The sequence below is a fragment of the Sceloporus occidentalis genome, unplaced genomic scaffold (genome assembly GCF_023333645.1).
Source record: "Sceloporus occidentalis isolate IW3139 unplaced genomic scaffold, rSceOcc1.0.p SCAF_5, whole genome shotgun sequence".
NCBI lineage: Eukaryota > Metazoa > Chordata > Lepidosauria > Squamata > Phrynosomatidae > Sceloporus > Sceloporus occidentalis.
The window spans coordinates 44,547,766-44,619,854 of NW_028316985.1; the positions used below are offsets into that span (position 1 = coordinate 44,547,766).

The 72,089-nt window shown below is 42.4% G+C and overlaps 2 protein-coding genes across 4 annotated transcripts; one reads left to right on the forward strand and one right to left on the reverse strand.

The window, feature by feature from the left end:
• Positions 1-1,530: 1,530 nt before the first annotated feature.
• LOC149312103 (ubiquitin-conjugating enzyme E2 N) lies at positions 1,531-20,956 on the forward strand. Its single transcript, XM_089523972.1, has 4 exons — positions 1,531-1,637; positions 16,483-16,729; positions 16,872-17,012; positions 19,367-20,956. The coding sequence occupies exons 1-4, from the start codon at positions 1,608-1,610 to the stop codon at positions 19,405-19,407; spliced, it is 459 nt and encodes a 152-aa protein (XP_089380098.1). The 5' UTR covers positions 1,531-1,607; the 3' UTR covers positions 19,408-20,956.
• Positions 20,957-29,272: 8,316 nt separating this feature from the next.
• On the reverse strand, positions 29,273-53,672 carry LOC149312104 (diphosphoinositol polyphosphate phosphohydrolase NUDT4B). Of its 3 annotated transcripts, none has more exons than XM_089523974.1 (5): positions 53,218-53,672; positions 37,585-37,695; positions 34,191-34,235; positions 32,553-32,637; positions 29,273-31,786 (listed from the first exon to the last, which is right to left on the reverse strand). In XM_089523974.1, the coding sequence occupies exons 1-5, from the start codon at positions 53,314-53,316 to the stop codon at positions 31,584-31,586; spliced, it is 543 nt and encodes a 180-aa protein (XP_089380100.1). In that variant the 5' UTR covers positions 53,317-53,672; the 3' UTR covers positions 29,273-31,583. The 3 variants fall into 3 exon arrangements, with proteins under 3 accessions (XP_089380100.1, XP_089380099.1, XP_089380101.1); XM_089523973.1 differs by having other exon boundaries at positions 32,553-32,640; XM_089523975.1 differs by lacking the exon at positions 53,218-53,672 and adding an exon at positions 38,399-38,563 and having other exon boundaries at positions 32,553-32,640.
• Between the last annotated feature and the right edge of the window lie 18,417 nt (positions 53,673-72,089).

Below are 72,089 nucleotides of genomic sequence, written 5' to 3' on the forward strand. Positions count from 1 at the left end.
GCTGAATTGGTGATGACAGAAAGCAAAGGGCTGCCAGCTCCAGAAAGGGCCAAGAATGGCAAGAATGTGATTGCCATCTATTAGGCGGAGGCAGCGTTTTTGTTTTGTGTCATGAAAATCATCATTCCAGAACAGCGGCAGTTTGTTGTAGTCAGCGGCAACTATCTCTTGTGGCAGTTAACAAATTTATCATGGCAAGCTTTAATGTAATAAAGAAATTGCAATAACTTTTCATCACAAGCAAGAAGCATTATGCTGAGTAACAAGTGCGTGTGTTTATCTATACACAGATGAGTAATGGACTTTGAAATGTTTTAAACAAGGGATCACTACAAAACAAAACTGCTGAATTACAGTCTCCCAAGGATTCAGTTCTAAAACCTGTAGCCTGAATTGAGGTAAAACATTTTAAGTTATGATCACACAATGTGTGTTAATTAGGTTCCCAGGTTAAGCACTTCTGTGTTATCTATGGTTGTGTGTAATAATAAAATAATACGAACACTGAGGAAGGAGGCTCAAGTCTACAAAACCTCATGCTAGCAACTCCTGTCTTTCAGTTAGTCTCAAAAAGCGCTGCAAGATCCCAACAATTTCCATAACTTCTTATGTTTTTGATGGTAACTAATTTAAAAAACAATAATAATTATTATAATGTAGGACATGTCCTGGAAAAGGAGGATGCCTTGTTATGGAAATTTTTGCTTATATGTATTTGTATGTATGTATTTATTTATTGATGTTGTGATGTTTTTGATTGTTAATAATCATAATAATTAGTAGTAGTTGTAGTGTAGGACATGTCCTGGAAAAGGAGGACACCTGGTTGTGGAAATTTTTCCCTATATGTGTTAGTATTTATTGATATTGTAATGTTTCTATTGTTAATAATAATAGTAGTAGTAGTAATTATAGGTAGTAGTATTTGTTGCAGTGTAGGACACGTCCTGGAAAAGGAGGACGCCTGGCTGTGGAAATGTTTACTTATACGTATTTGTGCTTGTTGATTGATTGTTGTTGTGATGTTTTTATTGCAAATTAGTAGTAGTAGTAGTAGTAGGAGGAGGTGGAAAAGGAGGACGCCTGGCTGTGGAAATTTTTCCCTATATGTGTTAGTATTTATTGATATTGTAATGTTTCTATTGTTAATAATAATAGTAGTAGTAGTAATTATAGGTAGTAGTATTTGGTGCAGTGTAGGACACGTCCTGGAAAAGGAGGACGCCTGGCTGTGGAAATATTTGGTTATTTGTTTGTACGCATTCATTTATTGATGTTGTGTTTTTGACTGTAAATAATATTAATATTAAAAATATTAATAATAATAATAATAATAATAATAATAATAATAATAATAATAATAATAATAGGTTGTAATAGTAGTAGTAGTAGTAGTAGCAACAGCGTAAGGCATGGGGGAAAAGAGCTCTTCCTCCTTCCTTCACGGTTTCCGTCTTGGCGAGAACTACATTTCCCAGGAGGCGCCGGGAAAAGCGCCGAGGAGGGGGGCGGTGACGTCACCGGAAGCGGAGGTCGGACTCCTTCCGGTAGCGCGTGAGCCCGATCGGAGCCGAGAGCCAGCGGAGCCTGAACCCCGACAAGACAAGATGGCCGGGCTGCCCCGCAGGATCATCAAGGTACCCGCCTCCTCCGGCGTCGCCTCGCCCTCCGCCTCGGACCCCCTGCCTCCCTCCCTCGCTCCCTTCCTTCCTTCCTCGGCGGCGGGGGAAGGAGACGGAGAGGCCTCCAGGGCCGAGCCCCAGCTGGAGGGAGAGCGAGCGAGAGAGCGAGCGCGGCGCTTCCGGGGCTGGCGCTGCCCTGAGGAGCCGGGAGAGGCCGCCATTTGAGGAGGAGGAGGAGGAGGAAGGGAGGGAATGAATGGGCCTTTCCCTTGGCCTGCCCCTCTGCGGGCAAAGGAGGCGGCTGTGACAGGGACGCAGGGCGGCCTCGCAGCCGCATGGAAGGAGCCGGGCCCATGGAGGCAGGGAAGGAAGGAAGGAAGGAAGGAAGGAAGGGATCCAGGGCCAGAGCCCTCGATACTACTACTGCTACTACTGAACCAGTGTTGGGTCCCCTTGTGTTCATTCATCGCCATTGGGTCCCCCAGGAAGGCTCCACGCTTAGGCCGCAAGAGCAACGATAGCAGTAACTTAGCCAAGGACTGCCACCATCTTCAGCCTTTCCCAGTAAGACCCTGGCTCTAGGCATGTTCATATTTGGACTTAGATGCTTATATTTCGTAGGGCGATTGAGTCGGAAGAGGCCTCGAGGGCCACCCAGCCCAGCCTCCTTGACAACCTCCAAAGGAGGAGGCTCCAAGGCAGTGTCTTCCATACATGAAGCAGGGATAAGGAAGAGAGAGATTATATTGCATACAGTCATCCAGCCTCTGTTGATAAACCTCCAAAGGAGGAGGCTCCCAGGCAGTGTACATCCCGTCTATTAAGTGAGGAGGAGGAAGATGATAGAGACACTTGATACTTCATAGGACCCTGGGGTTGGAAGAGGCCTCGAGGGCCTTCAGGACAGCCCCTTCGACACATGCCCCCCAGTTTAAGTGGATACACTTCCAAAGAAGGAGCCTCCCAGGCAGTGTATATTCCATATATTAAGTGAGAAACAGAAAGATGATAGATAAACGCACACATTGAGATGGCATAAATGAACTTTATCCTGCAGTAATGATAATAAACCAGTGTTTAGTCTGGTCTTCCTAGGTCTTCAGCCGATCTCTCCTAGGCCCTCAGCTGTAAAGCAAAGTACTGTATATTGAGTGAATGAATGGAGGAAGTTGAGGTTAACCTTGAGATTTGTGTTATCTATACCATTTTTGAATATGCTAAAAGACAATGAGGAGTTTGGAGTCGAAGGCTTTCTTGGCTGGCATCCATAGGGTTTCTTTAGTGGGGTTTTTCAGGCTCTGGCCACGTTCTAGAAGAGTTTCTTCCTGACCTTTCGCCAGCATCTGTGGCTGGCATCTTCAGAGAAGGCGAAACGTCAGGAAGAAACTCTTCTAGAACGTGGCCAGAGCCTGAAAAACCCCACTAAAACAACAACAGCAAAACAATAAGGAGTTATTACTGAGAGAAACTTCCTCTGGGTTTCCTCCTGAGTGTAACGGGTTTCTCCGGATCTCTCTGCTCCTGTGGAGTGAGGAGAGAGAGGTGTGGCTGGTTTTAGCCATGACTCAGGAGTGAATGTAAGGAGGTGTGTGGCCAGTCTGCTTACCAAGATCCTCACCATCGTGATGAATCTGTGCCATGGGTGGGGGTTAAATCCAGTTTGTGATAAATTATTGTTCACTGAAGATGTTTACTGATTCCTGCTCTTTAAAAAATAAAAGACTGAAATTTCGTTCTCTACTCTGGGTAGTAGTACAGTCGGCCTTTGGTATCTGGTGGAGTTTGATGGCAGGATCTGTTGTAGAGACCAAAATCCATGTATGCTCAAGTCCCATTAAGTAACAACGGGGTAGTAAAGTGATGTCCCTTATTTAAAATGGTAGACTCAAGGATTGCTTTTAGAATTGTATACGTAGTTGACATTTTTGAAGCCATGGGTTGAATCCGTGGATAAAGAATCTGTGGATACATAGGGCTGACTGTACCATATTTGGTCTCTTTCATTATCTGTAGAAGTCAAATACAATCAGCCTTCCATGTCCACAGATATTTTTTTTCTATCCATGGATTCACCTACCTGCCCCCTGAAAATATTCCAAAAAGTAAACTTTGCTTTTGCCCTTTAATATCAGGGAAACCAATGTACTTTGCCATTGTATATAATGGGACTTGAGCATTAACGGATTTTGATATCCATAGGAGGGTGTCCTGGAATGAAACCCCAGTGGATACCAAGGACCCACTGTAACAGCTATGAAGTGAAAATGTGCAAACATGACCTGAAAGGTAAAAATGTTAAGGATTTGACATTAAATAAAATTGGAAAACTTCCATTCCTCTAGATTAGGTTTTGGGAATGGCATTGACAAATTTTTTGCCTCAAGGACCCTCCAGGGTCATAAAGGTGCCAACAAAAACAAACAAACCAAGATGTGTCTAGATGTCCACTTCCATTTGCAAAAAAAACCACAACAGATATATTTTGATATTAGACAGTGCTGGGATGTCCTACAATTTAACAGAAGACAAATTCCCATGGAGGCTGCTGGGAGAGGCAGTTCATCCCGTCTAGAGCCTGTCTGTGTCGAGATGATTAAAAACTGCTTTGGAAGATGTCATGGTCTCAGAGCTGCACTTTGCCCACTTACACTAATCCTGCTTAGTGTGGATATTTACAAAAGTATATTTTGAAGAGCCAATAGAGTCAATCCACCCCTCCACCAGCAGAGAGGAGCCCAAGTGAAGAGTGGAGAATGTCTTGGTCAGAGATCCACGTATGCTCACAGAAACACAAGTATAGTACAGATATTAATGGCCAAAGCAGATGTGGCAATAGACCCTGAACTGGAACATTCTGGCAGCTGGAAGAAGAGAGGTGGCCTTAGTTTCATGAGATCTAAGGCCCCTTTGGCAGGGAAGGCCCTCAAATTAGGCTGCTCACTATGGCAGCTTGTAACTAGTGTAGGTGCAGCTAATCCCCCTTTCATTTTAGGAAAGGACAGTCTCAGGCCCCATTCCCACTCCCACATTTGCCCTGGATGGAACTGGGCAGATCCGGACCCCCCCCCCCCTCAAATCTCTCCAGAAACAAGTGCCCACTATAATTTACCTCAATCGGGGTAATTTACCCCTCCGAAGTTCACATTTGTGGTACCAGTTTAAAATGAAGGCTCCTTTGCTGTCAATCAAATTCACTTCTGCTTTCGTCAAAGGTGACGTTTCCTACAGCCTGGGGTTTTCTTGGCAAGATTGGTTCTGAGGAGATTTGCCATTGCCTTTCCCCTGAGGCTGAGAGAGCGTGACTCCCCCAGTCATGGGTTTCCGCAGCCTTCCAGTCTCCCCTTCGCTTCCAGCCCAATGCTACAGCCCTTGCCTCCCCTCATGCCATGCCATCCCGTTCCCGTCATCATCATCATCATAATAATTCCTCGCCCCAGAATGCCATCTCTGCTTCCTCTTGCTTTCTTTTTCCTCCCTGCGACCTCAGAATGCACACACATAAATATGTAGCACAAGCATTCACATATTGAATCAATTTGCCAAATTGAAAGGGAAACATTTGTAACATTCGCATATTACACATTTTTTTTAAAAAGCCTCTTGCAAAGTGAGGTGCCGTGCCGGGAGCAAGCAGAAAGGGAAATGTAGCACAAGCAGACACATTCTGTCAAAATGTATCACTATAGCAAAAAGCATTCGCATTGTCAAAAATAAAAATACAAAAAAGGGGGGGAGAGAAAAAGTTGCTTGCGAGAGGGAGGCTTGTTCCGTTTTCTGACCTCCCTCTGACCTAAATCCTTCCCCTGAACTTGACCCTTCCTCCTGCTCTTTCCTCCTCCTCCTCCTCCTCCTCTGCCCCGATTCTTCCCTCCATGGCCCCCTTCCTCCGGCTCCTTCCTCCTCCTCCTTCGCCCCGATGAAGGAGAGGCATGTTCTGCCCTCTGACCTCCCTCTGACCTAAATCCCTCCCCTGAACTTGACCCGATCATGACTGGGGTGAAGTTCATATTTGCCGGACCCAGTTTTTCTGAAAAGATACAGCTTAAAGTCTGCTTTCAAGGGGCTTTTGCCCCTGAATGGGTGTGGAAGCCTCAATTTTGCTTGTGGAAGAATCGGGGCCAATATGAACTTCCCATGGTTAATCCGGTTTCTGAACCTGGGGTAAAAGGTAGTCTGAATGGCCCCTCAGAAAATTTGTCACTAATTTGCAAGGAAAATGGGAAAGTAAGGCCTGTTACAGACTGCCAAAATAAAGCTGCTTGGGGTCTCTTTGGAGGTATGCTATTTAAATGATGCATGGGTCCTAAGAGTCTGGAGGTTGCGCCAAAGCCACACTCCAGTCCTAAGCACTGGAGTGCAGCTTTGGTGCAGCTTCCAGATTCTTAGGACCCATGCATCATTTAAACAGCATACCTCCAAAGAGACCCCAAGCAGCTTTATTTTGGCAGTCTGTAACAGGTCTAAGTTGCTTCCTGTCCTGACCAGTGTGAGCCAGAAGGGCTTTGGAAAAGATAGAGGATCTCTAGATTTGTGCTCCTCTGTTCACCAGGAAAATGCAGTAGCCCTGTCTTCATATATAATTCTGTTTGGTTACTTAGGTGAAGGATTCTTGCAATACAGTGGGCCATTGGTAACTTCTGGAGTTTGGTTCCAGGACCAGACCATTGATATCAAAATCTGTGGATGCTCAAGTCCCATTAAATACAATGGCATGATAAAATGGTCTTCCTGATATAAAATGGCAAAGTCAAAGTGTGCTTTTTGGAATTTATATATTGTTTGAATATTTTCAAGCATTTGATGCTTGAATCCATGGTTAAAGAATCCATGGATAGAGAGGGCCACTTGTATTTGCATGACAGTGTTCTTAATATTAAGTCTGTGGGAGGTGTCCAGCACCAGTGTCCAAATGTAAAGCTGTGTTGGGGAGTCCGTAAATTCTTGAACAGTCATTAGTTTCCTCTAGCTGTAAAGCTCCAAATTGCTGCTAGTTGGATTTATTACATAGAAGATAACCAGTGTGTATAAATCAAAGATGAGGAATAGTAGGACGAGAGACTCTGGGAAATTCTAGTCTCTGTTTCATCTGAGAGAGATTTCTTCAGCTAACTCCTTGTTATGAGCATTTTAGTAATACATGATGCCTACACCACTGAGGCTACAGCATGAAATTGCATGAAATTTAAGGACTCTCCAACACAACTTCACCTTTGAACATTGCTGCTGGGCACTTCCCATGGACTTGTTGCAAGCTGGACTTTTTACTGTTCGCTCTTTGGTTTAATAAATATATTGGTTATTTATGTTTTCTAATATATGTTCTCTAACATAGAGCCTTGTTAATTGCTCATGTAAAATCATATCTTTTATAGCTGTCTATACCTTTTTCTAGTTTTGGTAGTGTCTAAGTTAGCAGGAGTTACAGTGTTTTTTTTCTGATTTATGAAAGCATGGAGGCACAGGTCTCAGCAGTGGCCAGTAGTGTGTTTCCACAGTTAAAGCTACTGCCCCAGCTAAGGCTACTCCTTGGATGAGGTGTCAGAGTTTGCCATCGTGATTCATGCCTTGATTACATCTCATTTGTATGACAGTGGCCCCTCCACATTTGCTGTGGTTCGGGGCACAGGAGCCCTGTGAAAGTAGAAAAACCACAGATAAGAAATCACCTTTTAAAAACCTGAGACTGCATCTTTCTAGGAATTTTGAGGTCTTCCAGCTCAACTCTGGTCCACATCAGGTGAATATTGACTGTAGATTCATGCTGGAGAATCTACAAATGCCTTGATAAGTGTTCTCTTTGGAATCTGAGTCCTCCAACATGACTCTGTGATCAGCTTCCAGCAGAGTCTTGCTGGAGAATCTAGAGATACCGAGGGAGAAGATATTAATCAAATCCTGCAAAAGTCAAAACTGCAAATGTGGAGGGTTGACTGTACTATAACACACTATGTGGGGCTGCCTTTGGAAACTGCTCAGAACCAGAAATGGGTTCAAAAGGCTGTGACTAAATTCTTGACTGGCGTTGTTTACGGGGAACATACAGTCCGTACTGACAAACTTGTCATTTGTGGATTTGAGAATCTGTGGATGGCAAGCCTGTGGGGATGGCAGTGATGGAGGAGTCAGGGAAGATGAGGAGGAGGAGGAGGGAGGAAAAGGAGGACAAGTTGCAGAAGCGGGTAAAAGGAGGAGGAAGAAAAGGTAGGCCCCTGCTGCCCACCACGGTAAAAGTGGCAAGGCTGGCTTTGGGGTGGGGGGCAAAGTGCCATTGTCCTCAATGGTGATGTGGCTGTATGGCTGTGCCACCATTGAGTACTATGGGACTTGAGCATTCATGGATTTTGGTATCTGCAGAGGGGATCTACAATGGATCTCCTGCAGATATTGAGGGCCCACTGTACATAAAACTCCCCTGTTGAAACAGCTTTACTGGCTACGGGCTTGTTCCCAGGCACAGTTCAGAGCGCTAGATAAAGCCTTATGCAGCTTAGGTCCATGCTACCTGAAAGACTGTACAGTACCTCCCAATATGAGTCTGTTGGTGTTTTAAGATCCTTGGGGGAGGGCTTTCTCTTGGGCTCACTACCATTGCAGGAGCACCTGGTGAGGACACAGGAGAGAGACTTCACAGTGGCTGCTCTTGGACTGTGGTATTCCCTCCCATGGGAAACTAGGTTGGCGGCCTCTGACTTTCTCCTTCCAGGCAAAGAACTTTCTTTTTACTCAGTCCTTTGAGTGCTGACTGTTGCAGAAGGTCATTCAACTGTGGTGTGTTATGTTTGTATTGGTATTTTCATCACTATTATTACCTTCAACTGCTTTGCAGAACTATTTCAAATGTGATCATTTAAAATATATATATATATATATATTTGTACTACTGATAGTTGAATAGTGTTTTGTTTAAGTCACCTTTATTAGCTGCTTTGGGTTTCATGTTTGGAGAAAGGTGGGATATAAATTAAATGAATAAACAAGATACTCAATAGTATGAGCGATACTGATGAAAACTTGCACTAACTGCACCCTAAATAGACTTAAGCTGCATGTCAAGTCCTTCTTAGCTCATTGAAACTTAGAGTAAACAAGTTTAGAATTGGGTTTGTAACACTGGACTTTAAATGCAATGCCTTGTTTCCAAACATTAGCATAAAATAGGTGAATGAACAATAATGGCATTGGGCTATTTCTCTCATGTCCTGCTTATGGGCTTCTTGGAAGTATCTCCTTACCCACTGTGGGAAAGACAGTGTTAACATAGAAAAACTGTTGGTGTGATTCATCAAGGGTCTTTTTGACTTTGCATTGATTTACTACAGCTTTATCGAAAGAGTAACATTTCATAATCTTGGCTAAGTGTACTGAAGGAAGTGTGCAGTCTGGACATATGTATTTTCTTTTGCACATTTAGCTTATTTTTAGCTACTGAGTTGAACACTGAAGTATGAACAGGACAGGACTGTAAGCTGCTTTTAGTCATCGGGAGGAGCAAATAGAGATCGAAATTACTGAAAGTTTGGCAGCAGACTCCTCAGTTTTACCCTTACTGAGATTTTACAATGTAAAGTACACTACTTTCAAATCATTAAAAAACTGAAAATTAAATCTGATATTCTCTGGAAAGTGAACTCAAGTTTTCATTTAAATTTATATTAAATTCACATTCTAATTTATAGAAACATCATGCTTTTACTGTACTTGTATGGAACTAAGGAATAAATAGGAGTCTGATTATGCCTTTCTCGTATCAAATTAAATCAAGCTTGAATCTTTCTCTTTCTTGCCTAAAGCAGGGCTAGAAAATTCATAGGACCCTACAAATGGGATTTTAGTACTTAGAATGTGACAGCTTTTTAATTCCCCCAAGTCATTTTGAAAGTGTACTACAAAGGCATATTGTAGAAGTCAACTTTCTACAATTTACTGCTATAGTTTGCATATAATTCAAGATAACTCAATTGACTTTTGAGTGGCAAGTCTTAGTTTCTGGCCATTTTGGTGAACGGTGCAGAAAATATAACAGATGATAAATTTGCTCCAGAATAGATTGTGTATCTTTTTTTTATGCCCTTAGATGTGCCACAGCCCTCGCTGATCACTTGTGTGTTCTGTAATGGCTTTGTGCCAGATTTCCTGATAGAGACAGTGCACCGAGCTTCCTACAAGGGCTGTTATGGTGCCTGCTCCATTGGTGTGACCTTCCTGAGAGTAAGTAGGTTCAAGCCTTTGGCTGGATTGCCCCAGTGGACAGTATCTCCTTTGTTCACATGAGTACAGCAAGTTTTTGTTGAAGCAACCGCCAGCATTGATGACACAGACATTATCTTGAACTTTTATAGTTTTTAGTTTCTAATATTTTTTAAATATTTGATTTCAGTGGCAGATAGTAGATATAATAGTAGATACAGTACTGCTACTGTGTGACTAATTAATTTGAAGGCATTGGATCCTACTTTTTCACTCTGCTGAATTTCCAATACCTTTCTTTTAAAAATTAATTGTATAATAAATGTCTACAATTTACTGTAATTCTGAATATAATATAAAGTGCATATATATATATGGCTTTTCCATCTTTATTATGTCCTACCTGTTGCAACATTTCTGAGCCTTTTGCATAGGTGTGCAGAAGCACGCAGTTTCTCTGGTGTTTTAAACTGTAGCCTCACTGTGCTCATTCATTTTAATACTCCCTGTGGTGGGGTTGCAGTCTGTGGAGGAGGCTGTGTGAAACTCAAGAAGAGGCTTTTGCCATTAGAAAAAAATAGACCTACTGTCATCCAGCCATGCAACAGAGGAAGATAAATAGTTCCTGAAGTGGCGTCTGTGCCCCAGCTTTTATTCAGTTATTGCTGGCAGTTTGATGGGTTGTCCTGTCATTTACTTAACTAGCATTCTAAAATGTGTTACTTTGGTAGACAGCAATCGTACATTTTTGCTGCCTGTCCCACAGAGACTTGTCTTTTGTTGTTTCTAACTGCCCTGAGTCAACCTCAACTCATGGCAATCATGTAGACGAAACATCTCCAACACCCCCCAGTCCTCCAATGCTCTGCTTACCGTATATACAGTCGGCCCTTCTTATACACTGATTTTTTTATACACGGATTCCAGCATACACGGTTTGAAAATGTTCCAACAAAGTATAAATTTACCTTGATATTCCATTTTTTATAAGGGACATCATTTTGCTATGTCATTAAATTTAATGGGACTTGAGCATACACGGATTTTGTTATACACGGGGGATCTTGGAACCAAACTCCAGCGTATAACAAGGGTCCACTGTACTTGACTATACGTCGCCCTCATATATAAGTTGAGGGCAAGTTTTGGGGCCAAAATTCTGGATTTTGATATGACGCATGGATAAGTCGAGGGTAAAATGTAGGTGCATGTATTGAAGGATGTAAAGGACGAAGCAAAGGAAAACAATGCCAAAGAACTTACAAAATTCCAGCAGGCATAACTATTTGTGCACATACTAAAGGCTGGATGGCTGCGGAGTAGAAGGGGGTCAGTGCTTCTAGGGCAGATTAAACCAGGGGTAGGCAACCTTTTTGACCCAGGGGCCGGGTTGCTGTCCCTCAGACAACTCGGGGGGCCGAAGCCAAAAAAAAAAAAAAAAATCAATTTTTTTAAATTAAATAAATAAATAAACAGGGACAAATGTAGGACAAAATTTTAATATGGAGGACACTTTTAAAATAAAAAATGGAGGACACGCAAAAAAATCTGCTGATTTTTTAAAAAAATGTTAATATAAATGCATGTTTCTGAGGCTTCTATAGACAATTGCTCCCCCTTGCCTGCTGCTTGCCCCCACTTGCACCTCCTTGCCCACTGCTTGCCCTGTGCGCAAAGCCCCCACGCGCTTGCGCTGGAGGCCAAAGGCCCCGTCGGCAATCTGCGGCAGGGCCGGGCTGGGGCCAGTCCCTAGGCCTTGGCAGGCCGCAGGTTGCCAACCCCTGGATTAAACTCTTGTCTTTCACTATATATATGGATTAAAATATAGTACTTGCATTGACCCATGGATAAGTTGACTCAGGTTTTTTTGGGTCAATTTTTTAACCTAAATTTTTAGACTTATACATGAATATATACAGTATGTCCTGTAAATTCAGGCTTGTGACTTCCCCGATTGAGACTATCCAGCTGGTCTGTGGTCTTCCTCTCTTTCTACTGTCCTCTACAGTAGTCGTGCCTTCTCATGATGTGGCCACAGTATGACAGCTCAGTTTGATCATCTTGGCTTCTAGGGGTATTTCAGGCTTGATCTGTTCAAGTCCTGCTTTAAGTCATTAAAAGGATTCTTGGGATGTGTTAGCATGCAGATTGCTTGTACTTTGCACTGATACCTTAAATGAATTCTCTCAATCAAGCGATAGAAGAACATTACCTCTCTTGCCATATTGTTTTACGTCTTTAATAAGATATTTGAAATAATGAAGTTATTTTATAAGATTAAGCAAAATAAACACAAATGTTTCTCAGATACATAAAAGTTAAATGCCTCACCAATGCTGTGAAGTAGGAGGTCAGTCTTCAAGTAATACTCTGACTAGTGAGAAAATCAACAACAGGAAATGAGCCAATGGCTCAAACAGAAGTGGCAAGGATAACAGGTGTTTGGTAATCTCAAGATCTTGACTACTGACTGAAATCTAATAATAACTCTATCTCAAAGAGTTACAAAGTTACAAAGAGTTGGAGAAAGAAGGGATCAAATGTCAAATGATCAGTGAGCAAAACTGAGGGAACGAACGATCAACAGGATATTAAAAGATATCTTTTTTCTTCCTGCGGCTCCAAAGCCGATCTATTGGTGCTATATGGAATCTGAGTGGTACAGTCACTGTCTACAGGGCCTGCAGTCTGAAGTAGATAAAGCAATGATAACAGGAAGGGGATACTAGCAGAAATCTGTTGAACCAAACACATGTAGGAAAAGCCATTGTAAGTTGTGACTGGAAGGAAGGGAAAGGATTAAATTATTAAACAAGGCAATAAAAAAGAGAACAAGAATAGTGTATGAGCTAGAGAAAAAGAATGAGAGAATCTAGAAAAAATAGTTTTAGAGAAATGGAAGAGAAACATTTTCCTCAGATTTGAAATAGTTGGAAACTGCAATGCATGTAATACTTGGTTAATTAATACTTCATTATACAATATATCAATAGCAAGTACATTTCTATACCACTTGCTGATATACTAAGCGGTTTACAAAGTGTAAGCTAATTGCCCCCAACATGCTGGGTACTCATTTTAGCTACCTATAGAAGGATGCCAGGCTGAGTTGACCCGGAGCCCCTGACTGGTATTGAACTTGCAGCTTGTGAGTGAGTGGCTGCATTTAATCACTGCACCACTAGAGCTTGGTTAATTAACTTGGTTAATTAAGGCTTCATTATACAATATCTTTATTAAACCTAATTTAACTTACTAAACTTAATTTTACTACTTTCAAGAAGATGAAATATATTGTGAACAGCCTGATATATTTCTAATCAGTGACTAAATTAGTATTAGTAACTACAAATGTACGTAGTTTGTGACCCAGAAAACTACAAAATTGATTCTGGTGCATTCAGAGACTATAGATTCTTCCCCTCCCTTCCCAATATTAGCTTCAAATGCAACTGGGAAATCTGATTTTGAAACATGAGCTGTTTTCTAAAATAGTTTGTGACACAGTAAGTCAGCTGTCCAACGATAAATAAAAAATCTTTTGGGCCTAGAACAAGCTGTTAGAATGTAAGCAGCTCATTGGATCTCTGTGTTTGGTACAGAACCAGCAACTTTTGGTCCATTGTATCTTATGTACAACTTGAGTTTTGAACATGGGGAAAATTGGGAGGGCTGCCACAAACACTAATAAAAGCAGGGTTTTACTTTGTAGACCTAGAAACAGATGTAGGTTTCAGAAGTATGAGGACACCAAGAAAGTTAAGAAAACCTTGGAAAATACTGCTATAATTTGAATGAGTATTGGCAGTACATTTTATATCCAGTAATTCCATAATGTTATTTAATTCTTCACTGGTATACTTCCATACCTTGGCCTCAGTCCAACATCCCTTTAATGTTGCATAAATATCCCCATTTGGACATACACCAGAACAGCACTGGGCAACCCCCATGTAACATAGCAACATTGCACAACACATGTCAATGACTGGGTGCCATTGTGTAATGAACAATACATGATGAAAAATCATAGTGGGTAATGCACATTAAAATGCTGCCTTTGCAACTCTACTTTTGCTGCGATCAGCAAAATAACTCTTGCATAATGGTGACCTTTTGGCCCCACACTTGTAGAGTGACTTATGCATGCATATGACCCTAAGTGAATGTTGGTCCTGGTCTGTCATCCAAAACATACCAAAGCAGCTTGATCTTTTGCAGAAGCGACAATCATACATTAAAAGACAGAATACAATCTGCATAGATGTTTCTCTATTCTGGTCACCCAGTGGGTTTCCATGGCTGAGGCCGAATTCAAACCCTGGTTTCCAGTCATAGTCTAGCGCTTAAACCACGACACCATGGTGGTTCTCCTGCTAGACTTGACAGCATATTGTTAGCACACATTAAAGGAACAATATGCTTTCAAGTCTCCCAGATCACCAAATAGGGGAGTCTCTTATTTTCCTAATATCTAATTCATAGTCTCTTTCTGGTTTAGTAATATAATAAAACACAACAGTAATTTTATCAGCACTGTATTTTGATGGAAATATTTGAAGAAGTATATATTTGTTGTAACAATGCTATTGAAATTGCTGCTTCAAGTATTTCACTAAGAAGCTTTTCAATTTATACTACTATTTAAGACTTGTAACTAAGGTGAAGGGGGAGGATGAGGAACAGAAATAAGGTAAATATTTCAATGGATTTTACTGCTACCAGCTAACCTTGGACTGCAGCATTTTCCTGATGTGATGGGGACATAGGGCAGTTTCCTTCTGTTGGGTCCATTTCTCAACTATAAAATACCACACACCTCTTAATAATATAAGCTAAAATTAAAGTAAAAGGCAGTTACATAAAAGAAAACTAGATCATGTCAAAAATCTCAGGAAACAAGAAGATTAAAAAAGATGTTAAGCAGCTAGGATTGTTTCAGGAATTCAACAACTGGGATGGCACTCCAAAAGGGCCTCTTACTTATGGACTGATGTTAACTTCCAAATTAGGAATACCCTGGGTTCAGATTGTCCTCCAAACAGGTCTTCCTCAATCTGGTGTTGGAATATAGTGCCCATCTGGCACATCCAAAGGCCATACTGGCTGGGGAAGCTGGGAATATTAATCCAATGCTATTGCAGGGAATCAGATAGAAAGAGGCTGCTCCAATCCATGAATTGGAGGATTTGAAAATAATTTTCACCTCATTATTAACCTTAACTTAATTATTTGCTCAAACCATGAATTGCCAGTGAGCTCTTTTCTCTGAGAGATGTGAAAGAGGAACAAGAATGGGCAACACATGGGCTGTGTATGGCCCCCTAGTCCATCTTTGTGCTTTTAAAAAAAGAACTGCTGTTCATAGAAGATTCTGGTAAGGATTATTCTTTTGTGCCTCCAGTGCACTTGTGAGGTAGTTAAGAAAGGTTTTTTTTATATAGAACCAGAAGTAGACTTGTGGGATTTTCAGTTAGGGTGATGGTACCTTGCAGTCTATCCTGGCATGGGAACCAGCCTCTGGATCGCAAAAAGCGTGCTCACCTCTGCTTTTGCAGCTCAAGTTACATCAGCTATATGGGAACAAGTATTACAACCCTAAGAAGCCACATGATAGATTTAACCAGAGGAGACATTGGATTGATCTTCATAGTTGGGCAGGCTTGCAGGTGTTAAAGTAACACGTGACCAGGCATGTTAGCCATAGAGGCTTGAGCATACCAAATGTCCTTCTGGCCTCTCCACCTTGCATAAGAAATGTTTTTCAGAAATGTCAGCTCATCCAAAATACAGCAACCAGTATGTGTTTGTTTCCTAATGCAAATATATAAATGAAGATACCTCGTACCTTGGCATGTTTCTTCTGATATGTGTGTGTTCGTGCGCACGTGCATGTATGGTGACTATGAATTTCATAGTTTTCTTAGGCAGGTAATACTTCTTATTTATTTTTCTTGCTGATCAGACCAGTCATAACATGTCAACATGATAGTGTTGTTCAGCTTCATCTAAATAATAGCATTGTGGAACTGAGTTTACTGAGGGGTTGTTCACACTAGGGAAATAAATCAGTTTGGAACTGGTTTATTTCTATGCTGTTTGCACTCACCCCAACTGCAATTGATGCAGTTGTGGGGGGCAAGAGTCACAATGATTCACATCTTTTGTAGAGTGACCACGCTACCAAATTGAATCTGATTGCACTGTATCATTCCCAGAAATGGAGTTGCCTCCATTTTAAATTGATACAGTGGCAAATGTAAACGGCAACAGGTTTAAAATCACACAGAGAGATTTGATCATGGTAAACATAGTGGGAACACCGAACCGATTTTGAATCGATTCTAAATTGGCATGGAGATGCAAATCTCTTCGTTCAAAAAAGTAAGTGTGAATGATCCATAAGTGGTAGATGAATCTGTTTTACTTACATAATAGAACTATAAAGGGGAATGGTTATTGCAGTTCCTGCTGCAGGAGTCAATACAACTTCCTTCCCTTCCTCCCCAGTCCTCTTTGAAAATTTATAACATTAAAGGACTCACCAAATGGGGATTTAACTGTATGTAGTTTTTGTAAAATGTGCAGTAAGAAGAACAACTTCCATATGCCCTCATGTCTGGAGGAAGGAATAGTTTGTTTGTGTGCCACTGATGTGTTCTTTCTTTTTCAGGAAACCCAGCGCTTGCTGGCAGAACCTGTTCCTGGTATAAAGGCAGAGCCAGATGAAAGCAACGCACGTTATTTTCATGTGGTCATTGCAGGTCCACAGGATTCCCCCTTCGAGGGTGGGACATTTAAACTTGAACTATTCCTTCCAGAAGAATACCCAATGGCAGCTCCGAAAGTACGTTTCATGACCAAAATTTATCATCCTAACGTAGACAAATTGGGAAGAATATGTTTAGATATTTTGAAAGGTAAGTAGCTTGGAATCCAAATAAGAATGACATATTTTTCACCAGATTTCTAAGAGTAGGATGATTTCAAGTGATCTCCTAAAGGGGGAAATTCTCTGTACTGTAAATATTTGCTTTAGTGCTTTCTAACTTGCTTTCTCAGATAAATGGTCTCCAGCATTGCAGATCCGTACAGTTCTGCTATCAATCCAGGCTTTGTTAAGTGCTCCCAACCCAGATGATCCACTAGCAAATGATGTAGCTGAGCAGTGGAAGACCAATGAAGCCCAAGCCATAGAAACAGGTAGTTATCTTTATTCTAGGATAATTTTAATTGTTTTATGTATAAATTATTACCCTGCTTCTTGTACTTAGTACATATTGTGCCAACAGATACAATTAAGACACAATGCAGCCATGCTTTTGATTGAGCCTTGGACAAAATTAGATATGATGACAATTGGATGAGTGCAGTTACTATACATAACTAATGCATATTTTTGTTGTTTAACTAGCAGCCAAGAGGAAGCTTGAGCTGCCATTGGGGAGGGGAAGAGAAAGACAAATTTAACTCTTCCTTTTATTCTCATGGACAAAAATATCTCACTATTTGCGTTTCAAGGAAAATTCCCACTGGAGAGTTTCATTGACATGCAAATAATATCTTCATTCTGGACCATGGCAATGGGAGGCTTTTCTAGCTTCTCTTTGTAGGCTGCTTTCATAATAAAAAGTAAACATTAGTTACATACACAAGTGTCAGGTCTGCTCTTGAATTTCAAAAATGTATACTGGTAGCTATTTTAGGGCAGGTACTGAACATAAAGCAGGATTAGATTTGGAGGAAGGAGGCTTGAAAATTGGAGGAACATCAACAATTAAAGATATGCAGAGGACCCTATACTACTAGGAAAAGATATCAAAGGCTTGGAATGATTACCGAAGAAGGACAAGGAAGAAAGTTCAAATACAAATTTACAGCTGAAGATTAAAAAAAACAAAAAACAGATTATTTACATAACTTTAAAGTAGATGACGAAGACATTGAAATCATTCAATATTTTCCAATATTTTGTACCATAATTATACTTATTAAATAGAACAGAAACAGTAAATGAAAGGTTGAACCGGGACGAAATTAGCATTTTGATCTATATGTTAACAGTGGCGCGAATTGTGTATGCGCGTTATTGGAAGTGTAATAAGGGTCCCACCATGGAAGAATGGATCACAAAAGTACATGAACTGGCAACGATGGACATGCTCTCTGTGATCAAAAAAGGAGATTTATTTCAACAGCACAAGAAAAAATGGGAGAAAGTAGTGGAACTCTGGGTTTAAGAATAGATGGAAGGTAGATAATGTATATCAAGTCAACCTTTGTTCTGGTCACAAGTCAACGAGACTTCTTTTTTTGTTTGTTTGTTCTGTTTTTACAATTATATTTGTAAATGTTAAATAAGTAAATAAACAAAATAAACTTTGGGGAAAAAACTTGAAGCAACAAAAAAAAATATTTTCTATACCTTGGCTCATTTTCATACCTTGGCTCTGCCAATCAAAATGGAGCCTGTAGACAAGATATCAGAAGACTTGGACTTGGAAAGGCTGCTGGGACAAGAACTAGACAAGATCCTGATGTTTCAAGATACCATTGAAAAACTAAAGCTAGGGCGGTCCATGCCATCTCCGATTTCAGTGTGTGGTTGTGGAAGCTGGACAGTGAAGAAAGATAATAGGAAGAAAATCAACTTATTTGAAATGTTGTGCTGACAAATAAATGGGTCCTAGCGCAAATCAAGCCTGAACTCTCCCTAGAAGCCAAGAAGGGTAAACTGAGACTGTTCTACATTGGCCATATCATGAAAAGACATGATGTACTAGAAAAAACAATATTCTTGATAAGGTAGAAGGCATTACGAAAAGAGGAAGACTGCTTTACAGGTGGATAGACTCAAACAAGGAAGCCATGGCCCTGAGTCTGCAAGATCTGAGGAAGGCTGTTAATGTTAGGGTCACCATAAGTTGAAGTCAACTTGACAGCAGTTAGCAGCAGTGGCAATGTTTTCTGGTACAGAAAAAGTGCATCTTCATTACATATGCTCACAAATGCAATGAACAAATGATGGTTGTACAGCAATACTTTTGCCATGGCAACTTCTGCTTTTTTGGAAGCTTGATTTCTAGCCTAAGATTGTTACCCTCAGTTGACCTGTTAAGTTTCCAGTGGTAAGTTTATATATGTATGCAAAAAGTTTATATATACAGCTTATTTATATACAGAATGTGGGCTGATTACTTGTCTTCTATAAATGGGTCCCATATGTTATATTCATAAAGGAGGCTTATCCTGTAAATGGATGCATGATAAACTTCATGCAGCCAGTGGTTTGTTTAAGGTTGCAGTTGTCACTTGGTTGGTATGAATTCATAAAAGCCACTTAAGTTAAGCAAAATGAAGGCACAAAGCTAATGAAAAGTTGACACATGACTTCTTTATTTTGAGTTGTCCTCTTTATTATGAGTTGTCCTCAAGAACTAATTGAAAACTAGGTTTTACACAGTTCACAGAGATAAACAAAAAAGGGCGGGTGAGGGGCGATTGGAGATTACTGTCTCAAATTTGACTAATTTGTGTTTTTTTTAATTTATTTACAGCCAGAGCATGGACTAGGCTATATGCCATGAATAATATTTAAAATGTGCTCTGAATCAGTGTGCATCACTTTTTCCTGTTCTGCCAAGACCTCTTCCTTTTTGTTTGCATTTAATGGACACAGTCTTAGAAAACATTACAGAATTTAAAAACAAAAACAAAACCAGACATCAGTTCTTTGGTGATTTAAATGCACACTAGCAAATCTGTATCTTGTCCTAATTCACTCCTGTTCTGCATGAGCAGAGGCTAGAAGCATCATCAGGATTGTTTGTGAAATTGTTTAAAAGCAGTAACACATCTCTGCTTTTAATAAGTTTTTTCCCATCATGAGTTAAGTGTGAGCACTGTGAATGAAAGTAGTCAGGGTTAGCTGCAGGCATATTTTGTTCTAATTGTGTGAGCTCCTTTTCCCTTTTTTATGGTGATGCTAATTGCATTGGTTAAAGCAGCTAACCAGTTATACTCTAGAATATGCCTTCTAGCCAAGTCTAACTTAGACGCTGTAGATGGACAAGCTTGGTTGTTTGAACAAAAACGGGAACATTAAACATCCATTCACTAATAATATTGTGATTCTGCTGTCAAGTGTAAAAATCCCTCCCTTCAAGGAATAAAAGCTTGTGACCATTTTGTATGGCTTGTCTGGAAAATCTTCTGTAAATCTTCTGTTTTAGTAAAATATTTTGTTATTCTACTTTGCCTTTGTACAGTTTGTTTTGCTGTGTTCTTTCCCCAATTTTCAATTGTGACAATCTTTTTTTAAAGAAAATGAAACCAGATTGGAACATTTTGATTTTCACCAACCTAATGGATGTAGTAAAACATTGGATCTTTTACTGACTTGTATTCATAGGCCATGCCTCATTAGTGTTCATAATATATATATATATATTTGATTTTCTGTTTTTTAAAAAACCTCTGGTAAATGTAAGTGCTTATCAGAGTCTTAAGTAGGTTAGATGCATCATTGATGTATATGTACTTGCAATGTTAAGTACCACTGAACCAGGAAGCTAGCAAAACAAACAGCAATTTTGGGTGTATGTGTAACTTGTCTGTCTTGTGCTAAGTATTACCAGATATCAGACTACACATTTACAGGTAACTTGCATCTTTAAAAAGAAGATATTTGCATAAAATGAGATGTTATAGTACAGGTCGATTGGATGATAAAGTATTTAAAGCTAGCCTTGCTAACTCTGGCCTTGCCTGCTATCCTTAAACTCCTGTTTTCTTTTTGACTTGTTTCTTCATTTGGAAGACAGAGATCACTTGATTTTTTTAAAACCATCATATTAAAATATAAATAATTTATGGGAGCATATTCTGATTTCATTTCAAACTTACTTTTCTGACCCTACATCTGACCAACTTCTAAAATTTCTCTTTTCAATGTGGCCAGTGTAATGCCAGCTTGCCATGGGTAATGTCTGTCTGGCAGTTCAGGAGGACAGTACTTGACTTCCATAGTTCTCTGCCCATCATACCTGTTCTAGCATCGTATGGGTTTCTATAGAATGTGGTGTATGTATTGTGCTCTTATGTAAGATAAAGAATATCTATTAAAATCACATTTTCAACAGACAAAATGTTTTTAGTGATGGTATGTCCCTCAAATTACTTGCATTATTATCAGGCTTTTATCATATTTATAATTGTCCTCAATAGGAGAGAGCAACTCCAGAATGCTTCTGGTCAAGATTCTTTATTCAGTGGTAGCTGGGCTTGTAGCTAGTCTTATGTCACACTACTTTAATTGTTAATATGCTCTTTCAACCATTACAAATATTTTAATTGACTGAATATAAATATGTAAGTTGTCAAGCATTTCACTGAATGAACATAAACAGGTACATATACTTTGTATTGTAACTGCAAGAATGTTTTACATAGGAGCAAGCTGCACTGAGTTACCAAGACATACTCCCTAGAAAGTCTGCTTAGTTTGTTTTTTTAACTTGGGGAAAAAGTTAATTTTACTTAGCTATCCACATTGAAATAGCTTTTTATTGTGTATTTTGACCCTCATTGTTAATTGTCTGTCCGGCAGTTCAGAAGGACATATTGGCCTTTCTGTGATGTTAAGAATGCTTCTACTGTGGGATTATACCTGTTTTTTTAAACATCTTTCACAGCAGAACATATTTATTATGTACCTTTCACTCTGGTATTTAACCACTGAAATATATTTCTAGAAAAATGATCTAAGAGCTGTTCTTAAAAAACAACAACAACCCAGCACCATGATGAAGTATGATATAGATATGATGGTTGTATAATTATAGACTTGTTTAACTTTCCAAACTAGTGCATAATTCAGCCAAAGTTAAGCAGCAGTCTTAATGGGAGGGTTATATTTAATCCTAAGGGTATTTGTTTGCAGTGAGTGCTGTTGAGTTCAGTGGAACTTACTTCTCTCTCTGTGTGCATAGGATTGCAATCTTAAGCACATGCTTAAATATTTCCTGTTCAAATAAATGGGACCTAACAGTGTCTGACACTGTATGATGTCTCTTTTTACTCTTGCATGCAGCAAATATCACTAAACATTTTTTTTAAAAAAATCATGGTCTTAAACTTTGGCAGCAGTATGCAACTGATGCTATGTTTCAGAGAAAGCTATATTCACTCAAACATTTGATAAAGCAGCTTTCTGTAGAATCCCGCTTTGCATTTGAAATTCACTAAGCTTAAAATAGTCTTGGAGCTTGGTGCAAAAGCTGCTTAATTGGACTGTGATTAAGTGTTGTGCATGCTGTTTCTTTCCCAAGTGCACTGAAAAACAGTTCTTGTGCCAAATCCCTTGAACTGATTTCTAAATTAGGGAGTTTGAGTATTCCTTGACAGTAGTTAAGGTGAAAATGCCCCCCTCCAGCCCAAACCCTATAGATTTTAGCTCTGCCTGTTAAGAGTGATAATTAAATGACTTCAATATCTCTGTCCTATTTTTAAATCCATCTTAAATCTAGGCAGGTAACTACAGTCATTGAGTGTACTTGAATCTTATCTCTGTGTATTTGATGGAACTAGTGACTTGATATCTGATTAAAACTGTGTGTTTACCCTTCTTTTCTAGCAAACCCAGTTTAACTAACTTGGGCTACAATTCACATCCTGTATAATCTGAAACAGCCCCTCTGAGTATGTAGAATTGTGGTACAAATATTCCACAATAAATAGGTCACTTATTTTAGTTTTGATACATCTTAGCTGGCTGGAATTGATCCATTGTACTATACTGATAAGCAGACTTAACTTTTTTCCATAATCACTACAATTAGGTGTTTAACAACATGGAACTGTGTTTGCAATATGATAGTGTATACCAGGTAGAAAGACTGGATTCTTTTACTGAATTACAGTACAGGTGTTCCATATTAATGTTGGGTGCTAATAATTCACAAATTTGAAAAATATCATCTGGTGTATATACTGATTTATGAAGCCTAAGTTTAAATTAAAATCATGTTTGCAATCACACTCTTTTTCTGAAATTAGTAAATCATGGGTTTTTTGTTTTGTTTCTGTGAGTAATGGTTTTGAAAGGAAGAAATGCAAATAACACACGTCCATGCTTTGCATGGATAAATTGTTTCTGACAAATTTATTGAATATTGCATAATTATATCCTAAAATCTTATGTGGATTTTTTGCTTTGGAAGAAGCATATTTCCAGTACATTATGGTTCTTGTACAATATTTCTGGGGCTAGTTGAATCAGATTTTTGTATATCCAAGCATATGTACATTCCTATCATTTTCAGAATTATTTTAAAATGCCTGATAGATTCTGTTTGACATCTTCTGACTGTAATGTTATGACACTGAAATAAAAGGAAGAGTGATTATTCATTATACAGTGAGCTTCTCATTTAAAAAAAAAGATCCACGTAAAAACAAGTATTAAGGCTCATAGTAAAACATTTTGTACAAAGCAAATGATTGGAAATAATTTCTCCTCACAAGAGAACTAAATGCTTGTTCTTCAAATGGTCTCATCCTTTTAACCATATATACTATTGTTGATTAATATTGGTGTTTAAATAACTAAATATTTGTGTGTCATTTGCTTTGGATATCTACATGCCATCATTCTCTGCAGGATGTAGAGGAACAATTCACTACCGAGGCAGATGTCACATGTGTTTCCATTGACACCATTCTTCCTTCTCAGTTTTTTTTTCTATGCTGCCTTGCCATCTAGACATGTTCAGTGTTTCTTCCTTCACTTCTGAATTGACCCTAGCTTTTCAATTATTTCTGTCTACTCTGGTTTGTTGATGCCGATTCCTTCCTATTTTATTATTTCCCCTTTTATTTCCTTAAAACCTCCTCCATTTCTCTCTCTATTCTTCCTGTTTTCTTTGGTAGCAGAAAACAGAATGTGAGAAGGCAGAATTAACTCCAGTGAGAATGATTTTGAAGGCTTGGTTCAGTTGTGTGGAAGCCTCCTTGGGCCCCTCTGGGGAGAAAGGCAGGATATAAATGAAATGAAGTGAATAAATAAATAAGTTGTCTGCATAGCAGCTTAAAAGCACTACTCTGGAGAAGAAGGAGAAAGATATGGAAAGGAGGTTTGAAAGAATTAGTTGCGAAATGAGAGGAGTAAAGCGAAGGACTCGTTTTTTGAGGTAGCAGGTGGAGCTAGGCTGTAGATCGGCCAAAAAAACACCAATATATCAAACACAGCAGCATACATTACCAAAAAAAGCTGGGCAGAACCTCAGTGGCTAGAACAGTCCATTGCAGTTGATGGTGGGAGTTCAAGAGAACTGGCATGTTCTCACTTTGCCTAATGATGCAGCAAAACATTTTATTATGTATTTATAGTTGTTTTCCTTTCATGAAAGAAATATTCAGGGGTAGGCATATTGGCTGTTCAGCAAATTACAACAAAATCTAAAATCTGCAAGCAGCTATATTGTTTTTTGGCCCAACTCCTCAGCAGCTAAATAAGCATGTCCTCAGTAGAAATACTCTTTCCCTGCATTTCTAATGAAATCTGGTAGAAACTCTGGTTTTCAAGGCATAAACTTTGGGATTAGAGACATGATTACTATGGAACTGGAAGCTGTGATTGAGGTCCAAAACACACTGTAGAAATAATCCAGTTTGAGATTGCTTTAACTGCCCTGGCTCAATGCTAGGGAATTCTGGCAACTGTAGTTTTGTGAGACATTTAGTCTCTTCTATCAGAGAGCTGTGGTACCACATTAACTACAGTGTTTTGGATCTGAATCAGCATCTGTTTTAAAACTGTTTAATCAGTTTTAAGCAATGTACTAAAGAGAGTTAACGAGTCAGTAATACAGATAGCAGTGGAATGAATAGAAACATGTTAATACACTGGTGCCTCGGGTTACGAAATTAATTCGTTCCGCCATTCCTTTCGTAACCCGAAAATTTTGTAACCCGGAAACCCGGAAAGCCTATAGCTGCACTTTGCAGCATTTGAATTTCGCGCCGAAATGAATTTCGTAACCCGAAAAATATTTCGTAACCCGAAACAGTTTTTGCCAATCCAACTTTTTCGTATCCCGGAAATTTCGTAACCCGATCATTTCGTATCCCGAGGCACCAGTGTACATTTGAGAAGGCAGAACTACCAATACCATTAAAGAACTGATTGAAGAACTGAGTGGGGATTTGAACCCTGGTTCTCTTTTCTTATTGCGTGTGCATATGTGCCTTCAAGTCATCTGTTGACTGAGGGCAACTCCATGAATTTCATAGGGTTTTCTTAGGCAAGGAATACTCAGAAATGCCAGTTCAGAATATTCAGAGGAATGCCAGTTTCTTCCTCTGAACCATAGACTACAGCACCTGGTATTTGTTGGTAGTCTCCCATCCAAATACTAACCAGGGCTGACTTTAGCTTTCATGATCAGACAGGATCTGGTGCCTTTAGACTGAGTATAGTACCCAGTTCTAATTAGAAATCATGTGCTCCTATCTATGATTCCAATCTGAATGAACAGTGAAGTTCCCAGGCTATTTTAAGAAGTACACTCGTCCCTCCACATCTGCGGCATTGACTTTTGTGGATTTGATTATTCACGAATTTTATTAATCTGTTCTGTCTAGGAATATCTAGGTCCTCCAGTGCAACTCTGTGGTCAACTTTAACCAAAGTCGCACTGGAGGACCTAGAGATTCCTAGAGAGGTGTTCTCTCAGGTAAAAAGAATAATGTTTTTATTATTATCATGGGGGTCCTGTGCCCCTAACCACAGGGAATGTTGAGGGACCAGTGTATAACACAGCAATATCATGACAGAAGCAACCTAGCCCTCTTAAAGCACTATAAAACTTACCTCATGTTTTGAAGGGACTTGCAGGTTTATGCTGAGTGTCAGAAAACAGGAACCACATTTTTGCTGCTGCCTTTGGCTGAGAGATGGTGATATTATAGACTAACCAAAGCTATGCTAAAACCTACTTTTCCATTGTCTTCTCTAAACTGTTCTGTTAGACCTGGAAAGAAAGGGGGGGGGGGAAGGAAATGACAGACTAAAGAAACTGGCAGACTGAATTCCTTGATTAAATGTAATTCTAAAATGGGTGGGTTTATCTTTGACCTCCTAGAATGTTTTGGACTGCAGTTCTCACATTTGCCACCACTGGCCAGGCTGAGTGGGGCTGATGGGAGTTTTAAGATCAAATATTTGGAAGACAGTAGGTTCCATGTCCCATCCTAAACAGACCTTCCCAGAGTAAAACCTTTTGAAATCAATGGGTTTTACTTCTAGGGAAGCAATATAGGTTGAAGGCAGTTTAGTTGTGAAATACTGAAAGTGTCGGTGCAAAAAAGAAAGTAGAGGGAAGAGGGCATTACTTTATTTGATCCTTCAAATAATTTATAAATCATTGGTCTGTTACAGACTGCCAAAATAAAGCTGCTTCGGGTCTCTTTGGAGGTATGCTGTTTAAATGATGCGTGCATCCTAAGAATCCGAAAGCTGCACCAAAGCTGCCCTCCAGTGCTTAGGAATGGAGTGTGGCTTTGGCGCGACCTCCGGACCCAAGCATCATTTCAATAGCATACCTCCAAAGAGACCCGAAGCAGCTTTATTTTGGCAGTCTGTAACAGGCCATTGAATCTATCACTCAGTCCAGTTGAAAGTGTTTTTCCTGTTCTGGATAGGGTGTAGTGACCTCCAGGGATCAGACTCGCAGCTTATTTATCCTCTGAAGGACTATATGCTTTTGTATTAATTTGCCTGTGCTTTGAGATCTTTGGGAAGGGGGCTTCTTTCTGCCTCACAACCAATCTCATGGTGACCCAGGAGAGGGCCTTCATAGTGGTTGCTCCCAGGAACTCCCCGCTACACTTTCACCTTCCTTGCTGTCTTTCTGCAAGCAGGTGAAGACCTTTTTTGTTTCAGGAACTCTGAGGACTGATCACTTAGTTTGCTCCCCCTTCTTAATGTTTTTAACAGGTTTTAATTCTTTGATGGTTACATTGTACTTACATGGTATTTTTAACTTTCATATGCTGTGAATTTTTAGCTATGTTTAACTGTTGTAATAGTGTTCAGTGCAGTCATGCTAGCTATTTGACCACCGAAGTCATCCTTGGGCAGTGCTGGCTCTTCGGCTTAGTAATGGAGATGAGCCCCGCGCCTTATAGGCAGTCACGACTAGACATTCATGTTAAAGGACTACCTTTATCTTTTACCTTAACTGTTGTAAGCTGCCTAGAGTTCCAAACTGGGGTGTGTGTGTGAAGGGGGGTATAAATAAATATAACTTCTACCTCATGGAAGGTGATACTGAGGGCACAGCATGCCATAATGTTAAGAAATCGCCAATATTTCATTTCTCCTGATTCAGAGCCAGCAACCAGGCTTGATTCTGAACTCTTTTACACTGGACAGCAAAGGCTTCATGTTATGAAAATGGAGAAAATGTGTTCTTTGTGAGATACAACCAATACTATACATCTCTTCCTGGCTATCTAGATCATAGAACCAAAGCACTTGCATTAGAGATGGGAATATATCGAAGCAGATCCCCAGTTGTGAATTTAAGATGCTAGTAAAAGAACTGGTTTAGCCTAGCAGGTGTTCTTTGGAAGTGCCAGGCAGAGAGGATTCAGAAAGATATCTTTCCACATCCACAGAGGTTTTACCTTGAAGGAGCTAAGCAGGGCAAGCACAAAGCCAACTGCACCCTCGGAGGTTCAACTCCAATTTTTAGCTGTACCCAAAGCTTCATTGTTATACTTTGCCTCAAATTCTTTAGATGGGGAGGAAACCGCTAGAAATTTCAGAAGGAAACTTCCCCACACTTAGCAAAGGCTATCTAGAACTCTGAACCCTTGGTTGTAAAACTGAAAGAGGGCTCAGGAAGACAAAGTAGCAGTGTCCTTGACAGACAGGATGGGTAGTAAAAAATGAGAAGTTGAGCAGAGGAAACCAGACATTCCTTGTTTAACATGTGAGAAAATCTGGTTATTTTTGAGGGAGAGATAAGTACTTCTCTTTCGGACAGGTAGAGATATCAATATGCATTTTACTCTTTGCTCTCTGGGTCCAAATTTTTAGAGACATCACATGCATAGAAAAGAAAAGTAAATAAGGGGCAAAAATATGTCCCCTTGATTCAGTCAGCCTTCAATAACTCCCTACAAAACAATGTACAGTGCGTCCTCGCCTTACGCGGGGGATCCGTTCCGGATCCCTCCGCGTAAGGCGAATTCCGCCTATGCTCGAGCCCCATTGGAAACAATGGGGCTTGTGCGCGGTGGCGTGGGGCGCAACGGGCGCGTGCACCCATTCATTTGAATGGGACGCGGCGCCCCTTCCGCCCCGTGCACGCCCGCGCCTTGAGCGCGTATGCTCAAGGCCGCGTATGGCGCGCCCGCACTGTATAGCAGAAGGAAGAATAAGGCATAATATTTTAAAAGAGCATGAAAAAACAGCTGAATGGATCTGGTTAAAATTGTAACGATGAGCAGCATGTCTGTTGTCAAAAACATTTAGTAAATGATCCCCCTAAAATGGAACGATATTTGTTAATATAAATCCGCTGAAACTACAGCAGTACAGTTTCTACACTGCATGATGAGTAGCCAACAATCGATTGCCTGAAGCGAAGGACAAGATGAACTCTCCCCTCCCCATAAACAAGAAGCTATTGAACAATATTCCAGCATTTAACTATAGGACATAATCTGAGGGCAGATGACTGGGTTAAGTGACAGGGCACAATACATGGTACACATAGCTTTGTTAGGTAACACCTTGCCCAGTGGTAGCACTGACATTGCAAATGGCCTTTTTTGACAAGATACACCCAATTCTGTAATGGCTGAGTAAGTGTGAGAATTCATTTGTACACAAGAGAAATTTAGGCTGCAGTTCTATACATACTGAATTCTATGGGATTTTCTCCTGAGTCAAGAAGTCTATTTTCTCATATACTAAGCTGTTAACCAAGCTGCATAGTTTCAGCTGGAGAGGTGACAATCCTGCAGCTGTCACTTATAGCTGGATGTCACATGCATTAGCCTCCCCTGGTGGGAACTAAGTCATGTTTATCTGGAGTACCACATAAATGAGAGATTAGTTTTTTTTTGTGGTGGTAGTGTTATCCACCCTTGAGTCAATCTTGACTTGTGGCAACCCTTTAGGTGAGACATCTCCAATGCTCCACTGCTCTGAAAAAAAAAAAAAGGGGGAGGGGGAACGAAGAGTAATTGTCATGCTGTAGTATAATTCAACTTTTTTTCTACCAGAGATTCTTATAGCACTTGCAGTGCACCTCTAAGGGTTATCCACACATGCTCAAACTTATCTGCAATTATGGGAGCATAAAGAGACAACATGAAAGCACTGCAACCAGAGGTATTTGTATGAAAAGTTACATCATAAAGGAGCCTTAGTCTTTTTAGGTTATGTTTTATTTATTTTTTTATTTTGGAGGTTTGTTCCAGATATAAAAAGTCAAAATTCTTACATCAGTCTTAAAAGAAAGCCATGCACATTTCAAAATGTTTACAACTTAAATTGTAGTTTTTCTTCAATTATTTGTTACTTTTCAGAAGTATGCTGAGCAATTATTCCCAACATTTTGACAATAGTCCCGGCTAGTTTGCAATAAGCATTCAGGATGACATTTTCACTTGTAACAGCCTCTATAAGCTGCGTAAATACTCTTGCAGTGTTTGGATGGCATGTTCCCAATAAACTATTCACTGTAACAAGCTCTCGCTACATTAAATCAAGACCTGTCTATAGATGTTCGATAATGATCCTTTTGACCTTGCCATAAATAAGCCCATCTGGTCCGAGTCAACTTTTATCCATGCACCTTGTGAAGCCAACTACAGGTTTAAAGGTCACCTATACGGAACTTAGTCCTAAATATTTACTCTAAGAATATTTCACCCTATGTCTTGAATCTTTGCATGTTTAATGGCAGGGGGATGCCAGCCTCCTTTCTGGGGCTATACAACTCTGTGCTTTAATCTTGGCAAAAGAGGTCATTGCTGTCATGTTGCCTGCCTGTTCCTCCAAACATTTTGCTGAGCTCACATGTATATTAATGAAATGCAACAATGATAGCCATTTGTCATTCCAAATGTTAATTTTAGAAGTCAGTTTCAGTAAGGGTCTTCATCTTAAGTTGCATAGGCTGAAGAGATCTGTACACCAATATAATTAAAACTATGTGGCACGGCAGCCTGGAGTATTTATAAGCCATCACCTTTGATTTGGGTTAGCATTGACAACTGTACATTTTTTTTTACATAATACATAATGATAGAAACCAAACTAATCATGCATTATCAATATACAGTTTCTATAAGCATGGCTGGGTTTTATGTCCCAAAAAGCAAAACTTGAGATGAAAGTAGCGGTAGGAAACAAACCCATTTGTTCATATGTTTGTCACTATCAAAACCAACAGATGTTTCTTATCTTACCACAATGTCATCAGCAAATTATAACTGGATAATGCATAGGAGTGTGGGTTGAAGAGCCAACTGAGAACTCAAGACAAAAATGCATATATAGTAGGAGCCACCCATTTTTCCATATGATTAGTGTAACATTTCACATTAATGGATCTGCCATCACGCTGTACTATTAACATTCTTCTGACTTCATCTAAACCATAATATGGAAATTAAAGGTTTTCAAATACAAAACTGATGACCTACTGTCCACTCAGCTGTCTAAGCCAATACCACCTGTTGGTTCTAATCTGTGGCAGATGTTCAAGTCTCCCCTAATAGTTGTATTTAATGTACCCTTGAAGGAACGATTCAAACTTTTGACTGATGTTCCTTATTCAAATGCATTTATATGGCACAGTATTATTCCCCCATTAGAGAGAAAGTTTATGGCACCAGTATTTTCTGCAAATTGTAACAGCAAATGGGTTGATTTTCAGCAGCATTTTTTACACAATGTGTTGAAATTAGTGTGTATGATGGCCACCTTTTTCAACTAGTGCTCTTGTGCCTTATAACAACTTACCATAAGCAGAAACTCTATAGATGAAGATATTGTGACTGGAAAATATTCAGCTATTCAGGTTTCTGCCTGTTATGTAGCTATTAGAACACTAAAGTCTTAGGTGGTAACCAAGTTGTGTAAGCAATAATATTTACATTACATTTAGTTTCCACTTTACACTATACACTATTTTGATTATTTACAGTGGGGTTGGTTATGTTACATAGAATGAGAAAAGACAACTTTCACAACAGAGGTAGTTTTTTTTTTTACCTCAATCACAGTTCTGACTTTAGGGGAAAAATAATGCTTTTCAGAGGTTTCTGGACAATTTAGAGAATCCATACATCCATGTTTTAGTTGCAGACATTAAAAAAGGGACTGGAGTCCACAGACGTTGGTAGCCTACCCAGTAAAAGTGTCTATACTACACCAAATTTCCCCCAAATTAACTTAATTTTAGGAATTTAAAGAAAAAAGTTAGGCCAAACAAAATGCCAAATTATAAATTTACTATTTTTAATTCAGCACTTAAATTATCTATGCTTTAAAAAACCCATAAAGAGGGCCATTTAAGGCATTTTTAAAAATCCATATATGGCTTTGGTTTACTGAAACATTACACATTGCTAAAAAAGGAAAAAAAGTGTATGTATGAACATAAAGAACACTCATTCAAGATTTCAATGACTATAAACATGACCAGTAAAAGACCTGCCCTTGTGACGGTGAACAAAAAGTAATTTCCAAGTTTATCTTACAGTAGAGGGCAGCCCAGAAGTCTGTGCTGAAGTAACATAGAGAGAGGTGTTATCAGGATGAGAAGAGACTACAGAATTTCCATTGGTTGGTGAACACCCCAATTTCAATTTTTCCAGGTACTCTGCATGTACAGGCTTGTGACACTGAAGGACCTTGATTGCATCCTCAACTTTAAACCATTCTCTTTTTCTTCCTATAAAAAGGGAAAAATAAAAGTTTCAAAAATTGTCTTGGCCCTTCAAATATCTTAACCTCAGGAATTGTTACTGCAACTCCTTAACTTACTCTAATTTTTAAAGCCTAAAAGATGCCACAGTAGCCAGAAGTAGTGTAAATACTCCAAGAAATATCCTAGAAATGCACTGTTCATTAAAAGCATGCTTCTGCTCTTAGTAATAACACAGAGAACAGTGAAAAGCAAGAGTATTAAGAAGCTAAGGCAGTCAATTCTATTCATGAATTTTCCAAGTTAGTCTTGTGACCTTGGATACTGAATAAGGATTTGGAGCTACAAGTAAAGGTTTCTAATTACCACAGCTGGCTGGGTGTTTCAGTGTGAAAGATTAATGTTTCTAATGTATTATGTGCAATGAAAACACAAGTTAGTATATTCATCTGTTTCTTACTTATCTAATGTCTTTTTCCCTCCTCAGCTTATATGCTATGATGGTTAATTAAAACAGGGAGCATTTTGATTACTACTGAACTCTCATTACAACCCACATTCTTTTAATAAATTTGGAATTTCAAGTGTTCAGAAATGAGCAGTAAAATGGATTTATTTACTATCAAAGGTGCTGAAATTGAGTTAAAATTTTAATTTGAACTTTTAAAAGTACAGCTACCGTTTAGCATGATACTGCAAGTTAGACACCAGCTGTATCAGAGTTGTCCTAAAAATAGCACTGTTCTGTTATTACATTACAAGGCTACCATATGCAGGGAGAAAAAACACTTGCCTATATTAACTGAATCCTCCCAGTCTTCCAGGATTTCAGTCACTGTAAGAACATAAACGTAGGTCCTATGCTTTCGGTCTTGATTCTGCTTCAGTGTGAAAAAAGGAAAACACAAACCTTTTAATTCACATTTGCAGTTTAAAATATTAAAATCACTTCCATTTTAACCATTCCATTATAAAACACTGCTCAAAGTGGTTAACAAAAATATTTCAAAATTCAATATTAAGGCAAAGTAATCAATTAGATGGAACTAAGCATATAACATACCTCCAATGTACTTGCTGAGATTTGAGGTAGATAGTAATTTTGTCCAGTGGCAGCTTAGGAGCTGGTGACCCCAAATCAAGAAGAAGAAGTGCACCCATGTCCTCTGATACTATCCCAAGAAGTCCTATTCCTCCTCTCTCTTTAAAGAGCAGGCAGCCATTGTTATCAACTCTTCAGTGCTTGCCCCCCTCCCATCCACAAACAATCCCACGCCCCAGTTCTGTCTGCATGCTCCCTGCCTTTGTAGGTAGACTGAATAACAGTAGCATCAGTGAGTCCCCCAGTTCTGCTCACACACTACTGAGAGAAGGTGGGGCAATATGGAACATAGATTTTGTTTTGATTGCTTGCTGGAACCAAGCAACTATGGCAAGGGGTAATGGGAACATCACTAATACCACTGCATACACCATCTTCCTAGCCTCCTCCCAATATCTTTGTTCTAACCACCATTTAAAGCAATAGCCAGGCTTCACATCTCCCTGCCTTCTTTTTATTCAGCAGTGTATAAGCAATACTTCTGTAGGAGGAGGTGACACAGTGGTGTGTTCTTCGTTTCCCCCCCTCCTTTTCCTTCCATAGCAAGGTTTGGGAAGCACAACAGTCAGCCTGCAGTAACTGACTAGCTGGCTGCCCAGGAGCCTTGTCCTCTTCTGACCAGCCTTTGTCCCTGGTTTTGTCTTCTACTTGACAGGAGAACTGTCATGTTAAAAACAGGTTTCCACTTCATCCACCTCTTAATCATGTAATCTAACAGAACATGCTTTAACAAATATCAAATACTGGAGTAGTATTCACACTATACTCATCCCTCCATATTTGCGGCTTTGAAATTTTCGGATTTGATTAATATATTCTCTCTAGGAATATCTAGGTCCTCCGGTGCAACTCTAACTGAAAGTTGCACTGAAAAACGTAGAGATTCTTAGAGAGAATACCTTACTAGGCATTTGTAGCTCCTCCAGTGCAGTTCTATGGTCGGTGTCTATTGGACGTTGACTACAGAGTTGCACTGAAAGACCTAGAGATTCTTAGAGAGGTGTCCTCGCAGGTAAAAACATGGTGTTTTTGTTATCTGCAGATTTTCCATATTCACAGAGGTCTTGTGCCCCTAACCCTAGTGAATATGGAGGGACAAGTGTATACTGAATCAGTTTCTCCACACCTATGAACTTCTTCTGCATAGATATTGCAGCATTGTACAATATCCAAATGTAGTCTTGTTCTTTAAAAGAACCACAGAAAAGCATAAGTCCTTAGTGCAAGGATATGTTTCTAGGTACTCTCCTCCCATCCTGTGTTAACAGATGTGTAAGATAGCATTTTCCAGAGTGTACATCTAAGGTTTTTTTTTCACGAACAGCTCACCTCAAATATGCCCAGCAACCTGCCTAGTTTTCCCTTCACTCCAGCCTGCAAAGAAATACAGATAATCAGAAACAAAACAAAATTAAATGCACTCAACACATATGATACTAGTTTCATATTCTTTTGTGCCTTATCTTGACCCTCTACAATTTCAGTGCATGCTAAAACATTTAGATTGTGTACATCTTTTTCAATTCAAGCATCACCCAAAAACCTGTTTGTATAACACTTGACAAAATTTCAGTAGCCTTATACTTTTAAAATAGCTTATATTTGACAAGCAACTAACAAGGCAAAGGTATGTTCGTGTGTATACATAAGGATTACGTACGACCCTTGTAAAATTGAGAGATGCTTCTAGTCCTGAGCATTTGGCTGATTTTAATGCAGGAGTAGGTGAATTAGACTGGGTGATGGGCTGCAAATTGGCAACAGTTTCTTGCTCAACTGTCTGACAATTGATTTTTGTTCTTGTGGTTTATATACATTCTTGTGGCCCAGAAAATGGTTTGAAAGATGACTGAAAGGTCTCAACAAAATTAACATGGGGGATCCTGGAACCAAACCTCAGCAGATAACAAGGGTCCACTATAGTTCTTTGGTGTATTGTTTCCATTGGCTTTTTATTTGTGCTTGGTTATGTAATGTGTTTCCCTGCTGGTTGAATAGCATCCCCTCTGTAATACATACAGGGCCCACTGTATGTATGATTGGAAAAGCTCCACAATGAAGAAAACTGATAGGAAGAAAATCAACTCATTTGAAATGTGGTGCTGCAGAAGAGTTCTACAGACATGAGGATTGCTAAAAAGACAAATGAGTCCTAGAGCAAATGAAGTCTGAACTCTGCCTAGAAGCCAAGATGAATGAACTGAAACTGTTGCACTTTGGCCATATCATGGAATGACATAAATCACTAGAAAAGACAATGATGCTTGGTAAGGTACAAGGCAATAGAAAAAGAGGAAGATCCCATTACAGGTGGATAGACTCAGGAAGCCATAACCCTGAGCCTGCAAGACCTAATGACAGGATAGCTTGGGGTCTCTCATTCATAGGGTTGCCATCAAAGTCAACTTGACAGCAGTTAAAAACATTACATGCCATATTACTCCTCTTCCACCATGTGTGTGCATACAGTGTGTTTACCTATCTTTCACAACTATCCACGTATCTGAATAAATGGGATGCACTTATGCTCAAAATTTGTTTAACACTTAAAGGTGCCAAAAAACCTCCTTCGTGCTTTTGCTCTTTTTATCTTCCAGTAACACCAAAAATCAAGAGCACAGTCTTGCAGCATCTTACTATATGTGACATTTATTGGACAAATGTAACCCTGGTCCTGTATCTATTTTATAAACCAGCTATTTGATACTTATCGCACTGATTTTAGTGAGGCCAATTAAAATTTTATAAGTCTAGACACACCCCCTACATATTTGTCCTCTTTGTGGTATAACTTCAATGGGGAGTATGCAATGCCATTACTGTTATCTGGGCCTCTTTGAAATATCCTTTCTCATACATGTGCCCTTGATGGATTCTTCATATAGTGTTAGATGGCTGGTGGAATATTCTTCAAAAATCATGACTTCCTTAAAAAACAAATGGTATTGTGCCTCACTGATTTTGCACAAACCACATTTTATCACACTGAACAGCAGCAAACATTTCAGACACCATCATAAACTGTTAGGGATTTGTTTCTGCATGTGTTTTAAGTATCTTTGCTGTTCCTAGCAAAACACAAGGTCATTATCATAACCAGCTGATGAAGGCCTGCAGGCTTGACATTATCCTGTATCCAAATAAAAAAACAGGCCAGATACAACAGTATCTCTCTCAAAGAGGACACTTCTCTAGATGCTTGGGTTAACTGAAATCTTGTTGAATGTATACACCTCCACTATCATATTCGTTTATATTTACATTGGTTATTACTGGTATGAAATCATGCTTGAGTGTGTGTTGTGCCCCAACAGAGTTCTCTTAGAGGCCATTCTTTGTGAAGTGTACATATATGATTTGGGGTGGCCTAAAGCTAGCTTTGGGGTAATTTATTTATTTAAATTATTTATTAACTTTTTAGTTATTAGTGGCATTATCTGTCTATGATTTTACTTATTAATGGCAAAAGGTTGCCCCGAATTGCCATAGCACTGCTTCTGCATACTGTATGAGAGGTGTGGGAGACCTCACAGAGAACCTTGGGTCTTAGTGGTGCTGCCTCAAAGCAGGTTACTTCACCCAGGCTCGCTCTAGGTAAGATTTATATAAACTATGATTACACACAAACCCACATGATTCCTGCAGGTCTAACTCCTTCTTAGGAAATGGGATTTGCTTTTATAAAAATTGTTATACATCACATATGATAAGAATTTTTATCCTGGCTTGTTGCCTAATAGAAAGACTATACTCGTCTCCTGCTTTCCAGGCTCCATTAGTTATTGGAATCTCTACTTTATGTTTTGTAATAAAATAAAATAAAATAAAAAAAGAAAGAAAAAAAGAAAAAAAATGCAAATGAGTAATGGTGAAATGTGCCTGGTTCCAAACTGTCAAATTGAAAGTGCAGGATTTCTAGTGAAACTGCTCTGCTACAAAGGTCATAGCAAGCTGTTGAGAGGGCAGATTTGTGTGCACCACATGCCCTCTTCCAGCTAGGCTAGATTACTGCCCTCAAGTACAGTAGGGGCATTTTATTCTGTTTGGGTGGCTTGTGTATACATGGTTTGTCAGGGAGTGCCATCCAACCTCTTCTTACACAGCAGTGTCTTCATACCTCATCACCTGGTGGGTGAGGGGCGAGAAGCAGCAGTGGCCCAAAAGGCACAAACTTTCAGCCCTGGGCTTTCTCCCTGTGAGGAAGCCTGGGGCCAGAGAAGCCAGGAAGGGTGTGTGTCTACTCCCCTACCCTAAAGGGGGAGGAGGAACCAACCAGGTATCACCCCTTTTCTGGTTGTCAGCTAGTGTGGTCTGCACCCCCTCAGTGACACCACAGTTCCCACAAGCAACAAAATGTCTGCACTTGAACACGAAAACAGCATCAGAAGATTGCTGCTGCTACATAAAGTATGCTCAACGCATGCCTGCTTGTAAAGAATAGCAATTATTCCCAAAGAAGCACTGATTTTTTTCAAGTGTAGCATATAGATGACTAAGCACTGTTACTGGCTGGAACCATAGTTTGAGTGATAGTCAAAAATGAATCCACCTAGGCCATCTGCACAAAAAGCTGATGTACAGAAAGCTGATGTACCTTCTGTCTTTAACAGCCAGTTACTTTTTATGTGTCACATTCTCCAAGTTTGCTTTGATACAGTATTAGATAAAATCCAGAGAGAAATCATCTATATTTTATTTCAAATGGAAAGTTCTGAACTATTACCTCTTCATAGACTTCTCTGACAGCAGCACCACCTGGTTCCTCTTCTGGTTCCATTCCTCCACCTGGAACAATCCACTGATCTGGATACCGGCTGCTGCTTACTAACAGCACCTACAAATAAAAAATATGGCACTTTCTTATGACTTTGGAAATTTAAAACCTGATGGGGGACTTCGTAAAAACCTTTTGCAAAATCAGCACACTGTGAATTCTATCTAAGCAAGGCACACTGGCCTACATCCAATACTTAAATTTTATTAATATAACAGGTCTACTCTCATTGGGGTGAAGAACTGGATTTAGGCCACTAAGTTTAAGGTAAAAGATCTGGATGTGAAAATCTATAAATCTAAAGATTCTACACTATTCCTCTTGCTGTAATCTTATTTAAATTTACATATACATTTATAAAAGTGTTCAAGTCACACTTAAGGGCTAAACATACAGCCACTTAGCCACCCCTTTCCTAACCAGATCGGGGCTGCAACAACCTCACGCCACAGCCTTGAACCGGCCTTTCAAAGGCGCAAAAAGGAGCCGCAAAAAGTGGCTTTTTCACCCCCCAAAAGAGTGGCATAGCTGCTTTGCCACGGCTATACGGCGCTCCTTCAGCACTGCCTTGTATGGCCTGAGGAGCGCTACGATGCTGTGCACCGTCTGGAGCAGTGCACAGCGTCAGGGTGACCAGGGGACAGAGTTGGACGTGCGTCATGAGGACACTACGCCCCGACTCTGCCCCCATGCTTGCCGATTATCTAGACCCATTTCAAACTGGCTTCAGGGCAGGTTATGGAGTTGAGACTGCCATGATCACCTTGGTCGATGATCTCCAACTGGGCATCGACGGGAGAAGTGTGACCCTGTTGGTGTTTTTGGACATCTCAGCGGCTTTCTATACCATAGACCATGGTATCCTTCTGGAACGCCTGAGAGATTTGGGTATTGGAGCACTGTGTTGCAGTGGTTCAGATCCTATCTCTCGAGTAGATTCCAGGTGGTGATGCTGGGAGACAGTTGGTCTTGTAAACAGGAGCTGACATTGGGTGTCCCTCAAGGTGCCATCCTGTCTCCCATGCTGTTTAATATTTACATGAAGCCCCTGGGAGAGATCATCTGGAGACACGGGGCACGGTGTGATCAGTACGCTGATGACACCCAATTCCATCTCTCCGTGTCCCTGACTGCTGCAGTGACCAAGGATGGCATCTCTCCTCTAAATGCTTGTCTTGAGTTGGTAATGGGCTGGATGAGGAAAAACAAGCTCAAGCTGAATCCAAAGAAAATGGAGGTACTTGCGATAGGAACCCCTGGACCGGGTGGGGAGGTTTGTCAACCAGTCCTGGACGGGGTCACACTTCCCCTAAAGGATGAGGTTTGCAGTTTGGGAGTGCTCCTGGACTTGTCCCTACAGTTGACATCTCATGTGGAGGCAGTGGCCAGGAGTGCTTGGTACCAACTTCGGTTGATACGCCAGCTGCGCCCCTCCCTGGCTCAGAGAGACCTTGAGGCAGTGGTGCATGCACTGGTAACCTCTCGCTTAGATATCTGCAATGCGCTCTACATGGGGCTACCTTTGTACCAAGTTCGGAAGCTTCAGTTAATCCAAAATGCTGCAGCCAGACTGGTCACAGGAACATCAAGATCAGACCATATTACACCAATATTAAAATCTTTACACTGGCTGCTGATTAGCTTCCGGATGCAATACAAAGTGTTGGTCGTTACCTTTAAAGCCCTACATGGCTCGGGCCCAAGTTACTTAAGGGAACACCTCTCCCTACACAATCTGCCTTGCACTCTTAGAACCTCAGGGAAGAAACTGCTGGAATACACAAAAACTAGACTGGTCACTACTTCCCATAAAGCTTTTACTGCCGCGGCCCCAAAATTATGGAACAACTCACTGGAAGAGATCCGTCTTAAAGGGCCCATTCCGAGCTGGGGCCACAAGAGTTAACACTGTGGGGACTACCACTCCCAGCAGGCCAGGTTTGGGGGATTCTGGGAGTTACAGTCCCACAGAAAGGGTGCCTACGTTGAGGTTCACATACAGAATTCTGTACAAGTCGAAGGACTAGAGAGAGCACCTCTCAACAGGAAGAAACCTGGCCAGCTAACCCCACTGGCTCAATATAGTAACAACGCTGAAGTTCTGAAAAGCCCTGGGGTTCACATACAGAATTCTGTACAAGTCGAAGGACTAGAGAGAGCACCTCTCAACAGGAAGAAACCTGGCCAGCTAACCCCACTGGCTCAATATAGTAACAACGCTGAAGTTCTGAAAAGCCCTGGGGAGCACCCATGTTCTGATTGTTGTGGAATATTTGAAAGGGTGAAAGAGGAAAATAAAGGTCTCAATATCCATATTAAAAATCTGCAACAACTCATAGGAGACTTGCTGAACAGGCTTGCTATTGGCATCAAAACTCAGGAAGATGTGAAATGCGAGGAACCTTCTCATCAATGTTGTTGCAAACTGGCAGAGATAAAAATGGATAATGAAGGCCTGAAAAAGAACGTAAGAAACTTGAAGGAAGTGCTGCGTGACCTCCTAAACAAGGAGCTTAAATGAAAAACATCGTCAAAAAGTGCGCCACAAAGGATTCTGAGAAAGCGTGGCAGTGGTCTGTCTCTGGACATGGTGGGGGTGGGTGGATCTTGAAGGGTAAATAAATATTCTTGGATAGTTTAAAAAAAAAAAAAAAAGAAGGCATTAAAGACAGATCTCTTCTGGTGGGCATATCCACCTGACCTGCTATAGTTGAATACTCCCACTCTGCTTTGATAATATGGAAAACAGACGACGATTCAGATGCTTTAATTCCCTTATCGCAACACTGCTGGCTGATTAGTATTGTATTGTATAGTATTGTTATATAATGTTTTTAATCTGTTGTGCACTTTGCAATTTGTATTTTTGATATTGATGTGATCCTGCCTTGATCTGTAGGGAGAGGTGGGAAATAGAAATAAAAATTTATTATATTATTATTAATGGCTGGTGTGAACAGGACCTTAATCACCACATTTTAAGTATGCTGTCATACATGGTAGGATACAGTCATAGTCTACTGCAAAACTGTCAGTTTTAACACTACAAAATTAACAAACAAAAAAACTTTATTCAAAGCATATGAGACCTTCACTATAGATTCCAATTGATGCTTATTCTATAGATTTTTTTTTAAATAAAGGGCTCTCCTAATTGCAGGGACAGCATGCATTCTCTTGCTTAAGCTCTGAGTACCAGAACAATAAATGTTGATGTGAACTATAGGTATGGAATCATATACAGTATATAGTTCACAACAGAGGCCATGCACATATTCAAAGATGCATGCAATGTCACTATATCACCACAGAGAATAAGGGAGATCCAATTTGCGAACACGAATGAACTCCATTTTTAAATCACAATTTATATTTAACAGCAGAAAAACAATCCAATTCAGAATGTCAATCCACTTGTGAGTAAAAAAATTAAGAAAATTACAAATATGTCAAATTTCTCTTCATTCTGAAAGAAATATTTTTCTTGACATAATGTGTGAGCTGAAGCAAGTTTTGCATTCACTTACTGAAGCACACGTACATTTCAGATGCAGAACAATAGCACCCTGCTTGTAGATATAAATGTTTAAAAAGTATTTACTGTACATTAAGTACTATACTGTACTTCAAGCCTATCAATTGGGTATTCTTATGTGCATGGTACCATAACTGCAATCACCACTTAAGCAGAATTATTCAGAATACACAGAGTGTATGATTTTGCTCCAACAAGTGAGGAAGACCCAGCATATTTTCAGTAATGTAAAGCTGTACCTGAAATTATCTTTCATTCAAACATATTCTTGCTTTACTGAGGAAAATACAGAGGCTTTTGCAGAACTCTCTTTTCTATTAAGACTTTAATAAAAGAAAACCAGAAGAGACCAAAATTAACACACACTGCACAAGATTTTTTGACCTTGTAGTTCAAAGTTCCTTATTTTGCTTGCATGATTTCTTCATGTCTGATCAGTTTACTGTGGTTTGAAAGCAAGACAGGCAATACATATCGTTGAAGCATATGAGCATCTGTTGCACTTTCCAATGGGGCAGCTACAAAGAAAAAGGAACCTACAAATGCGAGCAAACCAAATACAGAGATGCAATAGGGATGTAGCTTGCCTTTTAAAAATATGTTTGGTATCCTATAGGACAAACGAAGTATAAACCATTTCCCTTACATCAGTGTGTGTCTGTGTATGTGCCTTGACATCACTTGTTGACTTATGGTGACTCCATGAATTTCACAGGGTTTTCTTAGGCAAGGATTTAACTAAATTTCTAGAAGTCAAGGATGCTGAATAGTTTTTGCAGCTACCATTAATTCAATTAGTTTTTATTTCTTTTTCAGTGAGGGAAATTAATTCAATTAGTTTTTATTTCTATTTCTATTTCTTTTTCAACGCTTTTGCATGTGAGTGACCACCAACAATTATGAACTAGATTATTCTTCCGAATGAAAACACTAGCTTAGTGAAATTGTTTCAATCAGCATTTGCATTGTCTAACTTCTGATCAGTGATCCCGTTTACTAGTACAGGGAGGAAGGGGTCATTGTTTTGCTTGCCTGAAGCTTAAATGCATGGCTTTGCACCATTACATAAGACTCAGAGCCATGACATATCAAAACATGACACTGTTTTGAATGACTGGCGATAGCATTAGAGGAGAAAATATCTCCAAGACCTTATATACACTCAATTTTAGTTTTATATAATCTAAAATCAATTTTCTAGACACAGATAGGTAAACCAAATTTTAGAAGGCAACTGTTGTATTTATCAAGAACTTCATTTTTTTTAACTGAACCACAGAATGCCATATTAGTTGCTTAGATATTTTTAAGTTTTTATAAAAGATACGTACTCCCTGTAAAATTACTGAGTGAAAATTTTATTATCTCTCAATAGTATTGCTTCCCTAACGGATGATTACCCTCCAGCAATGTGTCTGGTCCAGCCATATACACAGGCTGCACTGGTGCTGCAGAACTAATCCAGTTTGATACCACGTTAATTGCCATGGCTCAGTGCTATGGAATTCTGGGAACTGTAGTTTTATGAGACATTTAGCCTTCTCTATCAGAGAGCTCTGGTGCCACAACAAATTACAATTCTCATAATTTCATAGCATTGAGTGTGGCAGTTAAAGGGCCAGAACAGGCAAGAAGGGGCAGCTTGAAGCTGCCCCTGCCCAAGACAGATTAGGGCCATGGCAAGCACACCAATCTGCCCTGACCCCTGGCCTAAATAGGAGCAAAAAAGATCTGCTCATATTTGGGAAACAGCCAGCTTTCCTGGTCCAACTGCAGCCCCAGGGTGGCTTCAAGACGCTCCAGCATCGATCCACGTTTACATGCCACACGATCGTCTTGAAGCTGCCCATGTCTGGGTGGCTTCCGGGCATTGTCACAGCATGCAGCGTATAAATGCTACATTCCCAAGATGCCTAGAAGGCATCTTTAACAAACTGTCTGTTCGGGTCCAAAGTGGGACCAAACTGGATTATTTCTGCAGTGTGAAATCAGCCACACCGAGTTAAGGTTGAATTTGAAAGATCATTCCCAAATATTCTTATCACTCGTTTCAATATATAAGTTTTATCAGCCACTCCTTTATAGACATCCACATAAACCTTAATGCGACTTGTTCCAAACTTGCTTCAGCCTTTAACTCGCATTTGTAAGCTAAAACCTACCAGAACGATTTCTACTTCCATGTATTAGGTGCCAAAGTGTTCCATACTCCAGCCAAGGCAAGGACAGTCAGAAAGGCCATTCACACTGTTTACTTTCATGCTATCTATGTGACACCTTTGTGCATAAAGCAGATAGCAATCATACAATAAAGTTACAAAACAGAAAAATAACCAAGTCCCAACATCTTGGACTGCCTGAAGGAAGAGGCCCCTGCCTCCTAAACTGTCATCTCGGCCTCAGAGGGAGCCATCAGGCAGACCAGCAACATCTTGGACTGCCTGAAGGAAGAGGCCCCTCCCTCCTCAACTGTCATCTTGGCCTCAGAGGGAGCGATCAGGCAGACCAGCAACATCTTGGACTGCCTGAAGGAAGAGGCCCCTCCCTCCTCAACTGTCATCTCGGCCTCAGAGGGAGCCATAAGGCAGACCCAGTAACATCAGGGACTGCCTGAAGGAAGAGGCCCCTCCCTCCTCAACTGTCATCTTGGCCTCAGAGGGAGCCATCAGGCAGACCAGCAACATCTTGGACTGCCTGAAGGAAGAGGCCCCTCCCTCCTCAACTGTCATCTTGGCCTCAGAGGGAGCGATCAGGCAGACCCAGCAACATCTTGGACTGCCTGAAGGAAGAGGCCCCTCCCTCCTCAACTGTCATCTTGGCCTCAGAGGGAGCCATCAGGCAGACCAGCAACATCTTGGACTGCCTGAAGGAAGAGGCCCCTCCCTCCTCAACTGTCATCTTGGCCTCAGAGGGAGCCATCAGGCAGACCCAGCAACATCAAGGACTGCCTGAAGGAAGAGGCCCCTCCCTCCTCAACTGTCATCTCGGCCTCAGAGGGAGTCATCAGGCAGACCCAGCAACATCTTGGACTGCCTGAAGGAAGAGGCCCCTCCCTCCTCAACTGTCATCTTGGCCTCAGAGGGAGCCATCAGGCAGACCAGCAACATCTTGGACTGCCTGAAGGAAGAGGCCCCTCCCTCCTCAACTGTCATCTTGGCCTCAGAGGGAGTCATCAGGCAGACCCAGCAACATCTTGGACTGCCTGAAGGAAGAGGCCCCTCCCTCCTCAACTGTCATCTCGGCCTCAGAGGGAGCCATCAGGCAGACCAGCAACATCTTGGACTGCCTGAAGGAAGAGGCCCCTCCCTCCTCAACTGTCATCTTGGCCTCAGAGGGAGCCATCAGGCAAACCCAGCAACATCTTGGACTGCCTGAAGGAAGAGGCCCCTCCCTCCTCAACTGTCATCTTGGCCTCAGAGGGAGCCATCAGGCAGACCAGCAACATCTTGGACTGCCTGAAGGAAGAGGCCCCTCCCTCCTCAACTGTCATCTTGGCCTCAGAGGGAGCCATCAGGCAGACCCAGCAACATCTTGGACTGCCTGAAGGAAGAGGCCCCTCCCTCCTCAACTGTCATCTCGGCCTCAGAGGGAGTCATCAGGCAGACCCAGCAACATCGAGGACTGCCTGAAGGAAGAGGCCCCTCCCTCCTCAACTGTCATCTCGGCCTCAGAGGGAGCCATCAGGCAAACCCAGCAACATCAGGGACTGTCTGAAGGAAGAGGCTCCTCCCTCCTCAACTGTCATCTTGGCCTCAGAGGGAGCCATCAGGCAAACCCAGCAACATCAGGGACTGTCTGAAGGAAGAGGCTCCTCCCTCCTCAACTGTCATCTCGGCCTCAGAGGGAGCCATCAGGCAAACCCAGCAACATCAGGGACTGTCTGAAGGAAGAGGCCCCTCCCTCCTCAACTGTCATCTCGGCCTCAGAGGGAGCCATCAGGCAAACCCAGCAACATCAGGGACTGTCTGAAGGAAGAGGCCCCTCCCTCCTCAACTGTCATCTCGGCCTCAGAGGGAGCCATCAGGCAGACCCAGCAACATCAGGGACTGTCTGAAGGGAAGAGGCCCCTCCCTCTTCAACTGTCATCTCGGCCTCAGAGGGAGCCATCAGGCAAACCCAGCAACATCGAGGACTGCCTGAAGGAAGAGGCCCCTCCCTCTTCAACTGTCATCTCGGCCTCAGAGGGAGCCATCAGGCAGACCAGCAACATCTTGGACTGCCTGAAGGAAGAGGCCCCTCCCTCCTCAACTGTCATCTCGGCCTCAGAGGGAGCCATCAGGCAAACCCAGCAACATCTTGGACTGCCTGAAGGAAGAGGCCCCTCCCTCCTCAACTGTCATCTCGGCCTCAGAGGGAGCCATCAGGCAAACCCAGCAACATCAAGGACTGCCTGAAGGAAGAGGCCCCTCCCTCCTCAACTGTCATCTCGGCCTCAGAGGGAGCCATCAGGCAAACCCAGCAACATCTTGGACTGCCTGAAGGAAGAGGCCCCTCCCTCCTCAACTGTCATCTCGGCCTCAGAGGGAGTCATCAGGCAGACCCAGCAACATCAGGGACTGCCTGAAGGAAGAGGCCCCTCCCTCCTCAACTGTCATCTCGGCCTCAGAGGGAGTCATCAGGCAGACCCAGCAACATCAAGGACTGCCTGAAGGAAGAGGCCCCTCCCTCCTCAACTGTCATCTCGGCCTCAGAGGGAGCCATCAGGCAAACCCAGCAACATCGAGGACTGCCTGAAGGAAGAGGCCCCTCCCTCCTCAACTGTCATCTCGGCCTCAGAGGGAGTCATCAGGCAGACCCAGCAACATCGAGGACTGCCTGAAGGAAGAGGCCCCTCCCTCCTCAACTGTCATCACGGCCTCAGAGGGAGCCATCAGGCAAACCCAGCAACATCGAGGACTGCCTGAAGGAAGAGGCCCCTCCCTCCTCAACTGTCATCTCGGCCTCAGAGGGAGCCATCAGGCAGACCCAGCAACATCGAGGACTGCCTGAAGGAAGAGGCCCCTCCCTCCTCAACTGTCATCTCGGCCTCAGAGGGAGCCATCAGGCAGACCAGCAACATCTTGGACTGCCTGAAGGAAGAGGCCCCTCCCTCCTCAACTGTCATCACGGCCTCAGAGGGAGCCATCAGGCAGACCAGCAACATCAAGGACTGCCTGAAGGAAGAGGCCCCTCCCTCCTCAACTGTCATCACGGCCTCAGAGGGAGCCATCAGGCAAACCCAGCAACATCAAGGACTGCCTGAAGGAAGAGGCCCCTCCCTCCTCAACTGTCATCTCGGCCTCAGAGGGAGCCATCAGGCAGACCAGCAACATCAAGGACTGCCTGAAGGAAGAGGCCCCTCCCTCCTCAACTGTCATCACGGCCTCAGAGGGAGCCATCAGGCAAACCCAGCAACATCAAGGACTGCCTGAAGGAAGAGGCCCCTCCCTCCTCAACTGTCATCTCGGCCTCAGAGGGAGCCATCAGGCAAACCCAGCAACATCAAGGACTGCCTGAAGGAAGAGGCCCCTCCCTCCTCAACTGTCATCTCGGCCTCAGAGGGAGCCATCAGGCAAACCCAGCAACATCAAGGACTGCCTGAAGGAAGAGGCCCCTCCCTCCTCAACTGTCATCTCGGCCTCAGAGGGAGCCATCAGGCAGACCAGCAACATCAAGGACTGCCTGAAGGAAGAGGCCCCTCCCTCCTCAACTGTCATCTCGGCCTCAGAGGGAGCCATCAGGCAGACCCAGCAACATCTTGGACTGCCTGAAGGATGAGACTTCTTCCTCCTTTAACTGTGTTTTTTATTGTATTATGATTTTACTGTACACCGCTATGATCATCGTGGAATAGCGGTATATAAATAAAACATATTATTATTATTATTAAATGTTTCAGAACATAGCCTCATTCTCTTTTTGTATTCGCTATAGCATTATATTCTCAGATCAGATAGACAAAATCATCCAAGGTTCTGTCTAAGGTAGGAGAAAAACTAAGAACTGAATTCTAATTTGAATAACCATCTGCTTGAATAGGCTTTGACCCATTTGGGCTGACTATATGATACTTTTGTCTCTTGCTTGAAAACAGAGCACCTTACCAATTACAACTTATGATATCCCTGCCCCACTTTTGCAGTTATATGTGGGTCCCCTGCTTTCACTGCCAATGTTGCTGCCACAAATTATCGCAGCAGAGTGGTAAAAAGTGTTGCTTTCACTTAAAAACTAATTCCATTTTTTTGTTTTGTACAAGATCTATGTCCTTTTAAAAAAGGTACTTGGAACTACAAGTATCACTCTTCCTGCTATCAAATTGTGGTGCCAGAATTGCCATAGTATGTGGACCCCACTGGTTCCACAAGGTTAGTAGTTCGGGAAACCTTATTTAACGAAAATTTGCCTCAATCAGGAGAACTCACCAATCAGGATACACTTACTAGTAGCTGATTTTTTAAAGCTATCTGAAACTACACAGAAATGCAGATGCCAGCTCCCTTCCTCATTATTATAGATAAGTTTGATTCTGGTTAGCCCTACAGAAGCTAATTAAAAGTCACACATAGCCTCTACCAACTGACAGTTTTTTGGCAATATAGTTTTCTGGCAATGATATAGATAGATAGAGATATAGATATAGATATATAGTTTATATAGTATTAATCCTCACACAGAAAACCAAGATATTAACAGGTACCTGGTACAGGAACTGCCAAGAATGTTTTTTTGTAGCAGAACATTTTGTTTCATATTTCTAAGCATCTGCAATTTCTTTGATTTCATTATGTCTGTTAAAATCTATTTTGCAAGAACATGAAGTTGCAGTCTGCATGAATTTTGAACAACTTTGTGACATACAATATACTTTTGAGAAAGGGAGAAGAATGATCCTTTTAAAGAGAAAAATGCTTTGGTTGTTCCAGGATAATATCATGGGACCCAAGCAACTATCGTTCCTCTTCCTGAAAATGTGACAAATTCTTCCATCAACACTAGATCTTCTAAGTCTTTTAAATAAGCACAACTCAGTTTACAACAACGGACAAACTTTGTCCATATATTTCTCGGAAAGTACTGGATCTGCCAAGTTAGTTAATTCAGAACTATTAAATATTCTGGACAAGTGTTTAGTTGCACAATGTAAGATAGTTACTGCTCTATCTTCTTGAAAGTACAGTATACAATTTTATCTATGTTAAGATTTGAAGTAGCTCTCTTTTCAGTATGACTAGAGCTCCCTCTACAGGCCCCATAGTATGTGAGAAGTTGAACTACAGAAATAAATCTGATTTAAGATATGCTAACTAGGCTACAGAAGTAATTTTATCCTTTCAAAATGCTGTATCAGTAAAACTGTTCAATTCCAGTCCTAGAAGGAAGTCTGCAATGATACAAATACAAGTAGTGCATGATTTACCTCATTGATAAGCTGTAACCTCAGCAGATTTCTACCCCCCCATGCCCAAACCCTAATTTTAAGAGTATGTTTAATGTAAACACAATTTTAAGTTTACATATCTGGGTTTTAAATTGTGTTTTCACATCTACTCTCTAGACATCAACTGGAGATTAAAGAGAACATTCCTTATCAACTGCTCACTTCAAGAACCAAACTCTCAATTTACAGAGAGAATAGTAGATTGAGAAACTAGGAGGGAAAATTCTATTTTACTAACATACAGTATGGCGCTGCCAACATAATCAAACCATATTTACATGCCATAGTATTGGCAAGAAAGGAGAACCACTGCTCTTCTGAGCAAAAGCTTTAATGTTATACCTGCAAGTTAGATAGACACAATTCACTTTAGTTAAAGAGTTCTAATTGTTTTGTGTATCACAGCACCATATGGGTGAAGCAGTCTGTCTTGCAACAGCTTTAGCAGTAAGATCCAACTACACTGTATATTGGAATGCTATAAAATTGGATTATGAAACATGGGATATATACTTTTTGCCAACAAGCTGCTACAGCCAAGTCTGATTTTGGCAGAACTCTCTCTGAGTTGTGTGGCAGTACCATCATGTACCGTTGTTGGCAAAGATGTAGATACTGCACAAGAAGCCTGAGCTGTTCTCCTACAATTTTAAAGCATTTCTAAAAGGCAACTAGCACTTGTTATTTCTTAGACATCATATATTTAGATTACTGTCCCACATTCTACAGACAGCTAAAAACTAGTGGTCCCTCCACATTCGCTGGGGTTAGGGGTGAAGGACCGCTGTGAATGTGGAAAAACCACTAATAATAATAATAATAATAATAATAAACACTATTCTTTTCACCCGAGAGAACATCTCTTTAGGAATCTCCAGGTCCTCCAGTGCAACCCTTTGGTTTAAATCTGCCAGAAGTGGATCACAGAATCATGTTGGAGGATCTACAAATACAGAAGTGTCTTCTCTAAGAACTTTTAGGTTCTCCGGCACAACTCTTATGGTCAACGTCTAGCAGAGTTGCGCTGGAAGACTTAAGAGATTCCTACAGAACACACTAATCAAAACCGCAAAGAATCAAATCTGCAAAAGTCAAAACCGCAAATGAGGAGGATCAACTGTACATTAACATACCACCTACAACATACTCATATTTACTCAGGCAACCACTCCCAAGCAATTTTGTATATTACTGCATCTTCTGTTCATGCTTTCTGCATTTTCAAAAGCCTAAGGTCAGAGACATCAACAACACTGTCAGAGAGCAGCATCTTCTTGACTAGGTCATTGGCTTAGGTAACTGGAGTAGCACTAGAAGTCTCAGGAGGGGATTAACACATTCCCCAAAGTGTGGGGAATGCTGACTTCTTGACAGCACTATTTGTGACATCAATGGATAATGACATCTTGCTTTGAAATGCAAGAACATATGTAAAAAACATTAATATTGTAGCAAGACTCTACATAGAAGGTGGCAGGACAGGCAGGTTTCCATGCTAATGGAATTCATAGCACATGCATGCTATATTTTACTTTTTTAAGGACAAGGCAACTAGTGCAAGAAAGTGTCTGAAAACAATCTATTTTTACCTGTCCTTCACCTTACAAGCAATTTTTTTGACTCACACCTGTAACCACTCCATCAAATGCAGTGGTTTTTATTTCACAATGATGTTTCAAAGCTGCTACTACTACTTTTGGTTGAGAAAGACTGTAACTTATTGGTAGACCCCTAATCAAATATTATAAATATATAGCTGTTCTGAATAGATATGAAAGCAATAAAGATGTGGCAGCAGCAAGACAGAAGCCAGAAACAGGTGTGTATGAGCCTTCAAATCATCTGACAGAGACCCCATGAATTTCATAGGGTTTCTTAGGCAAGAGATACTGAGAGGTGGTTTTGCCAGTTTCCTCTACTGAAATATAGCCTACAGCACCTGGTATTCATTGGTGGTCTCCCATCCAAGTATTAACCCGGCCCTGTTTAATGTTCAAGATCAGACAGGATCAGATATTGTATCCAGTTCTGGGCACCACAATTCAAAAAGGATGTTGACAAGCTGGAGTGTGTCCAAAGAAGGGCAACCAAAATGGTCAAGGGTCTGGAAACCATGCCTTATGAGACTTAGGGAGCTGGGTATGTTTAGCCTGGAGAAGAGACAGTTAAGAAGTGAAATGATAGCCCTGTATAAGTATTTGAAGGGATGTGCTACTGAGGATGAAGCAAGCTTGTTTTCTGCTGCTTCAAAGAACAGGACAAGGAGCAATGGATTCAAACTAGAGGAAAAGAGATTCCACCTGAACATCAGGAAGACCTTCCTGACAGTAAGAGCTGTTTGACAGTGGAACACACTCCTTTGGAGAGTGGTGGAGTTTCCTTCTTTCGAGGTTTTTAAAGAGAGGCTGGATAGCCATCTGTTGTGGGGTGCTTTGATTCTGTTTTTTCCTGCATGGCATAGAGTTGGACTGAATGGCCCTTGAGGTCTCTTCCAACTCTATGATTGTAGGATATGATAGCCCTGTTTAAATATTTGAAGGATGGAGCAAACAATGGATTCAAACTAGAGGAAAAGAGATCCCACCTAAACATTAGGAGGAACTTCCTGACAGTAAGAGCAGTTTGACACGCTCCCTTGGAGAGAGGTGGGTTCTCCATCTTTGGAGGTTTTTACACAGAGGCCGGATGAGATCCTGCATGGCAGAATGGAGTTGGACTGGGTGGCACCAGAGGTCTCTTCCAGCTCTATGATTCTAGGACCTGGTGCCTTTAAGGTATTACTATTTAGCCTTCTCTTGCACAAACAGGAGCCAATGCCGCCTACCTGTCTGCTCTGCCAGCGGGGTGAGGCCAGGGGGAGAGCAAAGTGAAATGGTGTCACAAAAGCAACTTGATCTGCCCTCTCTCTCTCTCTCTCTCTCTGCCTGAAGAGGTCGTTGAACTCAGACCATGCCGTTCGGAGGCAGCCAGATCTTTCCGGCTGGCAAGACTATTCAGGACGATGCGCCATGCCCCAAACGCCCTCGCTGCTGTCTATTAAAGGGGGGCATGTAAAGACTTAACCTGATGGCTTTTATAGCAGAGAGGCTTCATGCATTCCAGTGTTTTAATTTCGTCCTTTGATCCGCTCTGCATTGGCCTCTCTTCCCTCTCATTCCCTACCTTGCAACCACAACAAGATGGATGGATGGATGGAGGGATGGAGGGATCACTCGCTTCTTGGCAACGCCCCACACAAAGGGGCCTGAGGAGAAACCCAATCCAACCAGGCTGACCAGATGTCCTCGCCAGAAAGGAGGACCTTCAAGAACATGGAGGACCTGACCACATCATAATAGCTAAAAATAAAACATCCAGAGAAATGTAAATGCCTGTAAATTCTTAGTCCTGCTGAAAATGGTAGACATTCAAGAAGCGTGGGAGGACCTGCCCCCAAATAAAAGCTAAGCAACGCTCCTATTACAATGTGAAACGCATCCTTCTTAGTCATGATCAAAATGGAGGGCATTCGAGAAAGATGGAGGGCATTCGAGACACGTGGGGCGGCATGGCCAAATATGAGCTAAATATAAATACATGCTTCTCGGATGTGTTCAAAATGGAGGACACCTGAGAAAGATGGAGGGCACAACCAAGTAAAAGCTAGGAAACACTAATATAAATGTAAATTCCTGCCTCTTAGCTGTGCTCAAAATGGAGGACATATAAGTAAGATGGAGGACATGACCAAGTAAAAGCTGAGAAACACCAATATAAATGTATATTTGTGCTTCTCAGTCATGTGCAAAATGGAGGACATTCAAGAAAACACGGAGGACGCTGACATAAAAGCTAGAAACAATATAGATCCTTGCTTCTTAGTCATACTCAAAATGGAGGACACTGAAGAAACATGTAGGGCATGGCCTAATATAATGTAACATAAACTTAATATAAATCCACCCTACTCAGCCCTGCTCAAGACAGAGGACACTTTGGAGGACATTCCTCCCAGGCAGAAGGCTGAAAGGGAGGACGACGTCCTGGAAAAGGAGGACGTGCCCGGCCACCCTCAAAAGGGGTCCTAAGTACAAAGGAGAACAAGGCACCGCAAAATAATAATAATAATAATAATAATAATAATAATAAATTGTAAGGCATTCAAGAAAAAAAGTGTAGCCAGATTACTAAAGCTAAGCCAAAAAAGCACTCCTAAAATATAAATCCATGCTTCTCAGCTCAAAATGGAAGACGCTTTTTGGACGTTCCTCCTGGACAAAGGAGGCTGGGAATGAATGGAGGGGACGCGTCCGGGGAAAAAAGAGGACGCTTCTGGGAAGTTCCTCCTGGACCAAGGAGTCTAGAAATGAATGGAGGGGGACGCGTCCGGGAAAAGCAGGACCCTAGACTAAGGGGGGGGTTGGATTGATGGTAGGGGGGCATGCAGAAGAAGACGCCTTTTTGGAGGGTGGGGATGAATGGAGGTCGGAGGGGGGGCGTGTCCGGGAAAAAGAGGACGCCTTTGACCATTCCTCCTGGACCAAGGAGCCTGGAACGAATGGAGGTGGGTGGCGCGAGTCCGGGAAAAGGAGGACGCCGGGAGGGAAGGAAGGCAGGGAAGGGTCCTCCTCCTGCTGCTGCTGCTCACCTCGTCCTCCCTCTCGCTGCGGAAGCAGAGGCACGCCGCCCTCTTCTTGAAGCCCTCCCGGTCGTAGGTCCGAGTCTGGTTGGGCTTGAACTTCATCATAGAGGCGAGCGAGGGAGGAGGAGGAGGGCTCCAAATCGGGTCCCAGAAAGAGTCAGTCGCCGGCGGAGAGCGAGGAGGAGGAGGAGGAGGAGGGAGACGGGGGAGGAGGGCCACCCGGCGCCGCCGCCGCTAACAACGGAGGAGCCCTCGAGGTTGATGCTGCTGCTGCCTCGGCCGCCCTCGGACCCTCCCCGCCGCCGCCGCCGCCATGGAGCCTCTATCCCTCCTCCTCTTCCTCAGGAACAACCGCGTCCTGCCTCGACCTGAGTCCCTGGCGATGAAGAGGCCGCCGTCCTTTTTCCTCTCCGAGGCCGTAACCCTCTATTTAACCGTAACGTACATTCCTCCGCCCGCAGCGTCCCGGCCTCCGACAGACACTGCGCATGCGCCACGCCCGCCTCGGAGGGGGCGGAGTCACGCGGGCTGAGGGTTGACTAGGCCTCAGGCCTGGCGTTCCCTCACAGAGGCCCGCTTTTCCTCAGTCAAGGAGGGTTAGGCAGCGCTTGAACTCTTTCTTTGGCTCTTTGCTATGGAATTCTGGGAGTTGGAGCAAACTCCAACTCCCAGAATTCCATAGCGATGAGTCAGACAAAGAGTTCAAGCGCTGCCAAACCTGGTTATTTCTCCACTGAAGGTCCAAGAAGACACACTGCAGAAACAATAATCCCCGTTTGAGGCCGTTTTTGACTGCTAGGGAATTCTGGGAAGTGTAGTTTTGTAAGACATTTAACCTTCTCTGTCAGAGAACTCTGGTGCCACAATGAACTACAATTCCCAGGATTTCCCCAGCCATGAGCCAGGGTAAATAAAGTGGTTTCAAACTGGATTGTTTATTTCCGCAGTGTGTTTTGGACTGAACGTTCATACAAAAATACAGTACGTGCTTCTTAGGTTGCCTTCACACTCCAGGAATAATCCGGTTTGGCGCCGCTTTAACAGCCATGGATCAATGCAGGACTTGAGCAAATAAAAGCAAACAAAGATCATACAGAAATACAGTACATGCTTTTTAGGCTGCATCTGCACTGTAGGAATAATCCAGTTTGGCACCCCTTTTAATGGCCATGCATCAATGTGGGACATGACTAAGTAAAAGCTAATAAACACTCGTGCAGAAATACATTCATGCATCTTTGGCTGTGTCTGCACTGCAGGGATAATCCAATTTGGCACCACTTTTAATGGCCATGGATTCATGCTATGGAGTTCTGGTGTCTGTACAAGTAGTTTGTTGTGGTCCCAGAGCTCTCTGCCAGAGAAAGCTCAATGCAGGGGTAGGCAACCTTTTTGAGTCGGGGGCCGGGTTGCTGTCCCTCAGACAACTGGGGGGCCAAAGCCGGAGGGTGGAGCTTCCACCCTCCGGGGCGGAGCCACATGCCAGGGCGGAGCTTCCACTATCTGGGGGCGGAGCCACATGTCAGGGGCGGAGTTTCCACCCTCCAGGGGCGGAGCTGCATAATATTTGCAAAAAGCTACTAGGGCCGGCAATGCCATAACAAAGGAAAAACGCATGCACACTGTCTCAACCCACAAAAGAGCAAGCAAGTCCATGTGGTGGGATTTTACAAAGAGAATACCAAAGGAGAACAACAACAATAATAAGAGCAATATTTGCAAGCATGGAAGCAACTAGGCAAGGCCACAAAACAGCAAAAAATGCATGCCACTGTCTCAACCCACTTTCTTTCTCTCCCTTCCTCCCTCCCTATCACTCCCACCTTCTCACCTTTTCTCTCTCTCTCTTCTCCTCTCCCTCCCTCCCTTTCCTCTCCCTCTCACCTTTTCTCTCTCTCTTCTCCCCTTCCTCCCACCCTCTCCCTCCCACCCACCCACCCTTTCTCTCTCTCCCCTCCCCTCCCTCCCTCCCTCCCTCTCTTTCCTCTCCCTCCCACCCTTTCTCTCTCTCCCCTCCCCTCCCTCCCTCTCTCTTCTCTCCCTCCCACTCTCTCTCTCTCCTCCTCCCCTCCCTCCCTCTCTCTTCTCTGCCTCCCACTCTCTCTCTGTTTCCTCCTCCCCTCCCTCCCTCTCTCTTCTCTCCCTCCCACTCTCTCTCTCTCTCCTCCCCTCCCTCCCTCCCTCTCTCTTCTCTCCCTCCCACTCTCTCTCTTTCTCCTCCTCCCCTCCCTCCCTCCCTCTCTCTCTGCCTCCTCCTCCTTCCCCCCCCACCCCTCCATTTATAGGAGGGAGGTGGGCGGGTCCAGGAGGGAGGTGGGCGGGGCCCATTTGAAGGCCCGGTGCAGCTCCTGGAGCCCCGATTCAGGGTTCCAGAGGCCGCATCGGGCCTCCCAGGGGCCCGGTGAGGCTGCTGAAGCCCCGTTTCAGGGCTCCAGAGGCCGCATCGGGCCTCCCAGGGGCCCGGTGAGGCTGCTGAAGCCCCGTTTCAGGGCTTCAGCTGCCGCATCGGGCCTCCCAGAGGCCCAGTGCAGCTCCTGGAGCCCCGATTCAGGGCTCCAGAGGCCGCATCGGGCCTCCCAGGGGCCCGGTGAGGCTGCTGAAGCCCCGTTTCAGGGCTTCGGCTGCCGCATCGGGCCTCCCAGAGGCCCGGTGCGGCTCCTGGAGCCCCGTTTCAGGGCTCCAGAGGCCGCATCGGGCCTCCCAATGGGCGCCGCCATTTTGCCCTTCAAAATGGCGGCGAAGTCTCGCGCGGCCTTTATGGTCGCGCGAGACTTTGCCGCCATTTTGAAAGGCAAAATGGCGGCCGGAGTGGCCGATATCGGCGGCGATTTCGGCGGCAGGAGGGAACGGGGGCTGGCAGAAAGGCGCCCGCGGGCCGCATCCGGCCCATGGGCCGGAGGTTGCCGACCCCTGGCTCAATGTCTCACGAAACTACAGTTCCCAAAATTCCATACCACTGAGCCATAGCAGTTAAGGTGGAGTCAACCTGGATTATTTCTGCAGTGCAGATGCAGCCTTTTTCATGCTCAAAATGGAGGACATTTTTTAACTCCTCCTGGACAGAAGGCTGAAATGTTGGGCATGTCCTGGAAAAAGGCGGACCTCTGGTTACCCTGCTGGGAAGGGGATTGGGCCCAATCCTCCATTTTACTTATATGGACTGAGTAGCAATATTACAAGCATGGGGGATTGGTTTGAATGTTGGACTATGACTCTGGAGACCAGGGTTCAAGTCCTGGCTTGACCATGAAACCCCCTGGGTGATCTTGGCCAAGTCACATGCTCTCAGCCTCGGGGAAGACAATAACAAATCTCTGAACCAATCTTGTCAACAAAACCCAATGTTAGTTTTGCCTTAGGGTCACCATAAATGGGGAGGATATCACACGATTGAAATTGAAAGTATAATCCAGTGTCATCCTGAATGCAATCATGCATATTCATGTTATTGCGCAAAAGGTTATCACACGCGATCGTTGGTCCAAACACACTCCACACGCCATCACTCGTCAATCCACAGTTAAGTAAATTCGGTGAACTAGCAAAGTCACAAACCCTATTCCTAGGCAACTTCGCACTCAGTGCACTGTTTGGTGTGATGTACATGTCTCCTTTGGTCCTGGTTCCTCTCCCCATCCAGAAGTGGGGGGTTCCCATGAAGCCACACTGCAATTCTGCTTCAATTTTGCTTCCGCTTGTCCTTCAGCATTGCTGGGGGGGGGGGGGGCAGCTGCCTGCTAATTAAGAGGCATGGACCGGGAGCTATTGGATAATGATTATATTCACGTTTTAATGTGACAAGAGTCAATATATGCTCATTTTAACGTGAATAGAGCATGTTCTTTCAACCATTCTCCCCCCCCCCCCCAACCTCTTTTGTAAATTGTGGGGTTCCTTGGTTCCTCTCTCTCACTCACCTAAATATGCTATGCTCCAGTCATCTGGAGTCTCACTGAGTATGCGCAAGGGTGCCAACTCACAATTAAGAACCCACCGATGTGATGGCCTACTTCGGACAGAATCTCAGCTGTGTTCGGGGAGGCCATTACAGCAAATTTAAGGTGTGATAAGTAATCACGTAATTGCGTGAATTTTCGAATTGACCTCGCTATCTTCTCTTTCGAAATTGAGAGCCTCCCGTCCTGTGTGATATCCTCATTGGAAACAACTCGAAGGCACACAGAACAACAAACAGTATTACTAGCAGAAAACATCATGGACTTGGAGCAGTTATTGAGGAAGGTCAAGGAAGAGAATGCAAAGGCAAGCTTGTTGCTGAAGACAAAGAAAACAAAAATAATGACCATGGAGGACCTACATAAATTCAACCTAGACAATGAAGAAATTGAAATACAGTGGGCTATCCACATTTGCTGGGGTTAGGGGTGCAGGACCTCTGTGAAAGCGGAAAAACCGCAAATAAAAAACCACTATATTTTTTAGTGGAGAGAACACCTCTCTAGGAATCTGTAGGTGTTCCCTCATAACTCTGTAGTCATCTTCCTGAAGGTGACCACAAAATTGTGTTAGAGGATCTGCAAATGCCTCAAGGAGTGTTTTCTCTAGGAATCAACTTCTGGCAGAGTTGCGCTGGAGGTCCTAGAGATAACAAATTAATCACATCTGCAAAAGTCAAAGCCTCAAATGAGGAAGGCAAAACTGTAGTTAAAGATTTCTCGTACCTTGGATCAAACATTGAACAGAATGGAGACTACAGTCAAGAGATAAGAAGACTAAGGCGGGTTACAGACCACCTGTTTAGGACGGCGTGCACCTGCCCCTTTCCCCACTGTATTGGGGCCTCAGCTGCCAGACCGGCAGCCTCCAAGGCCCCAATCCGCCGCTTTCCAGGCTGTGGGGAAGCTGCAAAAGGCCCCTTCCCCGCAGCCTGGAAAGGGGTGTCCTTGGGGCCCCAAGGACACCCCGCGACGTCGGGGAGGAGGAGAAAGGGGCCGCTTGGCCCCTTTCTCCTCTGCGTCGCTGGTGCAGCCATCTGAAGGCTGCACCCAGCGACGCAAACCCAGAAGGAGCTCCGATACAGAGCTCCTTCCGGGGCCGCAAAAAGGGCGCCCTAGGCGGCCTGGCGCGGCCCCAATACGTCACAACCACGCCGCCTCATTTGGAGGCTGCGCGGTCATGATGTAGTGATGACCGCCATTTTCTATGCACGGAGCGCGTACTAGGGTTAGGGGGGTGCGGAAGCACCACCCCTTCCTAACCCTAGTAAGCGCTCTGCGCGTACTTTCTGGCGGTCTGTAACCCGCCTAAGAATGGGAAGGGTAGCCATCAAAGAACTAGGAAAGATCCTAAAGAGCAAAGATATAGAGCTGGGCACTAAAGTAAGAATCGTCCAAGCCATGGTATTCCCCACCACTATGGTATGGATGTGAGAGCTGGACAGTGAAAAAAACAGATAAAATGAAAATGAACTGATTTGAGATGTGATGCTGGAGAAAGAAGAGTGCTGAAGATATCATGGACAGTCCAAAAGGCAAACAAATGGGTGCTTGAACAAATCAAGCCTGAAATACCCCTAGAAGCCAAGCTGATCAAATTGGAGCTGTCATACTTTAGTCACATAACGAGAGGGCACAACTCAGAAAAGATAATAATGCTGGGAATAGTTGAGAGTAGAAAGAACAGAAGATGGCATGCCAGATTACTAGACTCAATTGGGGAGGTCATGGGCATGAATCTGCAAGACTTAAACAGAACAGTGGAAAACCGGGGGTGTTGGAGATGTCTTATCCACACAAGGTTACCACAAGTTGAGGTTGACTAGAGGGCAGTTAACAACAACAAGCTACTTTTTGGGCAGGTATTCCCTTTCTCAACAGCTCTTTCTTCTATTTGGTGCAGAGGCCCATGGAGACCCAAATTCCTACTCAACTCCTCTCCCATGTAGGGAGCAAAGGGACAGGTGGTGGCAGTTTTTCCTGTGGAATATTTTTTTTTTGTCTTGCTAATAGAATTTACATTTTATTTCCTGAATTTTAAGAATGGCCAGAAGGAAGAGGAGACTGTCTGCATGAATATCCCTCCATACCATCTGAACTGAAAACAACCTCCACAACATCTTGACAAAATGCAGATCTGTGACTAATCTTGTAATCCCCCCATATGATTTTTCACACCTTTGCCTCATGAAGAAGCCAGTGGAGCTTTGAAAGCTTGCAATATGTACATTGCACATTTTGGTTGGCCCAATAAAAGTATCACTGTTTTGTGGATTTTATATGTTACTGTACTGTATGGCCAACACTGCTACCCCTGGATAGTTTCTCAGGAGTAGAGCACCTACTCAGTCTTTCCACATAATTGCAAAACTCTCATTTGCTTGAGCTTGCTCTCTTTAGGTGCAGCTGTAGAGAACTGAGGTCAAACCCACCTGTTGCACAGCAGAGCTAGAAAGTGGTCCCTCAACAGACTGAGGCTGCATTTATGCTGTGGTAATAATGCAGCCTGATACCACTTCAATTGCCATGGCTCAATGCTACAGGGTCCTGGGATTTGTAGTTTGTTAAGGCACCAGAACTCTCTGACCAAAAGCTATCTCAAAACCACAAATCCCAGAATACCATAGCTTTGAGCCTTGGCAGTTAAAGTGATTTCAACCTGCATTATTTTTGCACTGCAGATAAAGCCTGAGTGGCTTGTGTTACCTTTCCTTTTGGTGATCCAGCAGGGCCTACTCATCTTTACTATACTGCCCAGAGATAAGGCAGGTAAGGCACTGCTTGATCTTGCAAAAAGCAGATGTCCCTTGATCCGTCTTGCTTATGTTCTCTGTAAGTGGTCTACCTACAGAGTGAAGAGTAACTAGAAGGGCTGGTCACTGAAGGAACAGCTGCCTGTTACTTATTTTATGTACATACTTGCTCTGACTGATTTCAGTGAGTCTAGTCTTTTCTGCTGCAGCACCGATGACTAAACTGTGTTTAGACAGATCTAAGAAATATTTCGAATATGAATGAGTTTCTGGGGGGGGGGACCTAGTAAAAACAACCCTCTAACTATGTTGGGAACCACAAACACTGATGATAGTGTGAGAAGATGCCAGTAATGAAAAATCCTCTGAAATAATTTTTGTACTATGGGAACGTGCCCTTGGCTGTGGTCTGTTTAAAGCAGAAGTGGGCAACTGTTGACTTTGGGAGGCAAATACAGGACCTTACACTCCCTTTCAAATACCACCCCTGAATATTTTAATTTGTTTAAAAGCCCTTCAACCAGGAAGTAAAGTGGAAATTGACATTTTTGCTGTTTCTGGCTCTCCTTCTATCCAGGCTATGTGCAGGAGGGGGCTTTCTCCAACCTGGTTGACAAACTAGTGGAAAAAAGGTGCCTCTTGGGTGGGAAACATCCCAGGGAGATAGGAAAAAATGTCCAAAGAAGGCTGCCACCCATCCCTTACTCTAAGCCATGTTATTGTTTTTTCTGTTTCCCTGGGATGTTTCACACCCATGAGACACCAACTGTCTGCAAATGAACTCTTAGAAAAATAAAAAATAAATTAGGAGGTGCTAAGTAGCCTCCGAGGGACTCAAAAATAGCATTGCAGTCCACCCCCAAGTCTGTTTACCAGTGGTACATTTATTTGTGTATACCGAAAAGTACTAGTTCAAGTTAAAATAGACAATACTGGGCTGGATGGAGTGATGGTTGTGCTGAAATGCTGAAGCTGAGATGGCAATGTGAAATGGTCAATAACTGCATGATTAAACAGTGATTTGAAATTCTGGACAATCACAGCCAAGCAAAACTAGGATATATTTTAATACAAATTTGAGAATGTCCTGCCAAAAGGGCTCACATAAAAATATCTGCCTTAAAACACTGGTTACAATCCTAAACTTCACATGGAAGGTAACAGGGATGGGATACAAGAGTTTTTACTTTTGTTTCTGTCAGTGACTTCCATTAAATGCTGGGCACAGCTCTTTTATATTTAAAAACATGAATTAATGCTGCAATAAAGTTTTAAACACCTTTATCAAACAAATCACTTGGCAATACATAATTTGTTCTTGCTTTGAGTCGACCTGACTCAGTGCAACCCTGTGGATGATACTTCTCCACAATTCTTTGTCCTCCACTTCTCTGTTTAGGTCCTGCAAATTCAAGTCTGTGACCTCCCTGTTTGAATCCATCCATCTGGCATGAGCACTTCCTCTCTTTGTACTACCATCCATCCATCTTTTTTTTTTCTTTTTAGTGATCCATTCCTTCTCATTATTTAGGTGTGTTACAGACCGCCCCTTTGGGGCGGCCTGTAGGCACACCTTTCCCCACCGGATTGGGGCCTCAGCTGCCAGAGCGGCAGCCTCTGAGGCCCCGATCCGCCGCTTTCCAGGCCACGGGTAAGTGGCAAAAGGCTGCTTCCCTGCGGCCTGGAAAGGGGTGTCCTTGGGGCTTCATGCCCCAAGGACACCCAACGGCAGCGGGGACCAAGAGAAAGGGGCCGCTCGGCCCCTTTCTCATTTGCATCGCTGGCGCAGCTGTGTAGAGGCTGCGCCAGCAATGCAAATCATGGAAGGAGCTCCGGCTGCGGAAAGGGCGCACCAGGCACCCTCATGCGGCCCCACTACATCACTTCCACGCCGCCCCGTTTAGACGTGGTGTGGTAGTGACGTAGTCATGGCGGCCCCCGTGTGGAATGGGCACCGCCATTTTGTATGTCCTGGGGATGTACTAGGGTTAGGTGCGTGTGTAAGGCACGCACTTTCCCTAACCCTAGTACGTCCCCAGGACGCACTTTACGCCCGTGCGGAATGGGCCTTAGCCAAAATATGACAGCCTCAATTTGATCCTTTTTGGATTCCAGGGAGATTTTAGGCTTGATCTGTTCAAGGACCCATTTGTTTGTTTTTTGGCTGCCCACGGTATCCTCAGCATTCTTCTCCAGCACCACATCTCAGATGAATTGATTTTTCTGACCTTTTTCTTCACTGCTCAGCTCTCACATCTGTACATGATGATGGGGAATACAATGGCTTGGAAGATTCTGACTTTAGTGCTCAAATGTATACACTTTAAGATTTTGTCTAGTTCCTTCATAGCTCTATTCTTAGTCTTCTTCTGATTTCTTGACTGCAGTCACCATTCTGATAAATATTTGATCCTAGGTATGAGAACTCTTTAACTATTTTGATTTTCATCATTGGCTAGGCTGAATTTATGCATTTCTTTTGTGGTCATTATTTTTGTTTTCTTTATTTTCAACATTAAGTCTGCCTTTGCACTTTCATCTTTTACCTTACATAGTAATTGTTCTCATTCTGTGATGTCTTCCACTATATGATGTCATCTGCATATCTTAGATTGTTGATGTTCCTTCTTCTTATCTTCACTCCTCCTTCTGAGTCTAACCCTGCTTTTCTTATAATATTCTCTGCACCCAAGTTGAACAAATAGGGTGATTTCAGCCATGATTCTTTGGGGCCATTCAGACTATGTTTTAACCCTGATCAGGAATTGATTTTTGCATGTGAAGTTCATATTTGCCCCAAATCTGTCACAATCCATTTCAAGGCATGCACAAGCGTTTCATGGCAAATGCCCCTTAGCGCAGGTCATTTGCAATCGGGTTAAAAGCCATCTGTTTTGCAAAAACCCGGGTTCCGCAAATATGAACTTGCCCCCGGTCATGATCAGGTCAAGTTCCGGGGAGGGATTTAGGTCAGAGGGAGGGCAGTGGGCAGAGCATTCTTTCCCCTTCATCGAGGCAAAGGAGGAGGAGGTGGAGGATGATGAAGGATCTGGGGGAGAGAAGGTGGCCATGGAGGGCAGCATCGGAAGGAGGAGGAGAAGGTGAAGGCAGGAGCTGGGGGAGAGAAGGGGGCTATGGAGGGCAGCATTGGAAGGAGGAGGAGAAGGAGAAGGCAGGAGCCGGGGGGAGAGAAGGGGGCCATGGAGAGCAGCATCGGAAGGAGGAGGAGGAGGAGGAGGAGAAGGCAGGAGCCAGGGGAGAGAAGGAGGCCAGCATCAGGAGGAGGAGGAGGAGGAGACAGGAGCCGGGGGAGAGAAGGGGGCCATGGAGGGCAGCATCGGGAGGCCGAGGAGGAGGAGGAGGAGGAGAAGGCAGGAGCCGGGGGAGAGAAGGGGGCCATGAAGGGCAGCATCAGGAGGAGGAGGAGGAGAAGACAGGAGCCGGGGAGAGAAGGGGGCCATGGAGGGCAGTATCGGAAGGAGGAGGAGGAGGAGGAGGAGCAGCCGGGGGAGAGAAGGGGGCCATGGAGGGCAGTATCAGAAGGAGGAGGAGGAGGAGCCGGGGGAGAGAAGGGGGCCATGGAGGGCAGTATCAGAAGGAGGAGGAGGAGGAGCCGGGGGAGAGAAGGGGGCCATGGAGGGCAGCATCGGGAGGAGGAGGAGGAGGAGGAGGAGGAGAAGGCAGGAGCCAGGGGAGAGAAGGAGGCCAGCATCAGGAGGAGGAGGAGGAGGAGGAGGAGACAGGAGCCGGGGGAGAGAAGGGGGCCATGGAGGGCAGCATCGGGAGGAGGAGGAGGAGAAGACAGGAGCCGGGGAGAGAAGGGGGCCATGGAGGGCAGCATCGGGAGGAGGAGGAGGAGAAGGCAGGAGCCGGGGGAGAGAAGAGGGCCATGGAGGGCAGTATCGGAAGGAGGAGGAGGAAGAGGAGGAGCCGGGGGAGAGAAGGGGGCCATGGAGGGCAGCATCAGGAGGAGGAGGAGGAGGAGGCAGGAGCCAGGGGAGAGAAGGGGACCATGGAGGGCAGCATCAGAAAGAGAAGGAGGAGGAGGATTGCAAGGGAAATCGGGCTGTGAATTTTTATTTTTTATTTCTGACAGTCTATGCACATGATTTTTTGGGTGACATAGAATGTGTGTGTGCTTGTGCTACTTTCATTTCCTCTTGCTCCTGGAATAGCACCTTATAAGAGCCTTTATTATTATTAATATTATTATTATTATTTGTGTTATATGCGGATGCTACAATTAGAATGCCTGAGCTACATTTCCCTTTCATTTCCTCTTGCTCCTGGAATTATTTGTTTAAAATGTGAATGCTACAATGCCAATGTTACAAATGTTTCCCTTTCAATTTGGCAAATTGATACTAATTGAATGCTTTTGCTTTTGCTACACACAAGACACACACCAGAGGTTTTTAAATTTGACAGCATCTGCGCACCCTGCCCGCCAGATTTTTTTAAAAAAGGAGGGGGGAAGCCCCCATCCGCTTAGCCAATGGTTACAAGAAACGTCACCTTTTACGAAAGCGGAACTAATTTGATTGACAGCAGAGGACTCTTCCTTTTAAACCGGGTAAAGAGCTGCAATGGTGTTCTGGGGTTAAATCCCCCAATTGAGGTATTTATAGTGGGCACTTGGTTCCGGAGGCATTTGAGAGGAGGGCCCCCAATTGTACCCAGTTCCCTCCAGCGCAAATGTGCCAGTCTGAATGAATCCTATGAATGCAGCCTTGCCTGACCCCTTTGCCAATTGGAAACCAATCTGTTTCTCTGAATGCTGTTCTGACAGTAGCCTCTAGTCCTGAGCACAGATTTCTCATTAGGACTATAAAGTATATTTGCACTTCCATGTCTTGGAGAGCATTCCATAGCTTTTTATGATCTATACAGTCAAATGCTTTGCTATAATCTGTAAAGCACATGGTGCTTTTTTCCTGGAATTCCTTTGCGCACCATTTAGCTAAGATTAAAAACAACTTTTATCTTAATGTAACTATCAGCTGCTTTCTTCCCTACAATCTTCAGATACAAAACTTAAATGTTTATAGACATCTTTCTTTAAATGACTAATCCTGTGTTCATGTAAAATATTACATTTGATGTGTCAGAATATTTGGTTTTTTTAAATTACTCCATCATAGCTGGAGGAAGTGGAACAGCTAAATATCTATTTTATTTATTCAATATTCAGTGGCTGGAATGGGAGGTAAACTGATAAATAATATTCATATGGTTCCTTATGTTAACTAAAAATAAAACATTTGATGTGTGGGTTTAGATGCAAGATAAATAATCAAAGAGAATATGTGATTACATTTCAGCTCAAGCATCAGTGTTTGATTCCTCTCAATCCGATTAATGTAAGACCTGTGCTAACATTTAATATGATGATCTGACAATATCACACAAGATTGGAAATCAAAGTTCACGTTCAAGGTTGTGCAGGAATGAAGAGTGGGTTATCTCTCTCTCTTTGTTCCCATTGTTTCATTCTCAATTGCAGTTTCCTGATATAATTGTATCTCTCTTCTTGCTACAGCACTTAGTGATACATAAATACTTTAGTTTGGAAACATCTCTGTAGATGCAGGCTTGATCAGGTACTGTTAACTGTTTATAGAAATGATGACATTGGCCAATAAAAGTAAACTAAGGGGCAAAACAGACCACTGCTTTGAAGTGGTGTCCCATCACTCCTTTCTTCACCATATCAGGGCTGCGGCAACCACCTGCCATGGCCCCGATCTGGCATTTGCCAGCACTAAAAAGAATGGCAAAATGCCACTCTTTTAAGTGCTGGCAAAAAGGCACCCTTGCTGCTGCGGTGGTGGCTTTTCGGCACTCCTTTGGCACAGCTGTCTAAATGCTGTGCCAACGGAGTGCTGTAATGTCTCCCACCATGTGGTTGGGTGTGTGATGTGATGCCGGCATGACACTGGTATCAGGAAACATGATGTCAAAACCCCACGTCGCCACACTGCCCCCACTCTGGCGCTTCAAGCAGGTCTGTTTAGCCCCTAAGTTTTGCAAAAATCCTGAAAATCCAGCTCAGAGTAATTCCAGTTCTCTCCTTTTGTACTTCAGACAATGCTGTTATAGGAGTTGGGGGAAGTACCTACCTGTGCAATGCATACAATGGCAATATTTAATGTTTTCAAATTCTTAAGACAAAATACTGCTTTCAGTGCTCCATGATATATATGTTACCATACAACTTCTCCTTAAATTTTATGTTACATGGGTGGTTCTCTAAAGCATACTTGTACTGGAGCCAAGACTAATCCTGCAAATCTAATTCTTCTGTCAATTCAGAACAAGAAGGAACCACTCTTTTTGGCTCTTAGCTAAGCCAGGGAGAGAGAATTGCCTTTGTTAAAATACCTAATCTGCAGAAAGTTTAGTTTTCTTTATCAAGGCTACTGGCAGAAAAATAATGTAATAACTATAGTTGAGTTTCATGAAACAGATCATTTTTAGACATTTCCCTATAATTCTCAGTTGACTCAACTTTTTTTTAAATTTGACCTCATTTGGAGGGTGAAAGGGAAATAATAAAGAGCATGTTTTAAAACTTATATAACACCCTCCATGTATATGGCTAAGTTATGGAATGACTGTTATCCTAGACATGTGGGGCTAGTAGCACCTTCCCAGACCGTAGCAATCTATCCATAACATAATATTCAGGATCCAGCACCAGCTATACTGGTAATAACTGACAGAGACCCTAGGCATGTGAAATTGTATGAACGTTTACTAAAAAAAACATAAAAGAGCACACACACACACACACAGGTAATTCATCCAAACAACCACTGCAGAAAACTAACCAACTGGAGGAGTGAAATGGGATAGCAGACTTAGGGCCCAAACAGACAGGCCAAAATAAAGCTGCTTCGGGTCATTTCGGAGGTATGCTATTTAAATGATGCATGGGTCCTAAGAGACCAGAAGCTGCGCCAAAGCTGCGCTCTACTCCTTAGGACTGGACCGTGGCTTTGATGCAGCTTCCAGCCTCTTAGGACCCATGCATCATTTAAACAGCATACCTCCAAAGTCACCCAAAGCAGCTTTATTTTGGCCTGTCTGTTTGGGCCCTTAGAGACTTGGGGTGCGATTACATATCTTGAAAAAGAATCCATGGAAAGTAGAAAGACTCAATCCATGAGGCTTGAATGGGCAGCTTTGGGAAGTGAGCGGAGCAGACAAATGAACCCAGACTGAAGCCTGAGGACAGTATCTGAGGACAGTATCAAACTGTATCTGGATTGATAACGATATCGAGATGTTTGGACTATTACATAACAGAGCCAAAAAGCCATCCAGCTTTGAGATCCATGAAGTTTAAAGAAAATGTTATGTATGTCTGGCTGTCATGATATTGTGACATCCAATTCTCTCCTGCCACAGGGCTAATTTCATGGACTTTTACCCCATTTAATATGCTCATGTTATTCATCTCCACAGCAAATTGATATCTCTTTCCTGCTGTCTATAACACCACCTAAACAATACCAGACCAGCATATGAAAAATAAAGTGTAGCTTCTTATGTGTAATTTGCATTAAAAATTTGTGCCTGTTCTTCAAGATTTCTGTGCTTTTTTTAAATAAGGGATTTGCCCTTTAAAAACACCAGGAGTTTTGTCACATAACGTTCTTGAAATGTATTCAAGTCCACGCACTTTGATGGGGTAAATACACATGATAAAATCCAATCAGTTCAGAAAATGATCAAATATTTATTTTAAGCCTTAAGGAGAAGAAAAAGTTAAAAACAGAAGCCATCTTTACAAGGCCAAATGCATACTTTTGTAAAAGTCAACCAATCAAAGCTGTGACAGATAATGAAACGCAAAGGTGAGCCTTTATAGGAAGGCATCTGCTTTTAGTTCATGAAAAAAGAAACTGAATCCTGTCTCTATTGACATCAGTTCCCATGAGACTGCACAGAAGGAAGTACAACTGATGTGTGGCACTTACAGCTTAGAAAAACATCTAGTTGTTTTTTAAATTCCCATAGATTTGAAACCATGCATCCATTCCTATTCATTGACTAGATTCCAAATTCTAAACCACAGTCAGAAGAAAAAAGGAAGCCTGTTATTTGCTATAAGAACTATGCTGCTAAGAATCATTTTACTGGTTAAGAATATTTCACATAACAGATCCCAGAATCAAACAGTTGGAAGAGACCACAAGGATCATCCAGTCCAACCCCCTGCCATGCAGGAAGACACAAACAAAGCACTCCTGACAAATGCCCATGCAGCCTCTGTTTAAAAACCTCCAAAGAAGGCAACTCCACCACACTCCAAGGCAGCATGGATCATCAAACCAATTCCTCATTAATTCAGTGTCATATTCAACATGAAGTTAATTTCTCTTAAAAACATTTTGATTAAAATGTCCTATAAACCTTTCTTTTATATATTAAGAAATGATGTAATGTTAAAACTGAGTAACAATGACTCTACAGATACCAGAGTCTAGAATGTGAATAAAGGTGCATGCCCAGCCCATTGGAATTATCATATTACAAACTTGCTCCAAGTTTATGCCACATTGTCATTTTTATTGTGATAGAAGTAGAAATCTGTTTTTGCAGACTTCAGATCTGCAACCCTCACTTACTCGTGAGGACCAAATGGAGGGGGTTAAAATGGTGTGTGTGTTACAGGTGTGCACTAGCACACACGCACCCCCATTAAAGCCTATCTGCATTTTTAGGGGGAGGGGTTCGGAACGGATCCCCCATGAAAACGGAGGGGTGACTGTATAGACATTTTTACCATTTCTCCTGCTATGTAATTGTTTTGGATCAGGATGAAACTCTGCAAGTCATCTTATTCTGTGAGATACATTGTGACAATAAAAAACAATTCCAACATCACAGGTATCAGCTTACCACTTTCACAACAAATACTCTGCTGTGTATGTGATATTTGCTTCTGGCTGTGGAACAAATGATGTGTGACAAGCCTTAACAAGATATAATGTCAAGATTATAGTGCTGCAGTCCAGAATGAACAGCTACATGCTATATTATTATTAATTATGCAAAATAGAATACATTTCCATAAACAAATCCTCCTTAAAGCATATGCTTGTTGAGCACATAAAACATAGTTCAATGGTTCAGTAGTTAGCACCCCACCCCCATTTAGGGATGTTTGTATGGGCACCTTATTCCAAGAAAAACTATGCCCCAAATTCCCTACCATAAATGTGCATGTTCAAAGCTAAAATCTGTAGTCAAATTTGAAAATGAAGTGGAAAATGGTTAGCTATATACCACCTACACACACGTACACACACACACACAACATACACCAGCTATCTTGGGTATACAAAACATTAGAGCTGCAGATAATAATAATAATAATAATAATAATAATAATAATAATAATAATAATAATAATAGGATTTATTTATATGCCGCCCAATCACTGGGAATCCAGGCAGCTTACAACAGAGGGGATAATAGATGGTTCCCTGCCCTCAGGCTTACAATCTTAAAAGACACGATACAAAAGGAGAAGGGAATGGTGAGGGGGGGGGGGATCAGGTCCAGCATTCTTCTCTCCCTCTGAGGCCTGGACCAAGGCAGATGGACCGGAGGGAGGGCTCTTTTTCTTAATCGAGGCCAGGCCCAATGGCATTGGGCCTGTCCTTTCACTCCCTCCCAGGCCAGAAGATGACAATTGGAAGGAGGGAGGGGAGGGCTCTTCCTCTTCAGGCCCGATGGCGTTGAGTTAGTTAAGGAAATCTTAGTTGCACTAGTTTTACTGTATATACTCATGTATAAGTCTAGAAATTTTAGTCCAAAAATTGACGCCAAAATCTGAGTCAACTTATCCACGAGTCAATGTAAGTACTGTACCTTAAGTCTCATAAAGATAGAAAACATCCCTTGGTGAAAGGCAAGAATGTAATCTGTCCTGGAAGCACTGATCTTACTCTGTTCTCCCATCCATCCATCCATCCATCCATCCATCCATCCATCCATCCATCCTTCTATGTGAACACAGTTAATACCTTCAGCAATTGTGTAAGTTCTTTGGCATTGTTTTCCTTTAGATCCTTTGTTACATGCCCATAGTTTTTACTCTTGACTTATCTTCAGGTCATATCAAAATCCATAATTTTGGCCTGCCCTCGACTTATAGTTGACTTATAGTAGAGTATATTGTAACTGAACTGAAAGATCAGCTGATTAATTAAAACTACATAAATTGTGTACAAGAGAAAATAATTCTATAGAAAAAGTTCTAAAGAACTGTGCAAAGAAGGTAGAGTCTCAGATCTGAAAACCTACTCTGCAAAGTATTCTAATGGCTCAGGACAAAATTCCACTCTGCACATGTTTCATGATTTGCATAATACAGAGCTGAGCCCTGGTGCAGAAAATTATTATAACAACACTACTCTGAATCTGGAATGCACAATGGAACACATTGTGTAACTCCCTATGCAGTGTACTAGTGCAGTGTTTTATTTAGATGACTATGTGGGCTGTATTGGTTAGCAGTTGTGATATGGAATGGGAGCTTAAGCTGTATACACTCCAAGTTTTTCAGGCGTAGACTTTAGACCACAACTCTGCAACTGATATTCAGCTCCAAGACAGTGAGGAAGCTAGAACTCACCACATTATTGGATACCATATCTTATCCAATAACATCCAAATAATGATACCTTTAATGGACCAACCAATATGCACAATATACATGTCGCAAGCTTTCAAAGCTCCACTGGCTTCTTCATAAGGCAAGGTGTTAAAAACCATGCAAGAGAAAAAAGAATGGAAGATGTTAGTCCTAGGCCTGCATTTTGCTGTCTTTGTTCTCAGATGGTACTTATCCATTTTGCCTAAATAACACAATTGTTAAGGACAGGGCTGCAATTTCCTGGCATTTTGGTGCACTCGAGTGAGCATGGAAACAGCAAAGTAAAAACAAAAGTCTTGTCAATTTGATTGTGCTAAATAATGTGCTTGGTTGTGGTCATATTAAATTCTCACGGAAAAAAGCAACTACAGCTGTCCCCTTTCCAGTTTGGACTGGGACGACAGTGCGGAGAAGAGGGTGTAACCCATTTTACGGTGCCACTGTGTCACCATTCCTCATCTTTGAAGACTCTCAAGTAGTAGAGTCTTCCTTTGTGAGATGACTGTGCCTCCCAGCAAGACCAAGATCACTGTGTTAAGTATTTGTCTTTACAAAAACAAGATTTTCTGCTTCAAATCTCTGTTTTCACAGGGTGAAGTCTTGTGAGAATGCATTCCAAATACAGTATGCTTTTAAGGCATGACTGAGCTTGTGCTGAGTGGCATTCAGTTTTCCCCGAGGTTGGTTTCCATTGCAGAGATCTGGGTGTTTTACTTGTAAATCATTCTAATTTTAGAATATGCAACAATAATATGTTTGCTACACTCCCCACCCCGAATACATATATCACAATATCTATAAAACAGCTGAGCTGCAAGTATGCCAGCTATACTGGTGTAATCCCCTCAACCCCCCCCCCCCAAAAAAAAAAAAAAACCCTGCTACTGATACATTCCAGTGACAGAGCTGTTCTCCAGAGTTCTCAGAGTTCTCTAGAGTTATGTGCAGGACATGGTTAGTAAGGGGTCAAACTCACCTATAACATCTTGAATCCACAGCCACTTACCAGTCAACAGTGCAATCTTATGTCACTGCTCAAACCTGGACAAGAACTTTCTCCTCTATTGTTAATAATAATAATAATAATAATAATAATAATAATAATAATAATTTATTTTTATCCCGCTTTTCCAATGATCAAAGCGGTGCACAGATTAGACAAAAGTACATCGAAGTAAAAAACGATAAAAACAGCATTTAAAAACAGTAACAATACAATAACAGGGCCAGCTGAGTGGGGGATCCATAAACATTGCAAGGTCATTAACAGAAGGGGTGAACCATAGAGTAACATCCTCGAAAGAGTACTGTCTATTTCTCAGATGGCTTAAAATTTTTTGATGTTTTACAGATAAAATATATATAAACTAAAACAATTACACACACACACACACACACACACACACACACACAGAGAGAGAGAGAGAGAGAGAGAGAGAGCGCTTCCTCCAATGGAAATTATAAGGTTTATCTATTGGCCCTAGACTGTTATTTGAAAAC

What these genes read in the sequence shown, in the direction of transcription:
- LOC149312104 (XM_089523973.1), bottom strand. Translation starts at nt 53,316, where the DNA reads ATGATGAAGTTCAAGCCCAACCAGACTCGGACCTACGACCGGGAGGGC. An exon ending in GGTTGCTGGGCATATTTGAG is followed by an intron (nt 32,641 to 34,190) that starts GTGAGCTGTTCG and finishes TTCACACTGAAG; the next exon opens with CAGAATCAAGACCGAAAGCA. An exon ending in GGAGGATTCAGTTAATATAG is followed by an intron (nt 31,787 to 32,552) that starts GCAAGTGTTTTT and finishes CCCTTTTTATAG; the next exon opens with GAAGAAAAAGAGAATGGTTT.
- LOC149312103 (XM_089523972.1), top strand. Translation starts at nt 1,608, where the DNA reads ATGGCCGGGCTGCCCCGCAGGATCATCAAG. An exon ending in TGCCCCGCAGGATCATCAAG is followed by an intron (nt 1,638 to 16,482) that starts GTACCCGCCTCC and finishes TTTCTTTTTCAG; the next exon opens with GAAACCCAGCGCTTGCTGGC. An exon ending in AGCCCAAGCCATAGAAACAG is followed by an intron (nt 17,013 to 19,366) that starts GTAGTTATCTTT and finishes ATTTATTTACAG; the next exon opens with CCAGAGCATGGACTAGGCTA.